The sequence below is a fragment of the Chiloscyllium punctatum genome, chromosome 41 (genome assembly GCF_047496795.1).
Source record: "Chiloscyllium punctatum isolate Juve2018m chromosome 41, sChiPun1.3, whole genome shotgun sequence".
Classification (NCBI taxonomy): Eukaryota; Metazoa; Chordata; class Chondrichthyes; order Orectolobiformes; family Hemiscylliidae; genus Chiloscyllium; species Chiloscyllium punctatum.
In genome coordinates this window covers 63,313,376-63,385,464 of record NC_092779.1, presented here as the reverse complement: position 1 = coordinate 63,385,464, position 72,089 = coordinate 63,313,376, and the positions used below count along the sequence as shown (strand labels likewise).

The 72,089-nt window shown below is 41.5% G+C and overlaps 1 gene segment (V, D, J or C); it reads right to left on the bottom strand.

Annotated features, from left to right (window-relative positions):
• Positions 1 to 32,751: 32,751 nt before the first annotated feature.
• Positions 32,752 to 51,933, bottom strand: LOC140465129 (Ig heavy chain C region-like). The segment is given in 7 exon segments: positions 32,752 to 33,201; positions 33,658 to 33,966; positions 35,934 to 36,245; positions 39,347 to 39,652; positions 40,293 to 40,359; positions 51,284 to 51,654; positions 51,783 to 51,933. Coding segments are annotated over 7 exon segments (1,806 nt in total).
• Positions 51,934 to 72,089: the final 20,156 nt, after the last annotated feature.

The window sequence follows — 72,089 nt, the reverse complement described above, 5'->3', positions numbered from 1 at the left end:
CATAGAACACACCAGATGGCCTCCTTCTTTAGAGACCACAATTTCCCTTCCCACGTGGTTAAAGATGCCCTCCAACGCATCTCGTCCACATCCCGCACCTCCGCCCTCAGACCCCACCCCTTCAACCGTAACAAGGACAGAACGCCCCTGGTGCTCACCTTCCACCCTACAAACCTTCGCACCAACCAAATCATCTGCCGACATTTCCGCCACCTCCAAAAAGACCCCACCACCAGCGATATATTTCCCTCCCCACCCCTTTCCGCCTTCCACAAAGACCGTTCCCTCCATGACTACCTGGTCAGGTCCACACCCCCATACGACCCACCCTCCCATTCTGGCACTTTCCCCTGCCACCGCAGGAACTGTAAAACCTGTGCCCACACCTCCTCCCTTACCTCTATCCAAGGCCCTAAAGGAGCCTTCCACATCCATCAAAGTTTCACCTGCACATCCACTAATATCATTTATTGTATCCGTTGCTCCCGATGTGGTCTCCTCTACATTGGGGAGACTGGGCGCCTCCTAGCAGAGCGCTTTAGGGAACATCTCCCGAGACACCCGCACCAATCAACCAAACCGCCCCGTGGCCCAACATTTCAACTCCCCCTCCCACTCTGCCGAGGACATGGAGGTCCTGGGCCTCCTTCACCGCTGCTCCCTCACCACCAGACGCCTGGAGGAAGAACGCCTCATCTTCCGCCTCGGAACACTTCAACCCCAGGGCATCAATGTGGACTTCAACAGCTTCCTCATTTCCCCTTCCCCCACCTCATCCTAGTTTCAAACTTCCAGCTCAGCACTGTCTCCTTGACTTGTCCAGACTTGTCCGACCTGCCTATCTTCTTTTCCACCTATCCACTCCACCCTCTCTTCCTTGACCTATCACCTTCATCCCCTCCCCCACTCACCCATTGTACTCTATGCTACTTTCTCCCCACCCCCACCCTCCTCTAGCTTATCTCTCCACGCTTCAGGCTCACTGCCTTTATTCCTGATGAAGGGCTTTTGCCCGAAACATCGATTTCGCTGCTCGTTGGATGCTGCCTGAACTGCTGTGCTCTTCCAGCACCACTAATCCAGTATAAGAATAGGGATAGCCCATTCATTCTCTCCTGACTATTACACAGGAAGATAAGGAGCCCAGTCAAACACATGAGCTGTTAAACAGGAAACACAGTTTGCCCAGTCAGGTTCTTGAGCGTCTCCCATGACATCAGGAGGTGGCCATTCAGCCACTCAAGCCCATTGTACAGAAATAAGACGATGTTATCTATGACCAAACAAGACAAACCAATGAAACAGAGACGGCACGGATAGACTGCTCTATGTCGTTCCTCCTGGCTCCATTGCTAATGGTACACAATAGATACATTAATATGGTTCATTGACAGGGAGGAGGGTGGACATCTCCGAGAAGGCAGACCGGTATTCCCAGTGGAGGTCGGAAGCTGTTGGGAACAATAAACATTTTAGGCATTGCAGCTGCTGACAGATTTATGAACAATGTGACTTTCAGTGCAGGGTCACACACCAACTGCACATTGAGGCAATGAGAGTTCATTCAGAGCCTGAAGCTCTCTCCCAACCAACATAGGAGCTTCACAGAGGTACATAAACTAAAAAGAAGCACAGTGTCATGGGCAAAATGTAATTTCCCATGCCATCAATGTCTTTCTCTGGATGTAATGTGTGTTTGTCCATAATCTTCAAGGTTCAATGCAGTCAACTCTTATTCTCTCACTGTGCTGCAAATTAAACATCAATTTCCTTCACACTCTCTTCATGTTACCATCATCCCAGAGATTATTCTGATAAAACAGCTTTGCACTGCCTCTGTGACAAGGAGATCACCGATTTATAAAGGTCAGAAAGTCTGTCCATAATAGCCCAAATACTGCCTCAACAACACTCCACAACTCCTACATATGACTCATTTTGTAATGAAGGCTGGCATTTCAGTTCCTGTCCTGATTAATGGATGCCCTGCATGGATTCTGTTTGTGATGCGTGACCAAGGACATTCCGGTCCTTTTTGGCAAAAGCACTTCCCAACCTCACACCTTCTAATAAATATAACATGAAAAGGAAAGTATATGTTAACTAGAAAGAACAAAGAAAATGTACAGCCCAGGAACAGGCCCTTTGGCCCTCCAAGCCTGAGCCGTTCCAAATGTACTGTCTAAACCTGTCGGTCAATTCCTAAGCATTTGTATCCCTCTGCTCTCCATCTACTGCATCTGTCCATACGCATCTTAAATGAATGTACTGTGCCTGCCTCTACCACCTTTGCTGGCAACGCATTCCAAACGGCCACCACCCTCTGTGTGAAGTATTTGCCGCGTGTATCCCCCTTAATCTTTCCACCTCTCACCTTGAAAGCGTGACCTCGCGTTATTGAATCCTTCACACTGGGAAAATGCTTGTCTCTATCCACCCTGTCTAAACCCTTCACAATTTTGTAAACCTCAATCAGGTCCCCCCTCAATCTCCTTTTTATTAATGAAAATAAACCTAACCTACTCAACCTTTCTTCATAGCTAGCACCTTCCATCCTCGTAAACCTTCTTTGCACCCTCCAAAAGGCATCTATATCCTTTTGATAATGTGGCGACCAGAACTGTATACAGTATTCTTAGTGCGGCTGAACCAATGTCTTGTACAATTTTAACATGACTTGCCAGCTCGTATACTCAATACGCCGTCCAATGAAGGCAAGCAAACCATATGCCTTCTTGACTACTCTATCCACCTGTGCAGCAACCTTCAGAGTACCATGGACCTGCACTCCCAGATCTCTCTGCCCAACAACTTTGCTCAAGGCTCTTCTGTTCATTGTATAATTCGCTCTAGAATTAGTCTTGCCTACATGCATTACCTCACATTTGTCTGGATTGAAAACCATCTGCCACTTTCCGCCCAAATCTCCAGTCCCTCTATATCCTCCTGCATTCTCTGACAGTCCCTTATGCTTTCTGCTACTCCAACAATCTTCATGTCATCTGCAAACTTGCTGATCATACCAACAGTGTCCTCTTCTAGATCATTTATTTATATTACAAACAACAGTTGCCCCAACACTGACCCCTGTGGATCACCTCTGGTCACCTTTCACCATTTTGAGAAACTCCCTTCAAATACTCCTCTCTGTCTCCTGTTTCTCAACCAGTTCTTTATCCACCTAGCTAGAATACCCTGCACACCATATGACTTCAGTTTCTCCATTTTTCTACCATGGGGAATCTTATCAAACGCCTTACTAAAGTCCACGTATATGACGAAAGTCCTTTCTTTCATCTAGCAAATTGCTCACTTCCTCAAAGAACTCAATTACGTTGGTAAGGCACGATCTCCCCTGCACAAAACCATTTTGCCTATCACTGTAAACCCATTCTTTTCTAAATATAAGTAGATCCTATCCCTCAGTACCTTCTCCAGCAACTTTCCCACCACTGCCGTCATGCACACTCATCTTTGGTTACCCAGAATATCCCTACTACCCTTCTTTTCCAGGGGGACAACATAAGCTACCCTCCAATCCTCCGGCACCTCACTTGTATTTAAGGATTCCACAAAGATATCTGTCAGGGCCCCAGCTATTTCCCCTCTCACCTCCCTCAGCAACGTGGGATAGATCCCATCCGGTCCTGGGGATTTGTCCACCTTAATAACCACTAGCCTACCCAACACATCTTCGCTACTTATGTCAGCGTGATCCAGGCTAATCAAACTTCAATCTCTAATCTCAACATTCATCATGTTCCTCTCCTCAGTGAACACTGATGCAAAGTAATCATTCAGAATCTCACCCATTCTCTCAGGTTTGACACACTGCCTTCCTTCGTTATCCTTTAGTGGACCAATCCTTTCTCTAGTTACACTCTTGCTTCTTGTATAAGAACAAAATGCTTAGTGATTCTCCTTAATTCTGCTCGCTAAAGATATTTCATAACCTATTTAAGCCCGCTTGATTCCTCGTTTAAGACTTGTCCTACTTTTCCGATATTCACCCAGGGCCCATTCTGTTCTGAGCTGCCTAGGCCTTATGTATGCTTCCCTTTTCCTCTTGGCTAGTCGTAGAATTTCTCCTGTCATCCACGGTTCACGAATGTTGCCCTTCCTATCCTTTGCCTTCAATGGGACATGCCTATCCTGCACTATCTTTAACCTATCTTTCAAAGCCTCCCACGTCTCAAATGTGGACTTCCCTTCAAATAGCTGTGTCCGTTCCGCATTTCTGAGCTTCTGCTAAATTTTGATTTAATTGGTCTTGGCTCAGTTTAGTACTTTTCCCTTAGGACCACTCTCTTCTTTATCCATGAGTATTCTAAAACTTACAGAATTGTGGTCACTGTTCCCAAAGAAATCCCCCACCGCAACTTCTACCACCTGTCCTTGTTCCCCAGTACCAGGCACAATATGGCCTCTTCCCTCGTCGGACTATTGACATACTGCAGTAGAAAACTCTCCAGGACATTTCTTACAAATTCTACCCCATCCAGACCTCTGACGCTAAGTATATCCCAGTCAATTTTGGGAAAATTAAAATCTCCCATCACCACTACCCTATGGCCTCGACATATTTCCATAATCTGTTTACCTATTTGTTCTTCTACCTCATGCTCACTGTTGGGAGCCCTGTAATACAGCGCCAACAGTGTAACTGCACCCTTCTAATTTCTCTGCTCCACCCATAATGCCTCACTACCCAAGACCTCCATAGTGTGCTCCTTTAGCACAGCCGTGATATCGTCCTTGACTAGCAATGCAACTCCACCCCTCCCTTTTACTCCCTCCCTGTCCTGAGAGAAGCATCTATATCCAGGGATGTTTAATTGCCAATCTTCATGCCCTTCCTTCAGCCAATCCTCTGAGATTGCAATTACATGATACTCCCAGGCACCAATCCAAGCCCTAAGTTCATCTGCCTTTCACACTATACTCCTTGCATTAAAGTAGATGCATTTTAGGCTACCAGTTTTTTTGTGCTCATCTACTTTCTGTCTACTCTTCTCTTTATGAATGCAATCTTCATAATTCTTACAGTCTCCACATCACTGCCTACTTGTTTTCTCTTCTGGTTCCCAGTCTCCTGCCACATTAGTTTAAATATTCCCAAATGCTGTAGCAAAAAACCCACTAAGGACATTGGTTCCAGTCTGGTTCAGATGTACACCGTCCATTTTGTAATAGTCCCACCTGCCCCAGAACCGGTCCCAATGTCCAACAAATTGAGCCCCTCCCTTCTACACCATCTCTCAAAGCCATGTGTTCAACCTGTCTTTTTTTTTAATTTCTATGCTGGCTAGCACGTGGCACTGGTAGTAATCCTGAGATCACTATCTTTGAGGTCCTCCTCTTTAACTTCCCTCCTAGCTCCCTGAATTCTTCTTTGAGGACCTCATCTCATTTTCTCCTTATATCATTGGTGTCCATAAGCACCAAGACAACTGGCTGTTCACCCTCCCATTTTAGAAGGCTCTGCAGCTGATCGGTGGCATACCTGACCTGAGCACCTGTGAGGCAACACACCATCCAGAAGTCCCATTCCAGCCTCAGAACTGCCTATCTACTCCCTTCACAAGAGAATTCCCTGTGACAATGGTCCTACGAGTCGTTTTACCGCCCTTCTGAACAGCAGTGCCTGCCACGATGCCATGAACCATGCAACCGCTGCCCTCCCCTGGTAAGTAATCTCCCCCAGCAGCAGGCAAAACTGTATACCTGTTTTGGAGGGAGATGATGGCAGGGGGCACCTGCACTGTCTTCTTACTCTTTTTCTGTCTTTTGGTCACCCATTCACTGTCTCCCTCAGCAATTCTAAACTGTGTTGTGACCAGCTCACTAAACGTGCTATCCACGGCATCCTCAGCATTACAGATGCTCCACAGTGAGTCCATCCGCGGCTCCAGAGTCGTCATGCGGTCAAACAAGAGCTGCAGCTGGACACACTTTTTGCAAGTGTAAGAGTCAGGAGCGTCAGCCACGTTCCTAAGCTCCCACATCAAGCAAGAGGCACAGGTCACAGGTCTGAGTCAACCTTGTTGTTTTGCTAAAAGGTTGACATAGTACAGTGGAAGTTTATAGTATCCATTTGCCTTACAGACATCTTACATTTCATGATTTTCACTTATCCAGGGTGTGTGTTTGTGTGTGTGTGTGTGTGAGACAGAGAGAGAGAGTGACAGAGAGAGAGGGGGGCTGACAAGAATCCTATTGCTACTTTGGTATACTCTAATTATATTCAGAGGTTCAGTCTTTTTTTACATGAATATTCATTACTTCGGTGTTTGGAACTGAGAATTAACTGGAGTTCAGAATGGTTAGGATCATATAACTTGAGCAGCTATTTAAAACAAATCTGTATCTGCTCAAATCTTCCAAGTATTGACTCACAGTCCATGACTCACGAAGGAATTAATATAAAGCTAACATGACAAAGAAAGGTTAAAAAATAACTTCAGAGGACATTGGGGTGCTATAGAGAAATATAGGTTAAGTGAGTAGTCAAAGACCTGACAAATAGAGTTTTATGTGGATAAAAGGGAAGTTGCCCATTTTGACTGGAAGAAAAGCATTTTGTTTTAATAGACGGTGATTCCATAGCTCTGAGATGCAGTGGGATCAGAATGTAACATTACCTGAATCACAAAGTGCTAGCAGTACGTAATTAGGAAAGTGAATAAATGTTTTCATTTTATCGTGGGGGAGTTTAAACACAAAAGTGGAGAGCACTGTTGAGCTTGTGTCTTGAATGCTCTAATTCTTATCGGTCACCCTGTTTATGGAAGGAAGTAAATACATTGGAGGCAATTCGGAGAATGCTTACCAGAATAATACTTACTGAATGACTTGTCATACAAAGGGAATTCGGATAGTCTAGGCCTTTGTCAGTTTGTGGTAAGGAGAGGAAGAGGCAAATTAATTGAAACAAGATGTTTCCTCTTACAGAAGAGACGAGAATGAAGGATTACTGTCTAAATGTCAGTGGTTGCCCATTTAAAACACATCAAGATGATTTGTTTTCTCTCAAAATGTGGAAACTCTGACATGTTATTAAAGCAGAGTTATGGAATATTTTAAAGGCAAACATAAATAGTTTATTCTTGAGAGAGGGATGGTGAAAGGATTTCAGGGTAGGCAGGAATGTGGATTTAACGTTACAATTAAATAGACATACTCATGTTGAATATCTAACTCATCCCTGTTTGGGATGTGGCAGGTTGATTAAACTGACAAATTGGAGTTTCAATGTAAAGATCCAACAAACAAGTTTATAATGCTGAAATCCTCCATCTTCAGAGCTTTTTTAATGGTTGAATTTTTCAAGTGTTTGTTTAAAATCACTTAATTTGTGCTGTAACACTAATTGCCGATATGGAAACTGTGAAGAGATTCCAGTAATGAATGCAGTGATCACAAAGAAAGTTTTAGTCCAATGTGTGACTTAATTAAGATTCATCTAGAACACAACAATGTGAAAGAAAATTAGTGTCACTTCCCGTAAGTTCTATGGAGGGGCTTCTGTCTGAGAACATGCCACAGCAATGCAACAAACACCAGCTTATGTCAGTCACATTAACAAAGTTGCTTTAATATGTCTATAATGATTGCATTTTTCTGAGAGATTAGAGATTTTGTTTGCTTAAAAAATAGTTGCATCAATAAAAAACCTTCAAAAGTGGTCAGTGGAAAATTGCTTGCCCATTCAATATTCAGATCTCAATTTGTATTCAAACATTTAGATAGCTGAACTCTGAAGAAAGAATAAATATATTGAACGATTAGGGTTCCTATATCCTCTGCTCCCCTCATTCTGCCTGTAGTGTCTTTCAAAGCCCCTATGAAAGTTTTAAAGAAAAAACCTACTGTTTTCCATTGTCCCACTACCTCTGGAAGTTGATATACTTAATAAATACAGTTGATCAAAGAATATAATACTGAATCCCTGAGCATCCAACAATTTTATACCAGCCATCAGCCAATTGTGCATACAAGACCTAGTTTAAAATGTCTTCTTTCATGACTAATTTCAGCTGCGTATACTGTGAAGAACCGGGAAATCTAATTTCTCCAGGGACAGTTGCAGAAAATAAGTTTGCTCCAGTTTGTGTATAAACGATAATTGATTCAGAATTCAAAGACGTGAAAGGATATTGCTGGAGAGCTGTTGCTTAGATTGCTCAGGGGCTGCCTCTTGAAAGCATGTGACAGCAGTGCAACAAACACATTTGCAGATCAGACCACAGCAATCGCAGTAAATTTGCATCTCTCATGCTTTCTTTGTTCCTATAGATTGAAGCTTTTATTTAACTAGAACAACAGAATCCATCCAAATAAAACCCGAAAGAACTGTGAATGTTGTAAAACAGAAAGAAAAGCAGAGTTGCTGGAAAAGCCATTGCTTTAAAATATCCAAATATCTTCAGTGAAATGTTTCCCCTTCATCAGCCAGGTCCTGAACGTTCTCCCTCCCATTGAACTCTCTGGTCTATACTGCAAGGAAAAATCCCTTCTCCCCGACATTCTCTGCCTCTTCCCCTATCTGTGCTCTGCTTTCTTGCAAACTAGTTATGTAAATTTGACAAAAAAAATCACCAAACCATGCAGTCATCCTTCTGCAGTGTGAACAGTTTTAAAAAAGCAGCTGAATAAGAGCTGCAATACTGAATCCAGATTTTTCAGCCATTCCAGCAGCTGTCACACACTTGTAGATGGAGGCAAATGCTGATTTCAGTGACTAAACTTGTCTGTTCAGTTGTTAGCCTGGTAAATGTGACAGCCCAAACTGCGATGGAGATGGAAAGCCATGCCTTCCAAATCGAAAGCGGTCATGACAAAGTATGTTTGATGCAATATGTGACCATGACTTTGCTTCGTTCAGAGTACAAGAAAATGAAAGTAAATTGCTGGTGAACTGAGAGTTACAGTAAGATAACGTACAGACTCCTCATGAAAACAGCACCCAGCAATGCAGAGAATACCATTCCCGACCATAGCAATCACATACTGCCTCTCCATTATCGACATTATCCTTCGGGTCAGAGAGTCTTTTTCAAAACAGACAGTTTTAGGAGAGGACATCAAGGAAGCTTGACTTCAAAATTACTTGCAAATTTGAGTTGCTTATCCCTGATCATTTTAGTCTCTTAAAATGAGTATATTCAAGAAATACGTATCCCGTCACTCTCTCACCCTTATCACCAGCTATAATGTTCATCAAACCTATGAAAGGGTTGAAGAATAAAATCAGTATTGATTGCAGTATCCATCTGGATTGTAAGAAGTTTAACAAAAGCAGCTGAATGCAAGCTGCACTCATGATTGCAGAGTCTTCAGCTGGCACTCAATAGTAGCTGGAGGGAAATGCTAACTTCAGGATTTAATTTATCTTGTCTGACCAGTTACAGGCATCGTAAGGTTGACAATCCAAACTGCAAGGGATATGTAAAATATAATTCTCCAAGATTGTTTGCAATAACTGGAAAATATGTTTGATCTTTTGTGTAATTCATACTTCATTTGATATTATATTTTCCAAGGCAAATGCTGGAGAAGAAGCAGTTCCTGTGAAGATATGTAGATATTTCCTTCTGCATCCAAGAACCATGTAGCAGGCCCTAGTTACCACAGTCAGCTTAACCCCCAAAAGATGTATTACATCCAGATAGTGTTAGTGTTCTTTCTTACAGGAGACTTTTGCAGTCATCATTTTATGAATTCTGGTGAAGCCCTGCTGGTTGAACTGAGAGCTGGAGTCAAACGTGATGGTTGGCAGTGCCAAGGGTGGCATGGTACTGACAGGTAGTACAGAAGTTGTTGTCTGGTCACAAACCATTATTGAAATGGCATGATCCCAGGAGCTAACAGCAATAACAGAGTGAAGACAGAGCAGTGACCTGTCCTTTGCTGCCAGTAGTGGTGGATATTGCTGAGCCTGTACTCAAGAGATTTGCAGGCCACGGCCCACTGCGGGAGTTGAGGAGCTCTCCTATTCACTACACAGACAGACACGAGTGGCTCTCAATTGGTGACTTCATTTGCCCCCCTCCCACGGACAGGATAATATAATGGGGCAGAAGGGAGTTGGGCTTTGCTCCTGAACTCCCCCCCGATTGGCCTGACTCATGAGAATCTTGGCAAATGCCAGTTGACCTGGAAAATGCAGCTCTGCCTGTGGAGACAGTACCAAAGGTCTTCATTGGAGATATTGGAAAATTGGTTGCCTAGTCTCCATTTGGGCCTGGAGCTCTTTAGTTGAGATATTTTGAGACGCTGCAACAAGTATAAAGTTTTGAAGAAATTAATTGGTTGCATCGTATCTCCCTTTCTTTGCGACCACACTCCAGCCTCATGACCTTGTCTTGCCAACAGGCAATGAGGGTTTTGAGCTAATAAATCTTGAACCAGTTTTATAAAACTAGCTGTCAATCACTTGAAATATTTACTCAATTTTTCAGGTTTATTATGATGATTTTGTTGTGGATGTAGATGCATGCTTAAAATAACTGAATAGCACTTTTCTGACGATTTGCAGATCACCTGACAGTCCAAAGTACAAGGTCGATGAAAAACTGTACACTCCAAAATCTGTCATGAAAAAAGTAAGTTTGAAAATAATACGTGATTAATGTTTTGCTTCATTCAGAGTACACAAAATAGAAAGTAAATCACTTTCTCTGGACTTTTCAGGAAACATCACACAGCACGGTGTGGCACAGCACGGTGGGTGGCACGGTGGCACAGTGGTTAGCACTGCTGCCTCACAGCGCCAGAGACCCGGGTTCAATTCCCGCCTCAGGCGACTAACTGTGTGGAGTTTGCACATCCTCCCCGTGTCTGCGTGGGTTTCCTCCGGGTGCTCCAGTTTCCTCCCACAGTCCAAAGATGTGCAGGTCAGGTGAATTGGCCATGCTAAATTGCCCATAGTGTTAGGTAAGGGGTAAATGTAGGGGAATGGGTGGGTTGCGCTTCGGCGGGGCGGTGTGGACTTGTTGGGCCGAAGGGCCTGTTTCCACACTGTAAATAATCTAATCTAGCAGCGCAGGCAAGAGCATTTGCATTACTGTCTCTCTGTTACCTGCATTAGAATTAGGGATTCAGAATTTTGTTTCAAAAATATTGTACCAGGAGAGAACATCGAAGACACTTCTTTGTAAGTTTGCTTGCATTTTGTTATTGAAGTTTCTAAACTCTGAATATGAATACATTCAAGAACTTGCTATCCCATTTCTTTCTCTAATCGTTATCAACAGCAACAAAGGCTTTGAAGAACAAATTCACCATTTATTGCCAAACATCACACAACACCAGGTTATAGTCCAACAGGTTTAATTGGAAGCAATTGGAAGCTTTCGCAGCGTCGCTCCTTCATCAGGTGATAGTGGAGGGCTCAATCCTAACACACAGAATTTATAGCAAAAATTTACAATGTGATGTAACTGAATCATGAACATTTATTGCAGTCACCCATTTGGAGTGTGGCCAGTTTCACTCAAACAGCTGAATGCAAGCTGCAGTCCTGAATCCCGAATCTTCAGTCTTTCAAACAGCTGGCACAAAATTGTGGGATGGAGGCAAATGCTCATTTAAATAACTTCATGTATCTTTTATCATCAATTGCAGGCATAGTAAGTGTAACAATCCAAACTGCAATGGAAATGAAACCTATAGTTGTCAGGAACAACTGAAGAAATTGAAGTGTCAGTTTGATCCAAAGTGCAATTTAACTCCTGAATAATATTGTATTTGGAATAAAGGCTATTGCTGGAGAACTCGCAATTCTTGTGAAGTTATGTAGGTATTTCCTTCTGCATTCATGCAAGAACAACGTCAAATACACTGTTCCAGGCCACAGTTAGCACATTGTGGAAACTGCTGGGCTCTGCCTCCCAAGTGTGTATTTTTCTGAGAAGTTAGATTGTGATGTTTTTTTAAACAAGTCTTTTGCAGTAATAATGTTGTGAATTGTGGTGGAGTCCTGCTGCTTGGACTGAGAGCTGGAGCTGTGGTGGATGGCACCACCAAGGGCAGCATGCTGCTGATGTGGCCTGACCAAGAAGATATTGCTGGGTCACTATCCCAAGAATGAAATGGCCCAATCCAAAGAGCTGATGGTGAAATCGGAACGATAACAGAGTGGCAAATCTTTCTGTGCCACCATTACTGTTTGCAATTGCTGAGCCAATACCCAATAATGAGGAAAAGTCAATCCTGTATTAGAACCAGTATCCAAAGCTCTTCACTGGAGAAATTAGACAGTTAGTTGCCCTTCTCTAATTGCCTTTAGCTCTTTATTTGAGACTTTTCTAGACTATGCAATGCATGTAAAGTATTGAAGGAATAGGTTTGTCACATCCTTCATTTCCATGTTCCAGCCTGACTGTCAGTGGCTTGAATTCCTGACACTCCTATTCAAGTTTCTAAAAAATGTTCTTGTTCTGGATGTAAATGTTTGCTTAAATTGACTTAATGGCACTTGATGAACATTTGCAGCTCTGAAAACGTCAACTGCTGAAAGTGCAAGGGAGCTGGTGATTCTGGTTCTCCAGAAACTAAGAAGGTCATTGAAAAATAAGCTGAACACAATGACTAACAGCTAGCAAATCTGGCTGCATCTGTGGAGTGAAAGCAGAGTTAATGTTTTTAGTTGAATGACTCGTGTTCAGAACTTCAGATCTCTCTGAAGAAGGGTCACTTGACTCAACGTGAACTCTGCTTTCTGTCCACAGATGCTGCGAAATATGTTGAGTTTCTCCAGCAACTTCTGTATTTCTTTCAGATTGTGAACTTTCACAGTTTGTTCTTTTACATTAAAGAAATTATTGACTGGCATATAATCTTTGCTGTATCGTAAGTCTTGTAAAAAGACATTTTAAGTGGAAGCTTGCAGTTAACGCTGCAGACCGAATGCTGGGACTGAAACCTGGAGGCTTTGGCGTATGCCAAAGGATGGTATGTTGCCAGCAGTGACCAATGAAGAGATTCTTCATTGATAAAGGGCTTTTGCCCGAAACGTCGATTTTCCTGCTCCTCAGATACTGCCTGACCTGCTGTGCTTTTCCAGCACCACTCTAATCTAAAATGAAGAGGGTTACTCATCAGTTGACGGTGCTACTTAATTTCAAGAGCTGCTACTCCAGTAAGAGGGAGGACAGATCAGCACATTTCTGAGCCCTACTCTTCATACTGATCATCACTCTGCCTGTAAAGCTGGGCACAATCAGGGAAATCAGGGAGGCAGGCTTGAGAGCTGATGGAGCGTTAAGATGTCAAAGAGAACTGGTCTATGTCAGCATGGCTTAGCAATGGGAAGGTCCAGACTCCCTCCCTGTCACTTTCTGAATCCTACCACCTCCCAGTTAAAAGCCAGTGAAGAATTGAGCAGGCATTAAACACAGAGTCTTTCAATAATCATTTCTAGCCCTTCAATGTTCAGGCCTTCAGTTGTTCACTTCCAAGCACTGGACTGTGCAATGAGGCTAAACATATTGAAAACACATTGACTACCTAACTCTCTGCTTCCCAATACTAATACATCAGCTACCCCCCCTCACCCCATCTCTTCAAAAAGAACAGACCATGGTGTCCTGCAAACCTCCGTAAAAGTTGAAAAAAAGCCAACATATATTGCAGTCATAGCTTTTGAAAGTGGCCTTTTTTAACAGATTGTAATGTGAAAAGGAATTTCTGGAGAGCAGGAATTTCTGTAAGATTTCTGGAGGAACTTTCACTTGACAACATCTCTCGGTGCTATAGCAAACCCCACCATTCCAGAGCACAGCCCCTCCCAATATTTGCATTATTCCTGGTGATTAGAGTGATTCCTCTTTATTAAAAAAAATGCCGTATCAGCTCAATAGAGCCTTTTGATCTTCAGGGTTTACTTTCAAATGTTTGCGAGTCATTTATAGGTGTAAGTCCTTTGTTTAATGTGTGCTTCATGATGACTTGTGGCTGGGGGCATTTTGACAGACGAGATTGTCAGGAGGATGGGAATCAAAGTTTGCCAGCCATGAGGAAGCAAGTTTGATTTGATCTGACTTTGATGTGGTTTAATTATGCTTCATTTGGAATACAACAATGTGAAAAGGGAATGTTGGAGAACCATTGATTCCTTCAAAATGTTTTGTGCAATGCGACGGATGTCAGTTCAGACAACAGCAGCTACATTAAAGAGGCTGCTAGACAGCCTCCCGAGTAATTTAATATTTGAGACAGAATTGTCTTAAACAGTAGTACCACCATCCTAAATACTGAGATAGGAAATTGCTTGCTGATCAATACTGAGGTTCTATTTCTGGACATTGGAGCCATAGTGAAATTACTGCAGAAATGGGTTCCCCTCCTCCACCCCATCTCATTGCCTCGCTTTATTTCTCTTTCCTGCTCATCCTCACTCCCCCAACCCTCCCCTATTCTACACTCCCTCCAAAATCATTGCCATGGTCTCCAGAGTTTGGTGACATTTGATGACATATGGCTACATATTTGAAGAAATATGGCTATGGATTGGGACCAGCTCCTGGTCTCCTGGTCTTGGTCTATCTCCCATACAGTGTCGCCATTGAATGCTTTACACTTATTATAATTTAAGTTGGCCAGAGGCCATGTGTATCCACGGAGTCAGGCACTTTTCCTAGTAATAGTTATTTGTTTGAATCAAGCTTATAAAGTGCTTTCATGGTGAATTCAATACAGGCAGCATCACATTCACACCGTTTCACTGATGTCATCAATTAATAGAAGCCTAAATCCTGAGGTCATTACACTGCTCTGGGTCAGAGACCTGTAATTATTCCTGGGTTTATTATGGTCAGATCTTTCAGTAAACTCCGACTGGATGAAGGAACAGGAAAGGAAAAAGAATAAAATCCTCTTTTCAACAAAACAGCCAATACTGACTAATATGACATGGACCTTAAGTAAATTTGATTAAGGAGTAATTACAATAATTTGATTCTGAATCAAACATTGAGTTACAAATTGTCCTTCTAAGGGTTAAATTAGCAATAGTGTATAAAGAGGTCGAGTTTCTTTTTCCGAGATAAGGAAGTTAAACTTAAATCCTTGCATTTGGGATGTTTTCCCTCTGTCCCAGTGCAGACAAGTCTTCATTTGACCTCCTTACTCCCCACCCACCAGCTCCTGCCCTCACAGCCAAAACTCTCAATGTTGATAAGAAGTGCCAAATATTAACTTTGTGACAATGCACATATTTAAAATGATTAAACTGGTACTTTATGACAAGTTGCAGCTTTGAAAATGTTAACACCTCACACTGTGAATTAGGTGGAAACCTAAGTTTGTCAGAAACTAAAGGAAACAAATTGGCAAATAAGTTTGGTCTAATGTTAGATTAAATCTGCTATGTTAGGGATCCAATAATTTGAAAGGGAAGTGCTGGCAGTTGTTGTAAGATTATGTCAGGATTGCCTCACGAAGGCATCCCATGGCAGTGTGGTGAACACAAACACAGAGGAGAACATTCACAGAAAACAACTGCTTGACTGGTTCAGAAATGCTTGGCTTATTTTAAGAGACCAATCTTGAATCAGCATAAAACATCCAAAGTTTTTCAATGGTCGGTTGAATTTTGCTTGTCTTTCAGTATGAAGGTCTTGCATAGCCCAGAAATGGCTTTAAACAAGGGTGACATACTGAATAAATGATTTTCTCTTCTTTTCACTCTGTACTGTCTCTTCCATACCCCAATCCCAGCATTGCCTCAGTGTGGTGTACAGTAGACATCCTGTGGAAGTTAAAAGAACCCCATATCATCACGACCAAGATGGTTCATGATGCATCTTGAAAACAAATAAAGTCCCACCAACGTCTCCCAGATTATAGGACAGCATTGTCAATACACTCCAGAGGGATGGGTGGTGATGGCATCAATAACTAATAACATTAGCAAGATTACAAGACTGGGATTCAAGGTATACAGCTCTGTCATTACCCCCTCATTAACTTCACCATTACAAGGCTAAACTCGGGAGCATTGGAATCTTCACTGTTCACCTGGTAATTGCAACAATAGTCAAGAAGCTCAATATGATCAAAGAGAAAGCAGTTTGATTGACTGGCAAAAGAACTAAAGTACCTAATTGCCGCTCCCTTCACCATCACTGAGCTAAGATGTTGCGCTACCTAGCACTTACACTCTATGGAATGAACTACAACAACTCATTAGACTCACACTGAAAGGACCTTTCCAGCCTATAATCATTATTTCAAAAGAGAACAACGATCAGCTAAAGGTTTGTTACACCTGATTCTGACTTTGCATGGATATCTCTGTTCTTTTACTATCACTATGGCAAATAATACGATTTATTAAAATTGCAAAGTCATTGACTAAATTAAGAAAACTAGTCCACCATGCTTGGAATATTGAATCTCAAATCTGCGATTTTTTTTTGTTAAATTGCTTTGGACTTAATTCTGGATATGTTTACTGATGTTAAATGAGTTAATTTGTGCTTTTTGATGAATTGCAGTTCTGGAAACATTGTCAGTGCAAACAGTGAGGAAAATGAGAGTGCAGGTTCCTGGATGAAGTGAAGTAATTGCAAAGTATGTTTAGTCGCATGTATGACTAAGTTAGTCATTATATCAGAATATGACAAACCATTAAGAAATAACTGGAGAGCTGGTAGTTTGTGCAATGTCATCCAACGATCAATGGTAACAACTCGGAGGCAATGATTTGATCAGCTCTCAAAGAGGAACTTGCCTATATTCACTCCCAAATCCTTTTACTATGTGATACTGCAAAACCTCTCCTTATGAAAATTGTAGATTCCTTTTGAAGACCTCAGTTGAAGCTGCCTCCATCACTACACTATTAGGCAGAACATTCCAGTTTCCAAGCAATGTTGTCTTTAAAAAACAGTTTTCCTTGTAACCGCTATTTTCTTTTCTTTTTGCTGATCATCTTAAATCAGTGTCCTTTTCTTCTCAAGCCTTTTTAAAATATAATCCGCACGGTATGGAAACAGGCCACTTGGCCCAATAAACCTACACCAACTCTCCACAGAGTAACTAATCCAGATGCATGCTCCTCCCCTTTTACTCTACTCTATCCAAATCCCTCATGATTTTGAACACTTTTAAAATTAATTCTTCATCTTCTGTTCTCCATACAGCCCGAGCTTCTTCAAACTATCCACATAGTTCTCCAGTTGCTCATCTCTGGGACCATTTTTGTGTACCTTTTGTTCACCTTCTCAAATCCCTTCCTGAAGCGTGCTGTATAAATACTAGACATGAGGGAAAAGCAGGACTGTTTCTAACTATTTGTCATAATTTCCTTATTTTTCAAGCCACGGTCTGATTTATAATGTTCAGAATCCTAATGGTATCTTCAATCTGCATGGCCAACTTCATAATTTGTGTGCATACACACAAAATGTATAAAATACTTTAAATATTAGACTGGGATCATTTAAGGAAGCATTGATCATTGTATCGAAAGATTTCAGCTTGTGTATAAAATGAACAAGGAACAATCCAGAATTATTCTGAGTTGGAGGAGGGCTGAGTTCAATGGGACAAGAGGGCATTTGAGCAAGGATATTTGAGCACAAATCTGGGCAATGTTCAGCTTCAGCTGTACAGTACAGATTAACATTTCCACAAGCAGGAAATGGTGGCAAAAACAATACTCTAATTCCCTGCATGATGTTGCAAAGGATATGGAATGTTGTTAACCTGAGTGAGAACCATGCTAAATATAGATTAGGGTGGGTGGTAAAAAAGGATTGCGGGGTGGCGTTGCTAAATAGAAATGGTATAACGGCTGCAGAAAGGCAGTTCGAGGGGGATCTGCCTTTGGAGGTAGTATGGGCTGAAGTCAGAAATAGGAAAGGAGCAGTTTCCTTGTTGGGTGTTTACTATAGGCCCCCCAATTGCAGCAGAGATGTGGAGAAACAGATTGGGAAACAGATTTTGGAAAGGTGCAGAAGCCACAGGGTAGTAGTCATGGACGATTTCAACTTCCCAAATATTGATTGGAAACTCTTTAGATCAAGTAGATTGGACGGGGCGGTGTTTGTGCAGTGTGTCCAGGAAGCTTTTCTAACTCAGTATGTAGATTATCCAACCAGAGGGGAGGCCATATTGGATTTGGTACTCGGTAACGAACCGGGACAAGTGATGGGCTTGTTAGTGGGTGAGCATTTTGGTGATGGTGACCACAATCGGTGACTTTCAACTTGGTTATGGAGAGAGATAGATGCGTGCAACAGGGTTGGGGGAAGGGTGAATACGATGCTGCAAGACAGGATCTGAGGAGCATAAGTTGGGAGCATAGGCTGTCAGGGAAGGATGTCGTTGAAATGTGGAACTTTTTCAAGGAACAGATACGACGTGTCCTTGATACGTATGTACCTGTCAGGCAGGAAAGAGATGGTCGTGTGAGGGAACCTTGGTTGACGAGGGAGGTTGAATGTCTGGAAAAGAGAGGAAGAAGGAGGCTTACATAAGGTTGAGGAATCAAGGTTCAGACAGAGCATTGGAGGGATACAGGATAGCCAGGAGGGAGCTGAAGAAAGGGATTAGGAGAGCTAAGAGAGGGCATGAAAAATCTTTGGTGGGTAGGATCAAGGATAACCCGAAGGCCTTATATGCATATGGGAGAAACATGAGAATGACGAGAACAAGGGTAGGTCCGATCAAGGACAGTAGTGGGAGACTGTGTATTGAGTTGGAAGAGATAGGAGAGGTCTTGAATGAGTACTTTTCTTCAGTATTTATAAATGAGAGGGACCGTATTGATGAAGAGGAGAGTGTGAAACAGACTGGTAAGCTAGAGGACATACTTGTTAGGAAGGAAGATGTGTTGGGCATTTTGAAAAACTTGAGGATAGACAAGTCCCCCGGGCCTGACAGGATACATCCTAGGATTATGTGGGAAGCAAGAGAGGAAATTGCAGAGCCATTGGCAATGATCTTTTCGTCTTCACTGTCAACGGGGGTGGTACCAGGGGACTGGAGAGTGGCAAATGTTGTGCCCCTGTTCAAAAAAGGGAATAGGGATAACCCCAGGAATTACAGGCCAGTTAGTCTTACTTCGGTGGTAGGCAAAGTAATGGAAAGGGTACTGAGGGATCGGATTTATGAGTATCTGGAAAGACACTGCTTGATTAGGGACAGCCAGCACGGATTTGTGAGGGGTAGGTCTTGCCTTACAAGTCTTATTGAATTCTTTGAGGAGGTGACCAAGCATGTGGATGAGGGTAGAGCAGTGGATGTAGTGTACATGGATTTTAGTAAGGCATTTGATAAGGTTCCCCATGGTAGGCTTATGCAGAAAGTCAGGAGGCATGAGATAGTGGGAAATTTGGCCAGTTGGATAGAGAACTGGCCAACTGGTCGAAGTCAGAGAGTGGTGGTAGATGGTAAATATTCAGCCTGGAGCCCAGTTACAAGTGGAGTTCCGCAGGGATCAGTTCTGGGTCCTCTGCTGTTTGTAATGTTTATTAATGACTTGGAAGAGGGAGTTGAAGGGTGGGTCAGTAAATTTGCAGATGATACAAAGATTGATGGAGTTGTGGATAGTGAGGAGGGCTGTTGTCAGCTGCAAAGGGACTTAGATATGATGCAGAGCTGGGCTGAGGAGTGGCAAATGGAGTTCAACCCTGTCAAGTGTGAGGTTGTCCATTTTGGAAGGACAAATAAGAATGCGGAATACAGGGTTAATGGTAGGGTTCTTAGTAAGGTGGAGGAGCAGAGGGATCTTGGTGTCTATGTTCATAGATCTTTGAAAGTTGCCACTCAGGTGGATAGAGCTTGTAAGAAGGCCTATGGTGTGTTAGCATTCATTAGCAGAGGGATTGAATTCAAGAATTGTGAGATGATGTTGCAGTTGTACATGACTTTGGTTAGGCCACATTTGGAGTACTGTGTGCAGTTCTGGTCGCCTCATTTTAGGAAAGATATGGAAGCTATGGAGAGAGTGCAGAGGAGATTTACCAGGATGTTGCCTGGAATGGAGAATAGGTCATACGAGGATAAGTTGAGAGTGCTAGGCCTTTTCTCATTGGAACGGCGAAGAATGAGGGGTGACTTGGTAGAGATTTATAAGATGATCAGGGGAATAGATAGAGTAGACAGTCAGAGATTTTTTCCCCGAGTACAACAGAGTGTTACAAGGGACATAAATTTAAGATGAAGGGTGGAAGGTATAGGGGGGATGTCAGGGGTAGGTTCTTTACCCAGAGAGTGGTGGGGGCATGGAATGCGCTGCCTGTGGGAGTGGCAGAGTCAGAATCATTGGTGACCTTTAAGCGGCAATTGGATAGGTACATGGATGGGTGCTTAAGCTAGGACAAATGTTCGGCACAACATCGTGGGCTGAAGGGCCTGTTCTGTGCTGTATTGTTCTATGTTCTATAGATAGTTCAGAGGGGAAATTAAGAGTAAGGGAGACTGGCAGCTAACTTTAAAAGGGAATCCAAAAGTCATCATTAGTCACAAACAGTGAAAGGGGAGCAAAAGAATGAGTGGGGCCAATTATCACCAATCCCCTGTTTAAACTTCATAGGGGCAGGGGTATGACTGAGGTGTTATGTAGAGGAAGTTGATGTTCAGTTCATGGTGAAACAAAAATGTAGTTGAGACTTGGATGAGATGAAGTTTGACAGAATTTTAGAAAGGCTAAAATAAAACAAAATTGCAGATGCAGGAAATCTGAAACAAGAATGAAACTGCTGGAGAATCTCAGCAGGTTTTAGATTAGATTACTTACAGTGTGGAAACAGGCCCTTCGGCCCAACAAGTCCACACCGCCCCGCCGAAGCGCAACCCACCCATACCCCTACATCTACCCCTTACCTAACACTATGGGCAATTTAGCATGGCCAATTCACCTGACCTGCACATCTTTGGACTGTGGGAGGAAACCGGAGCACCCGGAGGAAACCCACGCAGACACAGGGAGAACGTGCAAACTCCGCACAGTCAGTCGCCTGAGGCGGGAATTGAACCCGGGTCTCTGGCGCTGTGAGGCAGCAGTGCTAACCACTGTGCCACCGTGCCGCCCACAGGTCTGGCAGTATCTGTGGCGGGAAAGCAGAGTTAATGTTTTTGAGTCCTGTGACCTATTGAGCTTCTCCAGCAATTCCTGCTTCAATTAGAAAGGCTGATTGTCATTGAGTGTTGGTAACTGATAACAACTGAATTGGAGACACCTGAGGATACAGAGAAAAGGAACATTGAAGCTGCAGTGGTAATATCCACAACAACCGAATCCTGTTCAAATAGAGGCACGGAATCAGAGACTGGAGAATCACAACATTTAAAATAATTTTGTTCAAAATTGTCTGGATAAATCCAGCAACCAGATTCATCCTAGTGGTGGGAAAGCTTCTAATGAACTGTAATCTCAGCCTCAAGCAACAATACTGGGAGATCATATGGACTAACTTTATATGCTGACTAAATATCTAATGTGTAACCTGTTTACCTAAATCATCTGATGACGGCTTATAATTCTGAATCTTCTGTTTTCTTGGGTATTTAAGCCGGTTTAGAAACATAGGAAATAGGAGCAGGAGGAGGCCATGTAATCCTTCGAGCCTGTCCTGCCATTCATCATGATCAGGGCTGATTGTCCAACTCAATAGCCTAATCATGCTTCCTCCCCATAACATTCGACCCCATTTGCCCCAAGTGCTATATCAAACTGCCTCTTTAATTGTAGTTGAAAGTGTTTGTTTGAAGTGTCTTAATTTGTCCTTGCGTTCAATTGAAGCTGTGAAACAAACATGGAGTCCAAACTCTGTCCAAGTTCTGAGGAAGTTGACAATTTAATTTCACGAGAAAAGAAAGTGACAGTCAAAAAGTAAGTTTGATCCAATGTATGACCAGGTTATGCTTCAGCATGTGTTCAGTCTCTTTCTGAACCTGTGCCAACCTTCAAAGGATAGGTCTATAGGATGTTGCTTGATTGGAACAGCATTTCCTCAAACAATATTATGTGTAGTGAGACTAGTAATTCCCAGGTTCTTCCCAGCTATCTCCCTATGTGATTATACCAGCTCTTTCAGGTCATTTCAATTTTCATCTGGAAGGTAACTCAGCAGTTTATCCCAGTTTCCAGAACTTCCTCATTGTTCAATTTAATTTGAGGAATGTCCAATTCACAATAATTTGAAATTGTTTTGTCACTCTGTGTTGTAACCATTAACACATTCTCTTTTGTTTTCCTTTCAAAATAGTTTTTGAACAAAACACATCTCTTTAAGCCACAGAATGGTCACAGAAAAAGGTGGAGCAGTAAGCCATTCGGCCCCTTAAGCATGCGCTGCTGTTCAAAATGATTTCAGCTGGTTATCTAACTCAGTACCCTGTTCCATCATTCTTTCTATAAGCTTTGATCCCTTTAGCCAGAAAAAAAAAATCTATTATGTTTTGGACTCAATCAATTTCTATGACAGTGAATTCTAAAGAGTCACCACCGTCAGGTGAAGAAATGTTTCCTCATCTCAGTCCAAAATGCCCGTGCCAGTATCCTTAGACCGTGAGCCCTGGTTCTGGACTCCCCAGCCGTGGAGAACATCCTTCCTGGTTATCTAATTCTGGACATAAACACTGACTTGTGCTGCATCTTGTGATCTTAACCTGGGTCAATATGGGGAGGGTTGTTCTCAGTATTGCCACACTTTGCAAGTTAACCTCTTGCTGATAGCAGGCTGGAAGCAAGGTAGCCATTTGTTGCTAAAAAAAAAGAGATAGCACTGAGTGCTCACTGCCCATATTCAAAAGGGAAGAATGACCTATTGAGGAGAGATATTAGAGGACTTTTTGTAGCTGTAACGGTGGACACTGATAGTAATTACTGACTCCCGTAGAACACACAGGGAATCAGCAAAGGTGACCCAAAGTGCTGGTTCCTAAATACACATATTGCACTTTCCAAATGACAACAGCCCATTGGTTGAAGCGGTTTTCCTTTTTTTAAAATTAAAATGTTCAGCGATGTATGACACGCCTCTGGAGTAGGTGAGACAGGAATTTGAGCCTACTAAATCTAATCTAGGAACTTAAGCCTACTGATCTAGGGGTAGGGAGACTATCATTCTACCATAAGAGGCCTGTTTTGCATCTCATACAGAATTGATGCAATTTCCCTTAATTGCTTCATTAATCCCTGGGGATGTAAATAATAAGCCACCTGTCAGAGTATTGTGTGTTGCTCAGGTATCACTGAGTAGTATGCAGATCTATGAGTCGGAGGGTTCAAGATCTACCATCAGGTTTAGAATAGACTAATTGATACTGCCACAGCAGTGCAGTCCTGAGATAATCCTGCACATCAGATGTATATGAGGCATTAAACCAAAGCCACTCTGCCCTCTAAAGGGACCCTTATTATTTTGAACTAAAGTGAGGAGATTATACCTGGTGTCCTGGCCAATATTTATCGCTCAATCCTGATGAGCTGATGATCTGGTCATCATCTCCTTCGTGCTTTTCTCATGGTACACAAAGTAGATATCACATTTCTGACATGTGACTACATGATCAAAAGAACTTCAGTTGTTGTATAGAACATCTCTGATTGAAAATTGACTTTGTCCGAACCTGCATGTATTATTACTCAACTTGGTTGTTCATGTTTAACTCTCTGCTGTAAGAAAACACTCCTTTCCAACTTCCATCAAATGAGAATGAGACAGAGCTCAGTGCTGTAATATTTCACTTTGTACTAACATCTGGATCAAACTAGTATACCATTCAATACCAATAACATAAATTGAACCAGTTTAAAAGGATTAAAGCAAATTATATTTTTCACCAAAGGAGTGTATTGAAATATTTCAATAATTCTCACTGTGTCAAGTACCAGCAAACAGTGGAGTCTGTTCCAATCTATTTAATCTTGTCTAAAGAATAGGCTGAGGAAAAGAACAGTGCATGAGGAGAGCAGTACAGTGTGGATCAGTGATTAACAGCAGGAGAATTATTCTCCAGATTACAACAGATATGTAGTGGAATATACTAAACTGATAGAATAAGAGAAGCTAAAGTGGGATATTGTCAGCTGAATGTTTAATAAGCTTGTTAAAATCGGGTCAGTCAGGATCTTATTGAATGGTGGAGCAGGCTCGAAGGGCCGAGTGACCTATTCTCATTTATTTTTCATACCGCAAAACAATTTTGCGAGTTACTCGAGCGGAGGTATTAAACACATTTTAAACTGTTACATGGGCACATGTTGATATTTCCGTCTATGATTCCCTGGGTTTGATAGCATGTAGTTGACAGTGGCCCCAGGAGTTCTGCACTTATTTCAGAGATCTAGAAAGAGATGTTTCGGATACTCTGAGATTGCATTAAGATGTTGTATAAATGCGCAACTTTTCTACTTGCCTTCCTGCCAGGGGAGGGGGGGGGGGGTTTGCTCTTCATCAAACCTGTGCATCATTTGACTTCAATCTGCTTTTCTTTGTTGCATTATTGTATGGAGCTTATTCTCTTAAGACAACAGCCTGGGTTTTGCCCAAAGTTTAAGAGGTTTTTACTCACATTGGTGAGTTTCTGTATCCCATGATGTGGATTCATTGCAGTTAGCAATGGGAAATATAGCAGATCAAAAATAATGTTGTTAATTGTTATTAGGTCATTTAACAGGGTTAACTATGTGCTGTTCTATGAGCCTCAGGATTTAAAAGCCTTTTCAGTGGAGCCACTGCTGATTTACCCAACACGCTATACAGGTGAACTCACTCATACTGAAACCTCTATAATCTGGGACAATGATGAAATAAAAACTGACTTATCAGAAAAACTAGGGAGCAGCAAGAGATTGGGGCCAAAGCTCAGAACACAGAGACAATGCAAACCCAAGCACCCATTGACACAGCTTCTCGAGATGAGTTATGATGTGGTTCTGCACTATTCGAGTCTGATCTCTGATCAGAATCAATGCTTCTCTGTCAAACCTATGTGGTTTGTGGAAACAAATAATGTCTGCTAGGAGGCAACTACAAAGCTCTCTTGTGATAATGTGACACAGAATCAAGTGAAATTTGGAGTATCGCCTTATGGGGCTTCTTGCATCCTTTCACGTGGCAGCTGAATTTGGTGATCAGGTATCAGCTCCTATCGAATTGGATGAAATCTTGATAGTGGTTCATTTATTTACATTTCCCTATCTCTGAGGTTTGCCCCATTTCTTTGTTAAAGAGCCAATGTGTGTGAGATCTCTTTAGTGTTGTCCATAGGAGAGCCGTGCTCCTGCCACTGTGCAACTTCATATTGATATCTGCCTTTAAAACCAATCTGAATCTATGGTCACATACTGGTGTCGGAACTGAGTAGGGCCCATAACAGAATGAGCAACTCTTCAACTGCTGCAAACCAATGTGGGCTAGATTTTCCAACTGTCATTATCACAAGGGTGCTTTTGGTGCCACATTCACTATTCAGAATAACAATTAGTATTTCTGCTCGTGCAGAATTTCTCTCTATTACTTTAAATAATAGTGTGCTGTGTGTATGTGCATGTGGTTTGTTTCTATTTATTTCTGTTCCTCAATGGCTTTGAAATTGTTGCTGTATAGGATCAAAGGCAAAGTAATGTCTCCACAAGGACATTGTTGCTGGGTTTCCTCTGAGACCAGTGCAGAACTTTACCAGTTCATTGTAGGCCTGATACATTATAGTTAAGTTTCACCTCTGCCAGCTGGTACAATGTGGAATTTTGTGTATTGATGAAAATAAAGATTTTTTTAATTTAAGTCTTTAGTATTGTACTTATCAGGTACTCTCAAGAATACCAATGGAAAGGGAGAACGCAGTTAATCTGTCTGGGTAATGAGTGCTGATTGGTAAAGTCATGGAGAATGGACCAGGTGATGTTTGGCAGTTAACTGCCAATGCTTGTTGTGATTTGACTAAATTGGTGATGGCCATTCTCTGATTCATTTGGCAGGGCAATACCTTGACCACTCAGGCAACCTGCCAATTGAAAATTTCACAAAGTTTAGCTGTTAACTGTCCATTACCATCTGACCAGTCCATTTCCATTGGGAACATCTCGATCAATCATTGTGCACTTTCCAAAGCATCAGAACTCATTCCTTGTTCAGTGTAAAATGTTGTTTCCCTTTATATCAAAATCCTTGCAGCTATCTTGATGTATGCAAGACAAAAAGAAAAGAGCATGTCCTATTTTACAGCAATACCCAATTTCTGTATTTGCAAACAACCGTTTGGGCGGCACGGTGGCACAGTGGTTAGCACTGCTGCCTCACAGTGCCAGAGACCCGGGTTCAATTCCCGCCTCAGGCAACTAACTGTGTGGAGTTTGCACGTCCTCCCCGTGTCTGCGTGGGTTTCCTCCGGGTGCTCCGGTTTCCTCCCACAGTCCAAAGATGTGCAGGTCAGGTGAATTGGCCACGCTAAATTGCCCATAGTGTTAGGTAAGGGGTAGATGTAGGGGTATGGGTGGGTTGCGCTTCGGCGGGGCGGTGTGGACTTGTTGGGCCGAAGGGCCTGTTTCCACACTGTAAGTAATCTAATCTAATATGGGAACCTTTTGCCAATGGAGTATCCAGCATCCAGGTGATATGATTAAAATGGAATCTAGGTTTCGAATTTGAAATGATTTAACCCCCTGACAAGCCCACTTTGTACATGTAGCTCCTCTTTGAATATTGTATCAGTCTGGCTGTTGAAAGACAGCTTTGGAAAGTTGTTTATTTCTGTTAACTTCTACTTAATGAATTGCTGAAATGGTGGAAAATACATTCTATTGCATTTACAAAACTAAGATATCTTGTGAAATCAGGAGATGTGCACAGTGCAAATAAAAATCCCATTTAATGCTGGCCTGGACAAGACTGGTAACCTTAAACTTGTGCTTATAGAGAAAGGACTGAGATCTTAACTGGCTCATTATCATCTAATGTATTGAATTTAAGCTTATGTCTGTCTGTAAATTCTTCAAGGCCTTGATCCATGCTGTCTCTTGTACCCCTTTATATACACACTCTGTTCTTTGGTTCTCTGATTGCTTTATATCTTTTTGTCCATGAGTATGGTCAAGTCCCCTTGATTAGCTGTACTTTACTGAGAAACTTCCTTAGATGCCCTCTGGTACTCATTCTCTCTTTGAAAGCTTACTTAACAGCCGGTTTCATGTTTCTGGTCATTGGTCTGATACATGCCAACATCCTTCTCCTGTTTGTCATTCGGTGCATCCTTTTCCAGTTTCGAAGGTCGAACTCGAATGCTGAATATAGGGTTAAAGACATGATTCTTCACAGTGTGGAGGAACAGAGGGATCTGGGTGTGCAAGTACATAGGTCCCTCAAAGTTGCCAACCAAATGGATAGGTTTGTTAAGAAAGCATATGCTGTTTAGACTTTCATTTACAGGGGAATCGAGTTTGAGAGCCGTGATGTTTGGCTACAGCTCTACAAGTCCCTGGTGAGACCACTAGGAGAAAGTGAGGACTGCAGATGCTGGAGATCAGAGCTTAAAAATGTGTTGCTAGAAAAGCGCAGCAGATCAGGCAGAATCAAAGGAGCGGGAGAATCGACGTTTCGGGCATAAGCCCTTTTTCTGAAAATTTTCCTGAAGAAGGGCTTATGCCCGAAACATCGATCTTCCAGCAACACATTTTTAAGTCCTGGTGAGACCACACCAGGAATATTGTGTCCAGTTCTGGTCGCCCTGCTTTAAGAAAGATATAGAGGCTTTGGAGAGGCTGCAAAGAAGGTTTACCAGGATGCTGCCTGGACTGGAGGGCTTGCTTTATGAGAAAGGTTGAATAAGCTCAGACTTTTCTCTCTGGAGAGAAGGAGGAAGAGAGGAGACCTGATTGAGGTGTACAAAATAATGCGAGGAATAGATAAAGTCAATAGCTAGAGAGTTTTCCCCAGGGCAGGATTGACTGGTACGAGGGGGTCATAGTTTCAAGATATTAGGAGAAAGGTGTAGAGGAGACGCTAGAGGTAGGTTCTTTACGCAGAGAGTTGCGAATGCATGGTGTGTCAGATAGATCTCAGTCTCAGTGAGGTGTGACGTGCTTCTTTGTTTTGTGATGAACTCAGGGGAACATAAAATGGTAAGGGAGTAAACTCAAAGGGGTGAAGGAGCAGAGGATCCTCTGTGTATATGTGCACAAATCAGGGAACGTACCATGGCACATGGACAGAAGAGCAAATAAACCCTACTTCATCAATAATGCTGTAGAGAACAAACTCAAAACAATGATGTTCAACTGAAATAAAACAGTCGCTTGCCTCACTTGGAATATTTCATCCAATCTCTGGTGCCACATTTTTGAAAAAATGCAAAGTTATGAGATTGGGTGCGTGATTGATTCACAACACTATTCCCAGAATGATGAACCTCACCAACTCTGAGAAATTTGGACTGTTTTCCTCTGCTGATAGTTTCCAGACTCTGTGAACAGTTCCTATGATTGGTTCTCAATTCCGTCTTGCGTCATATAGATCCCAATGGCTGAATATTTCCAGTACTCATGAGCTTTACCTTGCCTGATCAACATCGACCTCTGATTTATTATTTTTGAGGGTTTCTGTTCAGTAATATCCCTGTCTCAGATAGATCTCAGTCTCATTCCCTGGGATTTGACAGGCGTGGTGTGTCAAATAGACCCCAGGAATTGTGCTCCATGAGATTTATGTGTGAGAAAAACTCCAGTCCTGAGAATCCGCCTTTGGATTGTGCACGCGCTGTGTCCGAATACCTGACTGAACGGTGACATTTTTGGCTGATGAATGTTTCGTTGGGCGCTTTAGGTGGCGATTTCTGCATTACTAACCCAGGCTGTCCCGACATTGGGAGTACTTTTAGTTTAGACAGTGTAGAGTAAATTTTCAAACTCCTTTGCCTGCCTTTTATAGGCTTCTGGTGGAGCAAAGCTCCTAATTTGTATCATTAGGTGACCCGAGGTCGTGACTCTTTGTGCATAAGAGGAAATGTTCTCTAATCATTCTGCCTCTGGAGTGTTCCATCAGCATATCGTGTGATAGATGTATTTACATTAGTGGGCTGCATGGTAGCGCAGCATTAAACTAAATGACTGGATGAAACACAACCAAACAGAACAAGTGAAAGCATTTGGCTGGGAAAGGAGTAGGATGTGGGAAAATGTATTATTACTGACTGGCCTTGAAGAGCGAATTAAGTAAACTCAAGGTTAGTGCATATTCATTCGAGATTTATTAACCATTTCAGAAAGCATTTTTATCCAAAAAGTTGATGTAAAAGCTAACAGAAGTGAATATAATGGCTGGATGCCACATTGAGATGAGAACACATGCGCTGTGAGCTGGGAATTTTCTGTACATCAGTAACAGTCACAAGAAAGGGAATACAAAGGCCCATCAGAAAGGGTTACATCAGTAACAGTCACAAGAAAGGGAATACAAAGGCCCATCAGAAAGGGGAGGCAATCATTCTGAGTAAAGAACAAATAAAAACAAAACAAATGGGCTTCAAACAACTGGGAAGCTACAAATTCTCCCAACCACAACCATCTCAAAGATATCAAAGTAAAAATGAAAATCCATCAATAATTGTCTCAGTTACATGCTGATAAACTGAAGTAATCTCACTGTTAGAGTCAGCAACAGGACAGATTGTAGATTGGGAATGCAGAGATCTTGATAAGCAGATCAGGAAAATCAAGGGGGTCCACAATTCATTCACTTAACCTGGAAAAGAGAGATAAAGCAATGACACAGATATTTATGATCAGGGACTTTCAGATTTAATGTTTATTCAATGGCACACTTAGAGATTTCACAAAACATATTGGGCTGCTTGGTGTGAGAAAGATGTGATTATTCTCACCTTCACCAGAGTGACGGCAGCGCTGTAGAAAATACTCAGGAAAAACAAGGTGATGAACGTGGAAGCAGTTGTCCAGATGTTGCTGTTATCATCCTCATAGTCTTCAATCCAAGTGCGATCTATTGAATCTATGAATATAAAGCCGAGAGAACGCATTTAGATTGTTTATTGATCCAGATCGATCTATCTGCATCCAAGTCATGTAATTAGAGACCATTACATCTTTATAAAGCAGTCAGGTATTTCTCAAATGTGACTCTTATCTGTATCTATTAGTGCATTATTGACTCTCAGCAAGAAATTACAAATACTAACTGCACATGTTCTTTCTTCATTGTCCATGTCAGAACGTTTTAAATTATTTTCTATTATTAAGGATATTATTATTTGAGGAATGCTTATTACGAATGATTATTTTAATAATATCATTATATTTTAAATATAGGCTGTAACAGCGGTTTAGTTGAAAATTGGGGCCATCACTGAATAAAAGTTCAAATGTGATTCTCATCTTTTTGTATTGGTGACCAATTGCTTGGCAAATCGTGAATATAAGTGACATCACAGTCAGGACATTGCTTCATATTTTTGTTTGTAGGATCTGTAAATTTAGGAATAAGTTTTTGTACATGTGTACCTTAATTTATTTGATCTACTGCCTGGTGTGTTTGGTTTTCCTTTAATGTTTGTGTATGTGGTTATGAGAGCTGAAAATGCGTTGCTGGAAAAGGGCAGCAGGTCAGGCAGCATTACAGCAGCAGGAGAATCGAGGTTTCGGGCATCAGCCCTTCTTGGTTATGAGAGTCTCTTACTTCACTCTTGCCCATGTTGAAGTCTGTGCATGAATAAACATATTCCTGTTCCTTTACTGCTGGTGTGCTCATGTGTTTGTGCACCTAAATTTTGGTCTTTTCACATTGTGTGAGCATCATCATGCTAATATGCTACTTCGTTGCTGCCTATGCTTATCTTGTAATGTCTTTGTGAGTGTTCACTTTTCATTAGTGTTATCTAAAATGTGTGCTTATGTGTCTGTTTCAGATCCTACCTACAACTAGGTTATTTTCATGTTTATGCTTAATAAATGCTATCATGCAATGTTATGTTTTGATGGATGTTTATATTTATATGATGATGTTTGCTTGTGTGGCAATCTTTCCCAATCCATCTCCTGAGAAGCTTGTTTGTGTTATTGTTTGTGGATGCTTGCTGATTCTTGTGCCCATTATCCTTATTTAATAAACGCCCCTCTATTTGTTGATCTATGCACTTGTGTGTCTGCATGTGAGACTCTGAATTTGTGTGTACGTGTGATATTGTATATATGCTGATCAATGTGGTTTAAAAATAACTAATTAAGCTGCCTCTGTCATCGTATGTTTGTGATTCTGAAAATGGGGAAATAATGATATTAATAATTGTCTCTGTGCATTTATGTGCCTGTGTGAGTTGACATATGGGAGGACATTTTTCAAAATTTGTATCTGTGTGTTCATGCGTGTATGTCTGTACGCATTGTGCTGTATGAATGTATATGTATTCATGCCCATTTGTGTGTTACCGTGTGTCTATGTTTCTCATGGTTATGTGTGAGTACCCCTGTTCATTTGTGCAAATGATTTTCATTCGGTGTATGTGAGTTTTTGTATGAGCTTAGGTGAGTGTTCAAGTACCACTAGCATGTGTGGCTCTGTGTGAGTATGCGTGTGTGACATCTTATCTATATGCACATTTGAGTGTGCACATAAATATGTCTTGAGGTGAGAACCCGTATATGTGTCATTACATGTGCATTTGCAATCATCTCTCTGTATCTGTTCTTATACCAGATTGCAATTTTTATTATTCTGATTTATTGTTCTAATTTTAATGGATTGCCCATAATTAGATTTGACCTTGGTGTTGTAGGAAACATTTCCCATCGTCGTGGAGAGATAAGCGTTTTATGAGCAACTCTTCTGTTGCAGTGATAGAATTTCTGTCTCTGAGAGAAAAGGCGTGAGTTCAAATCCCCACTGATAACATTTCTGAATATGTTTATTAGAAAATGTCTACTTGTGTTCTGTATGTGAAACAAAATGATATCAGGTATTCGAATACCAGAATTGATCCCATGTGCTCCAGAAAACTGAGACAAAACTATGGAATATAAACCGGGACGATGCAAACACCAGTTTTGGATTAGGGAATCAATGTTAATCATTTGTTAACAGAGCCAAGCATGTCCAACATGCTTCAAAGGTATTATTTTGCAGGGAAATGTTAAATCTTTGGACAGTAAGCAAGAAGCTGACTGTTCCTGTTAGTAACTGGGTTACATTACAGAGGACATCTACAATGAAAACTCTGCACAGGGAGCAAGAGGACAGACCATTCATCGTTCCCCTCCCCTCTGCTCCACGACAACTTATCCGTCGATTCTCTTTGGTGTGAAAGTGAAGATACATTCTGTCAACTCATGCGCTGGCGCAAGATCCCTGGAAGTTCCCCAGAAACAAAGGTTACATTCAAACTGTTCTGCACTCTTTAGGATTGGTATGTTCCAATCAAACTTAATTTTAGTGTCTTAAATTTACATTTCCAATTGGTGCAATGTGTCAGTTTAAAACGGACATGAATTTTGTAAGAATGTCCAATCGGGGGAATCAAGAACACCAAGTTCAAAACTCATGCTCTACCCTTGACATAAAATGGACATTGTCAGATTTTGTCACAGAGGGATTTAGAATGGATAAGGTACTTGGCGGAATCCTGCAATGAGTGATCTTTACTCTGTCTCTGACCCAGGGTGTATCAGAGCAGAGAACATTAACTGCACAAGACACTCGTCCTAGACCTGTTAATAATCCACTTTAACTACACAGATGCAATGTAAGTCAGAGTGAGAAACAACTAATTCAGTATTTAACTCACAAGTGGAGGAAAACAAATTTTTATTACTTTTGTTGAATTATTAAATGCAACTTTGAGATTTTTATTGACATGAATTAACAGTGTCCATCAGTGCAAGTGAAATGTTTACGAAACTCGGTTTACCGCTGGATTTATCGACTGTTCTGTTGATGATCTTCAGTGGAATCGCTTCATGTCCCACCACACAGGAGTAAGAAGCACCGCTGGCCCACTCCTCTGCTGTAATGGATAACAGGCTGTACATGAAGAAGGAGATGTTGTCACTCTCCGCCATCACCTCGGTGTTCTTGTAGTTACTGGGATTCACTGGCTTGTCATTGTTTGTCCACTTGACGAAGATCTCTCGGGGGGAGAAACCTCTCACTAAACAGGTGAGGGAGAGAAACCTCTCAGCGGAGATTTCTTCTGTTGGTGGCAGGAGGACCGACACTGATGGCTCCAGCGGATTAATCACTGCAGAATATTTGAGACAAATATAAATCAACCAAAAAAATCCTGAACTAATATCACAATTTCACTAAATATTAAAATACGCCATGTTTAATTTGGGATTTATTCACTTTCGTTTTCTAAAGGAGCAGAATGGTACACATTCTGTTCAGTAAAAAAAAGTAAAGATTAATGTGAAAGTTGCCTCCATGTTTCCAGCCCACAACAAGGACATTCTGTCCAACTGTCATTGCTGATGGTGACGTCAAAACCCTGGCTTCTTCCCACTTTATCTGACTTAATCAGAATATAATTTCCTTTGGCCCATCTTTTTCTTAAGCAGCTACCTAGCTATCCTGCCTTCAGATGCATCATTAATACTCCCAATAGTGTTTGTTCGTTACAAATCAAAGCCTGCCATTGATGTAACTGGATCTGGATTAGACATGAGATCCTTTGTGCTTTAATCTCACCGCTCACCTTTCTCCTTGTGGATGGAGTCTTTCAGCGGAGTTGGTAGATTCTGATGGTACACCACACATTCAAAAGTAACGCCACTCAGCCAGGCTTCAGTAGAAATGTCTAATTTGCTGATCACGCTGTCGGGATTCTGTCCAGGCTGGTCAGCAATCTCTGTTTTCAGAGGCTTCTTTTCTTGTTTCCAGGTCACGTTGACTCCAGAAGGAAGATTGGACACAACACAGGTTAACGTCACCGTCGCCTCCAGTAAGACTTGTTCTACTGGCGGTGGGAGGATTTTAACGGTGTTAGGGTGGCACTCGCCACCTTCTATGAAAGAAAAATCAAAGTCAATGAAAAATGCCCCTTTATGATACAAACAGCCAATCTTCAGATTACTTCTTCACAGGGTGAAGACACCACCTTCAAAATGGCACCTCCAACTATTGCTGAAATGATGCTTACTATTGTTGATGTATTTTGATTTGTGAAACGTGATTACTTAGGACATACCCTGTGTAATTATTCCGAAAGAACACTGGCTTTGTAACAAGTGAAACCTGTGAAAAAAGTAAAATCATCGAAGATACCATCATGTAACCCATGGAATTACCTTTCTTTCAGAGTCTGTCTCTCACTAAAGAGCATCTATTGATACTTGTGACAAGAGTAATCTGAATATAATGAGTTCATTTCCATGTTCATAACCCTTAGGTGCAAGTGCTGCTGGTCACACTGACTGCCAAATCACATCCTAAATTATGGACAAATTATAATAAATAATAATTATTCTCTTTGCAGAGTTTTAAAGTGTTACAGGAGCAGTGAACATCCATGGAAATTCTGTTCATTATATGTAACGTGATCAAAAATACTTTGCATTATTGATGTGATGTAATTCTCTAATTTATGTCATTGTTCCTCGTGGGCTGTGTTTGGAGTAGATCTGAAAACAAGACATTGAGTACAGCATTGGATATCGAGAAGGACACCCATCTCCTTAAGTCTTTCCCTCCATTCAGTGAGTTCATGACTGGTCTGTACTTTCACTTTATTTACCAAGCTGCATTTTTAAAATTTCTTCATAGAGCAGGGGAGAAAAAACAAACAAACAAAAGTTAATCTTAAATTAATCTACAAGCGCGATGGAAATGTACACTCATTTTATAGACATCCACTACTCACTGTGTAAACATCACCACCCCAAACCAAGCTAAATCAGCCTGTCTCGAGTTCCTAGTTCATTCATCCCTATTGTAGCATTCTTACCAGAATTTATTCTCCTGCCTCATCCACTAATTACAGAGAGCATCTTAAAGAAGCTCAGTGAGATCACGTTTATCTCAGTTCATCAAATGTGATACCCACTTGGTCTGTGGTCTGATCCCATAAATGAAGTTAAAGAACTCAGTACCAGATAAAAATCGATGTCGTACCGTGTCCAAGCCCAACAGGTCATTCCTGAGCAGGGAATGAAGCACTGAATGCATTTTGATTTATTTTCAAGTAAGGGTCACTGCATATTTTAACCACGTCATTTTGAGACCACAACATCATAAGATAGAGGATCAGAATAAGGCTGTTCGGCCATTCCAGAGTTTAGATCAGAATGATGCTGGAAAAGCACAGCAGGTCAGGCAGCATCCAATGAGCAGGAAAATCGACGTTTTGGGCTAAAGCCATTCTACTGTCTTCTCCCCATACTAAACAAGAGCCGATCTAACTCTGGCTTGAATACACACAATGGCCTGGCCTCCACAGCCCTCTGCAGCAACAGTTTCCACAGATTCAGCCCTTTGGCTGAAGAGATTCCTCCCCATCTCAGTTCTAAACGGTGCCCCTTTGACCCTGAGACTGTGGCCTTGGGTCCTAGTCTGGCCGACCAGTCAAAACACCTATTCCACGTTCACTCGACCTCAGTCTCTCAGTATTTTCTATCTTTCAATCACATATCTCTCCAATATCCCCCCTCCACCCCCAAACTTATCCTTGAAGTGGCTACCAGGCAAAGATTCAGCACTCTGAACGCCTCTCCCAGCATGGTCAGGCAATAAACTATTTAACAAAGCTCACTGTCTATATATCTATCTTCAACAGAGGGGAAACATGCTTTTCTGACTTGCCAATATGTTGAATTATGAGCAATGCTAATGTAACACTCAAACTGAAATGAGATATGTGGCATGTTGGGAAACGAGAAGCTGTACCGTGCTGTTTACTACGCCTGATAAATGAGCGTGTTTGATTCACATCAGAGTTCAGAATGATTTGTAGCTCTCTCAGTGTGTGTCTCTTACCCTGGAGTGCGGTGATGTTTTTACTTTGAATGTTCTCTCCATGAGTGACCTGGCAGGTATAGACTGCGCTGTTGAACCATTCACCAGAAGGGACCATCAGCCGACTCGTCACCGAGAAGTTCCCGTTTGCCTCACACACGGGAGACGTGATGAAGCCAGAATCCAAGGGTCGGCCATTTTTCAACCAACTCACGGAGATCGACTTTGGATGGAAATCGATGATTGAACAGACGACGGTTGCAAATTTGCTGCTTGCGATTTCTTCACTGGAGCTCACAGTTAGGAGAACAATTGGTTGGAGAATACCTGGCTCTTTAGGAAACACATCGCATAAATTATCTGATGAATTTCATAACAAATACAATCAGTTCTCATATATCAAGGTTTCTTGTGGTTAATGGATACAAGAATCATAATTGTGCAGAGTGCTGGAGAAGCTGGGATCCACACAGAAAGATCAGCAGGGCAATGTGAAAGGCTAAAATTATAGGACACAGCAAGGGAGTCAAGGAGGCATAGAAACTATAGACCGGTAACATCAAAAGGGAGATAGCAATGTTGGATGGTATTCGTTTTAATAACAGAGTCTGATGAACAAGGCAGATGAATTACCGGCATAAATGAGGAAATGATGCAGTTGCTATCACGGAGACATATTGAGAGCCGGGCAGGAGTGGGCTATTCAGTATTCCAGGATTTAGTGCCTTCAGGTGAGACAGGGAAAGATGGAAAAGGATGGGGGCGGGGGTGTGCAGTACAGAATGTTGCTTCTGTCACAATTCTGACAAGAGTATTTTAGGCTGTAAAGAGAAATGAAATCATGGAGACCTCCTCGAACAAAGGCAAATGGACAGTTCTTCAAAACCAAAATACAGCAAACATAACTACTGGGACAGCACGGTAGACCTTACTATAGGTCCCAAAGACCAAGTGCAGATACATGGGCAAATTTCAGAGAAATGTAAATTAAATAGGGGAATGAGAAAAGAGGTTTTTAAATTCCTCACCATAGGCTTGGATCTTCATTTAGTCAAAAATTTAGAGAGAGCACAATTCTGAAAATGTCCCCAGGAGAATATTTGAACAAAGTATGTGTTTAATACAGAGAGTTTTAATCCAGACCTTGCAAGAGAGGGGTGAACCTGGACTTAACTTTAGGGAATGAAGTCGACCCAGTGGGTAAAACCTCAATGGTGGAGCACTTTGCAGACAGTGATCGTAAATCAGTTGGATTTCAGATTGTACTGCAAAGGAATAGATATTGGCCCAAAGTTCTGAAAAGGGGAAGGACAATTTTAGTAAGATCAGGTAATGACTTGACCCAGAGTGGACTGGAAGCTGACACTTTTTGGTAAATCTGAGTCAGAACAGTGTGACACATTTAAGAAAGAGATAGGAAAATCACATGGAGGACGTTTCTTAGGAGGCCACTGCATGGGACCAAGAATGTAGTGGGCTCTGGACACCAAAGGGCATGGAGGGTGAGATAAAGAGATACAAGGGAGGCTTCCGGTCTATACCGAAATCTCAAAACAATAGAAATTAGTATGGAGTACAGAACGTGCAAGGGGGAGTTTGAAAGACAAAAGGAATTAGAAGAGCAAAAGGGACCATGAGAAAATAATAGCAGTCAAAATAAAGGAAAATATTTTTAAAAGTTATAGGCTCATTCATAATAAAAGAATTATTCAGGAAACAGTAATGCTCATTAAGTGTTATTATTGAAGTGGAGCCGGAGGATTAGGTTGTGGTCAAAACGAATGCGTTGTGTCAGTGTTCACTAGTAAGAGGGACAATGTGGGGACAGAAATCATGGAGGGGGGTTGTGATGTAGTTTGCAGAAATTAGGACACATGACGTGATGTTCTGTGTTGTCTTGCTGAATGAAAAGTGGTTATATTTCCAGGGCAGATGAAAAGTATACCAAGTGGCTGAGCGATGCAAAGGATGAAATAGTTGGGTCGCTGACAATAATTTAGAATTCCTGTCTGGCCACAGCAGTTGTGCCAAGTGAGTGTAGATCAGCCAACGTTGCACTGTTATGCAGGAAGAAGGAAGGGATAAATAATGAAAACACAGATCTGTCAAGCTAGTCTCAGTGGTAAGGAAACTATTGAGAAGTGAAATTAGTTTTCATTTGGAAGATAAATCAACAATTTTCAGCACGGTTTTATTGAGAGGAAGTCATGTGTAACAATTTGATAGTAGTTTTCATAGAGATAACTTGATGTCCAGATGATAGCAATAATCAGAGCCAATGGGATTTGAGTTAATTTGACAGATTGGATCTAGAACTGGCTGAGTGGTGGCAGCAGGGGATAATAGTCATCGGGTGTCTGCGTGACTGGAAATCTATGTCTCCTGGTGTTCTGTAGGGATTGGTGTTGATTAACTTGCTATTTCGCTTACATACCAATGATTGAGACTCAAATTTAGGAGGATTAACCAGTGAATTCACAGATGAAATGAAAACTGTCATGTTGGTAAGTCATAAGCATAATAGCTTTAGATCGCAAGAGGATATAAAAGGGTTGGTTGTATGTGAAGAGAAGTTGCAAATGGAAATTATTCTGGATAAATGTAAGGTGATGTAATTCGGCAGAAGAATCTGTGAGGTATGTTGTTTTGAATGGTGGAACCCTGGAAAGGCCTGAGGATCTTTGGTGCATGTACCCATCAATCCCCTATAGTTCTGTGTCGTCTGGATAAAGAGGCTAAGAAAGTGGGAGGATATTTGCTTTTATTAGCCTAGACATTGACAATGAAGAGTAGGGAGATGATACTGGAACATAATAGAACACTGGTTAGGCCATACTGAAGCGTTGTATGCATGTTATCGAAGGAATGTGATTACACTGAAGGCAGTATTGGTGAGATTTGCCAGGATCTTGCCTGGGTTGGAGGGTTTTAGTTATGAAACTAGATTAGATAGACAGGGGTTTTCCTTGGAACAGAGGAGAATTAGGGAGAAGATTATCACGATGTCTAGAATTATTTTAGGCATAGACAGGGTCAACTGGATGAAACCTTTCCCCTTGATGGAGAGATCAATGCCTCAGGGGCACAGGGTGAAGGTAAGGCCAGGAGCTTCCAAGTGGATCTCAGGGGAAAACAAAATCAAACAGAGAGTGGTGTTAGCCTGGAGCTCAGCACCTATAAGTCATGTAGAGACTGAGCCCCCCATAATAAGTATGAAGTATCCTTGCAAGGGCAAGTCACACAAAGCAATGAATCATGTGCTGGCACAGGAGACTGGAATAGTTAGGTGGCTGTTAATGATAGGCATGAACTGGATGGATCAAAGGGCCTTTTTACTGTGCTGTATAAGGTGATTCTGTGAAAACGGTTATAAATAATGCCTTGTTCATATTAATCCCAGATGCTCTGTTTATCTCAGTTCCCACAACACGTACCTGGACATGGCATTTCTTTGCTCTTGTGTGACCCGCTGTGTTGAACCTCACAGTAGATTTTGCTGGGGCAATCTACCGCTGACTCGGGCAGGGTTAACTGGCTGCTCAGGGTGTAGGTTCCCTTCTTGTTTCTCACTGATGGGTAAGTCTTCAATCCATTCTTGATTAACTCCCCTCCTTTCTTCCAGGTTACTTTGGTGACGTCAGGGGAATAGTCCATCGCCAAACAACCAAAGATCACAGAACTGGTGTCGTGCTCCTGACAGGAGGAGACCAGGCCATAAAGCGTGGGGGGAGACGGTGTCTCTACAATGGAATGACCAATTGAGCATGTTAGTTTCTGTTCATTTGACCTTATCAGTTACTCAAATGTATCCTCAGCTGTAAACGTTTGCCAGTATGCTCCCACTGAGTCTACAGCATGACTGGAGTTTATTTTTGTTTCCTACCAGTTACTGATCATGATCATTGGTTCCCTCTTTAGAAACATGCCCTTGACCTTGACCATTGCCATATAATTTAGGAAGAAGAACATCCTAATCCCACCCCAGTAACTGTTTGAAGATCTCACCAACTGACACTTTCACTAGATTGCTGTAAAGAGCAGAGACGTTTCACAAAATACAAACCAAGGAAATGCAGATTCATCAAAATTCTACACTGTGTGCAAACAGGCCATTTGGCCCAACAGGTCCACACCCATCCTCTGAAAAGTAACCCATCCAGACCCATTCCCCTACCCTATTATGCTACAGTTAACCCTGACTAATGCACCTAACCTCCCAATCACTGAACACAACATTTACAATTCCCTCAGCTTGCACATCTTTGGACTGTGGGAGGAAACGCACACAGACATGGGGAGAAAGTGCCAACTCCACACAGACAGTCACCCGAGGCTGGAATGGAACCCGAGTCCCTAGCACTGTGAGGCAGCAGCGCTAACCACGGAACCAGCGTGCTGTCCCACTAGGTACCGTGCTGCTGGAAATACCCAACCGCTGGCAGTACCCCTAGAGAGAAATCAGAGTGAATCATAGAACATTACAGTGCAATACAGGCCCTTCAGCCCTCGATGTTGCGCTGCCCTGTCATACTAATCTGAAGCCCATCCCACCTACACTATTCCGTGTACGTCTATATGCCTAGGTAAAAACAATGACTACAGATGCTGGAAATCCGATTCTGGATTAATGGTGCTGAAAGAGCGCAGCAGTTCAGGCAGCATCCAAGCCTGTCCAATGACGACTTAAATGTACTTAAACTTGGCGAATCTACTACCGTTGCAGGCAAAGCATTCCATACCCTTACTACTCAATGAGTAAAGAAACTACCTCTGACATCTGTCTTATACCTATCTTCCCTCACTTTAAGGTTGTGTCCCCTCGTGTTTGCTGTCCCCATACTTGGAAATCAGCTCCAGTGAGCCTTCCTCACTTATCAATGCAAGGCAGAATGTTCTCTCTGGGAGGAAGGTCACTGCAGCAGCAGCACAGGCAGGAGCTGAGCACTGGGACTAGGAGGATAGCTGTCACGGCTGAACTCATGCCAATTGTCTGGAAGTTGAAACATCTAATTTACAATTATCTGAATTCTGGAGGCCTCTGAAAAATGGAGGACCATTAAGGTTCAGAGACTTTGGAGTGTTACAGCTGAGTATTTACGTAAATATGATTTGAGAAATGAACTAGTAATCTTTCACTTTAATAACTATCAAATTGACACACAGTTCACCACCAACCTCATCTTTCAGACTAACCACTGCACTTAACTCTGTCTAGACCTAAATTTCCACTCATTGACAAACCCTACCCTGTTATACACCCATTCATGTCCGGAACACACAACCCCTATCACACAAAACACATCCAAGACAATCCATATTGGTAGTGTAGCTGAGCAGAGAGATCTCGGTGTCCATGTACATAGATCCCTAAATGTTGCCAGCCAGTTTGATAAAGTTGTTAAGAAGGCATACTTTGTGTTGGCTTTCATCGATAGAGGGACTGAGTTTCAGAACCACGAGGTTAGGTTGCAGCTGTACAACACTCTGGTGTGGCCGCACTTGGGAGTATTGTGTACTGTTCTGGTCACCACATTATAGAAAGAATGTGGAAGCTTTGGAAGAGTTCAGAGGAGGTTTACCAGGATGTTGTTGGGTATGGAGGGAAGGTTTAATGAGGAAAGGATGAGGGTCTTGAGACTGTTTTTGTTTGAGAGAAGAAGGTTGAGAGGTGACTTAATTGAGACATAAAAGATAAACAGAGGGTGGACAGTGAAAGTCTTTTTCCTTGAATAGTGATGGCTAGCAGGAGAGGACATAGATGATAGATGTCAGAGGTTGTTTCTTTACTCAGAGAGAAGTAGGGCCATGGATCGCACTGCCTGCAACAATAGTACACTCGCCAACTTTAAGGGCATTTAAAAGGTCATTGGGTAAACATATGGATGAAAATGGAATAGCATAGGATAGATAGGCTTCAGGTTGGTTCCACAGGTCAGCGCAACATTGAGGGCTGAAGGGCCTGTACTGCACTGTAATGTTCTATATTCTATATTCCAGATGGACATATGGTCTCAATTCCTTTCACTCATTTACACTCCTGCTGCCCTGCACCTGGCCCATGGTGAATCTGGCCCTGACTGGACCTGGCACCATCATTTTCACAACCTCTGACAAAAGCCCACCACCCAAGACATGACCTCAGCCCTTGATCACTGACCTCTCATCTTAGCCAAGTCAACCTGTGCACATTGCATCCTAGCTCCTTTTGCATCTGTGCTTTACAACCTACCATTTTGCCAGACTCCGAGCTTTGCATTTTGACAACACGTCCACCTGTCACTTCATTACAGTGACCTTCCACCCCCGAAACATCCTGGCACTCTGCCCACCGCTACACTAACCAGCCTGGCATCCTGCCCACCTCTCCATAAACCAGCCTGGCAAAGACAGACCTCCTGCATTTCAGTTCAAACTACCCCTCACCTATCAAGCACAATTCGAACAAATTATCCTGTGACCATTACCATTTACCTTGATGCCACCTTGCCAGACAGAGTGCATGCAAGCTTACCCAGCAGCCAGTCAACACCTCACAGCCTACCAGCCCAAACTCTCCCACATGCCCAATCTAGCCCCTCACTTGCTCACCATCTTCCAACTTTGAGCCTACTCCACCATAAAGTCAGTGAGTCATAAAGTCGTACAGCACAGAAACAGTTCCTTTGGTCCAGCTCATCCATGCTGACCAGAGTTCCCAAATTAAACTAATTCCACTTGCCTGCCTTTGGCCCATATCCATCCAGACCTATCCTGTTCCTGTAGCTGTTCAAATGTCTTCTAAATGTCGGACCTATCTCTGCATTTACCACTTCCTCTGGCAGTTCATTCCAATGTTTTGGACAGTTACAACATGAAGCCCTAACTCCTGCACTCAGTGCTCTGACCAATGAAGGTACATGTGCCAAACACCTTCAACATGCTAGCTACTTGAGACAACACTTTCAAGAATCTATGAGTCTGAACCCTCAGGGTCCTCAGTGTTCAACATCACCACCCAGTGCCCTACCATTAACTCTGTAAGACTCTATAAGTCTGGACCCTCAGGGCCCTGTGTTTAACATCACCACCCAGTGCCCTACCATTAACTCTGTAAGACTCTATGAGTCTGGACCCTCAGGGCCCTGTGTTTAACATCACCACCCAGTGCCCTACCATTAACTCTGTAAGACTCTATGAGTCTGGACCCTCAGGGCCCTGTGTTCAACATCACCACCCAGTGCCCTACCATTAACCCTGTAAGTTGTGACCTGATTTATCTTCTCAAAAAGCAACACGTCGTGTTCATTTAAATTAAACTCCATCTGCCACTCCTCAGCCCATTGGCCCAGCTGATCAAGATCTCATTGTACGTTTAGATAACTTTCACTGCCAATTATACCACCAATTTTGGCATTACGTGCAAACTTACAAACCTACAAACCATGTCCCATTCAATGTTTTCATGGCTTTCAACCAATATTGTAGCCTGTTTCCCTTTCTCCCACATATCTGTAGCATTTTTTTAAGGATTAAAGGAATCTATCTCCTTATTGAAATCATTTAATGTTTTGTCCTCAATCAATTTCTGTGGTGGAGAATTCCAAAGGTTCACCATTCTTTTGCTGAACAGTAAACAATCAGGTTCAATGTTATTGGTGTGTTGGGAAGACTGGTGAGCAGCAAGATTAATGATGATCCCATGAATGGAATAGCCTTCTAGAGGGGCCGAGGGGCCTTCTTTGGCTTCCATTTTGCATGCTGACATGTCCCTTCGGCAGCATGTTCCAAAACTGTGACCCTTGAGGATAAGGGCGCACATGTATGTAAATGCTTCTCCTGAAAGCTTTCCTCCAAATCAGACTTCAACTTGACTCTCAATTATTTCCCTGCCTGTTTCCTCTTCCTCAATCACAGCCATGGGACTCACTTCCTACCAGCGCTCTGAATGTGCTAATACCACACAAACCAGCAATTCAAATAGACTGATGACAACTGGTTTCTCAAGGCAATATAAAAAGTCTGACACTTCCACACCTGTCTAGAGATTCAAACAACCACTGGAAGAATTGTAAATTATTTGAGGCACTTGTGTGTCTACACAAGATGACATGGTTTCCTTTTGTGTGATTTGACTGTGTTTTCACTGAATGAACAGAGCTATTTCTTAATCATATAATAGGAATCAAGCATCCCTCATTTTTAGCAAGGCAATCACACATTATATTTCTTTATTCCAGGGAATTATAGTGTTAAATTAATGAGATATGACGATTGGGATGTTTCAATTGGAAATTGTCAGAGATTTAAAGCTTAATTTCATGAGCAATTAATTCCAGCTTCAATGTGTCACTTTAAATACTCACAGAAATATCTTTCAGAAATGGTGTCTCCCTTTGTTATGGGCAGTCGAATCAGTAAATCTGGGATAGTTTTTGCTTGTTAATCAAAGGTGTTAAAGAGCTTTAGCCAAAGGGAGACCTGTGGATTTAACTCACAGATGCTCCATGTTCTAAGTAAGTGGTGGAACAGCTCGAGGGGTTGGGTGCCCTCCTCTTGCTCCTACCTTCCTATCATTGTGTCATTCATTAAGCTAGCACTGGCAGTGAGCACTTTTTATTAAAATATTTCAACAAATTAATTGTTTCACACATGCTTTTTAAAAAAAAACTTCTGTTGATTATTTGGAACGAGATCATTGACATTCTCTATTTGAGTGATCAAAATAACGTCCACCCAATTACAGCAGCCACTGCACTCTGGAGGGGGTTGTTACTTCATAATAGTTTCTTGTGAAACTCCAGCTCGAGATCAGGGCGCTCAAATTCAATGATTCCCTGATATTTAATATCTCTGGACATTCGCAATTTGTTCAAATGCATCTTTTCTCTGAAGAACGTGTTTAATCGAACAGAACTTTTTTCAATGAAACAACAAACTTTAAATGCTAGAAAACCAAAATAAAGACAGAAATTTCTGAAGAACCTCAGCAGGTCTAGCAGCTCCTGTGGAGAGAAGGCAAGGTTAACCTTTCGCACCCAGAGACCCCCTCTTCACCAAATTGTTTTCATGTTTTTGGCACAAGAGCTCACACCCATTGAGATAAACAGTGATTACGTTGGCTTGACTCCTGTTGGAAAAAGGATTCTTAGCAGAGGGACTGGATGGTCTGAGATAGCAATTGAAGACCAACTGCAAAGCTATCACCATCTGCTGCAAGTGTTGGATTCAGCGGAACCCCCACCGGACTGAACAATCAAATTCAGCTACACCACTGGTTTAATATAAAGTAAAACAGTCTAAACATAATCTCATCAAATATGCTTCGAAAATGATTCAATCTGGATTAGTTATAAATGATATGGTTAGAACAGCAAATCAAAAGCTGGGATTTCTTTGAGCACTTACTCCATTAACCCCATCTAGCGATGCCCAAAAGCTTGTGAACAAATATTGATCTGGAAAAAGCTGCTAACTGCCAAAATTCTGTTTAATATCTAAGAGACACAAGTCAGGACAGCGATTGAATAGATTTCACTGGCCTCTGTGAGTGGAATTCCAACAAACACCCAAACATTTCAATCTGCTTTCTTGCACTGAAGTAACCTGATAAGAGATGGTGTTACATACCTCTCCAACAGGTTGTAAGTGAACACAGGCCACCTGGCGCAGAATCAGGGACACTACAACAACTTCACAACAGACCTGAACACAATGAGCTTGACACTATCACGGAGAACACAGCCCACCTGTTTTGACAGTACATAAACCATGTTAGTTATTAACACCTTCCAACAACCAGGGATTGTTCCAGAATGTTTGTACAATGAAAGTAACATTTCAACATTTATCCAAGAATACTTTGACAGCAGCACCAAATTCTTCAAACTCTATGGGAACTACAAAGGAATAAAACTAGGAATTGAATTGCCATCAATTCACTGTCACTGGATTTCACCCTCGAACTCCCTTCCTCTTTCCCCTGTGAATGTTACTGCACCAGACGGTCTACTTAGTTTGAAAAAGATTAAAATGTTTTGAAGTGTAATATGACCGTTGCCAGTGACATTAAAAGCTGATAATAGGTTTTCAAATAATAAGATGCAAAAAAGTTCTGATGCTACATTGTGCCATGAAACATGTCCTGCATAACTGAGGCACAAAGAAAGTATACAGCATATTTCCATCTGCCTTGATCAATCAAATATCTCTTGTTGCCAACAACCAATTTCAAAACTCTTGCTAACTGCCTTCTGTTCCTGAAATGTTCGTTCTGATTTGGAACAACTTAGTCAGGGTTCTCAATTCTGAGGCACCTAATCGAATATTGTATTTCTGGCCGATAAAAGTGGTTTTGAAGCGCGAGATGAAATTGAACTGTCTGAGATTCAGGTATCCGAACTGAACAATTTACAAATGGTCAGGACCGTTGACAAGTTAGTCAGAGATAGCACTGAAACAAACTGTACAACAGACTTAATCCTAGAGGATACACTGCTCAACTCCTCACGTCACTGTAATTGAACATTCATCAGAGGAACTAACCAGTGGATTAATGTGAACAAGAATGTGTTCACAATGAACATAAATAACCACTGAGTTAATAAACTTAATAAGTCATTGTATTTAACAAAATTATTGAGGTGGGACATATCACCAATTAAAGCACAGATCCGGAGGAAATGGATTATTCTCTAAATTATTTTTACATATTCTTAAAACGTTCCTTAAACTGTGGAGATTTTGCATGCACTGCATAAAGTCAATACTGCATTCCAGTGTGGAAAGCATTTCTGTTGAAGGAATCAGGGCAAGGTCATTTTCTTGTTTACTGCTTTTAATGGACGAAAATGTTTAAAAAGGTATGAATTGAAAACATGCTTCTGTCTGGAGTTGCCCGCTTTAACAGATGTCTAAGTAAATGTGGGCACTGCTGCCTCACAGATCCAGGTACCTAGGCTCGGTTCCAGCCTTGAGTGACTGCCTATGTGGAGTTTACACAATCTCCCCTGTGTCTGTGTGGATTTCCTCCCACAATCCAAAGATGTGCATGTCAGGTGAACTGGTCATGCTATATTGTCCATAGTGTTAGGTGCATTAGTCAGGGGTAAATATAGGGTAGGGGAATGGGTCTGGGTGGGTTACTCTGCAGACCGTCGGTGTGGACTTGTTGGGCCAAATGGCCCGATACATACTGCAGGAAATCTAATCTAAATGATTGTCACACTTAACTAATGTGAGCAGATTCCTTCCGATCGCTACATTGCAATAAATCGGTCAAGTATATTAATTAAAATAAATATTACTCTATTTTCAGTGTCTGAATAAACAATGTGCTCCGTTATCCTCTAGTTCATGTCTTCTGCAAATTTGTGAACTCGGCATACATCTGAACACATCGATGTAAAATGAATTCTCTGCGTTTGCAGCAAGTACTCCCATGAATTTAAGAGTAGAGTTCCTACAGTATGGAAACAGGCCATTTGGCCCAACAATTCTGCACTGACCCTCTGAACAGTAAGTAGCCCACCCAGACCTATTCCCCCTAATTTATATTTACCCCTGACTAATGCACCCTAACCTAGACATCCCTGAACACTATGGCTGTGCTAAATTGCACAATCACCTGACTTGCCCATCTTTTGGACTGTGGTAGGAAACCAGAGCGCCCAAAGGAAATCCACGCAGACACAGGGAGAATGTGCAAACTCTACACAGGCAGTCACCAGAGGGTGGAATCGAATTTGGGACCCTGGCGCTGTGAGGCAGCAGTGCCAACCACTGAGCCACCATGCTGCCCTGCGAGTTCATGGGTGGATTATTTTAATTAATTCGAAATTTGGCCTTGGTCACATAATTCACTATAGCAGTTGTTTCCGAAAGAATGACTCTTCACTTGATATTTTGTTGTAAAATGTAACTATTTATTTAAAATGCACAGATTGGGAACACCTAAAGCACTGTGCAGATTAAATAATTCAGTTAATGTTTTATTTTTATTCTGCAAATCTAGTTTAATCAGGGACATAACAATGAATTAACTGAAGTTACGTGTGAAACTGATCAAAGCAGTGAAACTGATCTGTTCTTCATAGAATTGAGCAGAATTTCCAAATGGTCTTTGCCAATGATCTTTTCCAGCCAGAAAAATATGTATTTAGTGTACAGCGGAATTGAAAGGTGTTTCATGATCAATTATAACACAGTCATGGCATTTTTGCTCAAGAGCAAGAACTATTAGAACATTAGACTTTTGAAATTCTATTTATATTTCTCTATGACTTGTAAACTGTTTAAAGACAGACCTTTTGATTGAACTAGATAGTGGAGATCTGAATGTGGATTGTAAAGCATGGATTAGATTAATCCTTAATTATTTATTTTAAGTAAAAATGGCGCCCGAAGGTATCTGTTTTCCCTTCATTTCTAAAACCTTTGTGATTTGCCTTTCACTTAATAATAGGCTTTATGAAATTTCAACTCGCATGCTGATTGCATTGAATGAGGAACCTGAAGCGGTTCACTGTCACCAACCGTGTTAAGATTGCAAAAACAATGTAGAAACCAGAAACGGTTTCCCAAATATAACACATTTAATGTTACCCAAGCACAGTCCCTCCTCAACAGATGAACGATCACCAGATCACAACATGGTGTGTTTGCAGCAGAACTGGCTCTGCAAACATTTTCAACAGAACCAAGAACATGATGTAACCTCACAAAAAAACCCAAATTGAAGTCTAACAAAGCTGCTCAGAATCCAGCAAACTAATGATTAAATTGAATAGAAATAAGTCATAACAGCAACCTTGTTTGTGAGGGGACTTAACACTTAAAGCTGTAACGTTTCTGGCAACAGTTCAATTTATTTCCAACCTGCACACCCTTCTTGATCGTGACAATCCTGTGCAGCACACAGTAGAGCGGTTGAAAGCATATATTGATTAATCACTTCATGGTCAAAACAAAATTACTGAATGGACAAATATTATCGCATTATAATTTTAAGTTAGTTTCAATTACATAATCTGATCAATTCTGCAGTTTCAGATTTTAGTCCCAAATTTTATTTTGAATGAGGCAACTCAAAACAAAATTCAGTTAGTTTACAATTAGAACTGAGTTTTTTTTTGAAAAAGTCAATGCATTAAAACTCTTTTTTTTTTTCATTTCTCACCCTTCTGGGTTTCTGCCTTAAGTTGGTTTTCAGACCGTTGCAAATGGATGTAATGTTTTCAATCAAGCAGAGAACAATATGTCATAAGTTTAACAAATGCAGAAATGATTCATGAAAAACAAAAGAACTTCACAAATATTGGTAATGAACAGTAATCCAGAGAGACAATCTCCTCACCAGAAAGAAAACACCAATTACAGAAAACATGAAAACGCTGATCAATTTCACAAACTGAATAAGAATTCAATCAACTCAATTCAACAGAATCAAGGAAAATAAAATCAGAATCCAATCAACTCAAAACAACAGATTTGAATGAAACATAATCAGAATCCAACCAATTCAATTCAACAGAATCAAATAAAACAATTTTAAAAGCCAATCAACACAATTCAACAAAACCAAGTAAAAACAAAGTCAGAATCCAATCAACACAGTTCAACCGAATCAACTAAAACAAAGCCAAAATCCAATCAACTCAATTCAACAGAATCAAGTAAAACAAACTCAGAATCTAATCAACAGAATGCAATATAGCACCGCAAGAAAATTTTATGACAGTTTCTAACCTGCTTGTCATCAACAAAAATAACAAAATAAATGAGAAAATATAATCAGGGTAAGACCATATATTCAAGAAATGAATAATGATATTTTAACATATTTTAATCATGTTTGGTAATATTTTGAACATCTTTAAATTCTTTGCATTTGTTGTTGATAATAAAACTCACAGTCAGGGTGTCACTGACATTAAACATTATTTATAGCTGACTGATTAAGAGACAAGTAACCCAGCCACACAGAATGCCCATCTGACCAAAAAAAGAGATATACCGAGCAACTGACTCCATCATCCCCATTGTAACTATTTGCTGAGCCTTAGCTAAAGTCTATAATCAGTCTGAACAAAAATCAATCCGAACCAAACCAAACTCAGTACAGAATCTGAGTTTCATTTAATTCAGAAATTAGTCACATGAATAGAAAGTTTTTTAAAAAGTCACTAAGAAAGTTCAAAGTTCTTACCTGAAGTCACTGTCACCATGGTCCCTTGGCCCCAGTAATCAAGATAGTCACAGTGCTACATTCTCTGGACTGGGTCACACAATAACCAGCTCTGCATAGAACAAATCAAAAATCTACCATCATTTTAAATTTTCAGAACCACAGGCAAAATAAAGTCACGATAAATCTTCATCACATAATTGCGCTAGTGAATTCTGATCATTCTTGATAAATTTTAATACTGTTTTATACTTCACAAAGTAACACATAAGCTGATTCTTAAAATCCCCAACTGGTGTATTGATAATTACCCAACATTTTTACAAATTAAATAGTGATACTGGCATTAAACCCCACAGAACTAATACTGCACTGCAAGTTAAGACGCTTTGTAGAAGTAATCACTGACTAGTTTCAAACAATGGAGGCTGAATAGGTTTTTGTATTGATCATAATTGCAGTGTCATTCCAGCTATATCACTGTGAGACACGTTGTGTCAAATACTATGACAGACTGTAAACTGTAAAATGCAGATAATTTCATCACTTCCTAGAAAGCAGTGATTCAGACTCCTCTAAAAATGATTTGGTGCATTATTTCGGCTTTTACTCTTCATTTTATTTTGAAAGCTTGGAATACTTTTCCAGGTTTGGTCTGCATTTAACTTGACAATCAACACGAAGAAGGTAGAAAAAAATTATACATTTGTACAAACTAACACTACTGGATTGCATTTAAATTGTATCTTACATTACTTATCGCTCCTGCCATGGTAGAAATCACCAATTTGAGATAAACACATGTCAGTGGTTATTGTACGAGGATGTCGCTGTGCACAACACTGTGACCCACTGTAGTATCACAATGATGGAGACCAGTACACTCATTCTCTGTTCTTTACTCTAGGTCTGAATTTTCATTTGAAAGAGCCATTTCGTACTGATCATGTTTAGAATTAATGCTATAGTTGACATAACAATTAGCAGTGATTTCCTGAGCTGTCAGATATATTAAAACCAAGCATTTAATTGATGTAAGTGTTAGCAGTACATATGACATGCCCAAAACATTGTCCAATTGTGTCACCAGTTTGCTAGTTTAAATGGTACATTTCCTCTTTGATAGTTTTGTAAGAGGCAGCCTGAGGTCTGCTTCAGATCGCAGTTGGTATAATTGTATTTAAAACTCGTACTGACCGTCAGTTTATGCTGGAATTGACAAGATGTTCACTCGAGCTGTTTTTGAACGGGTCCAGCCCTGGTTCCTCTCGCTGTGGTCTCTTGCACAGTAATAGATGGCGGTGTCTTCGATCTTCAGGTTCCCCATGTCCAACGCGAAAATGTTGTTTGAAGTGTCTTTGGACGCAGTAAATCGACCCTTAATCGCTGCTGCATAGTTATTGCTGTTTGAATTATAGTAGCTAGCCAGCCACTCCAGGCCCTGTCCGGGAACCTGTCGGACCCAGCTCATCCAGTTGCTGCTAAGATCGAAGCCGCTGGTTTTACAGGTCAGTTTCAGGCTGCCTGCGGGACGGCCAATCTCTGCCTCTGGCTGGGTCAAAACAATCTCCGACTGGACACCTTTAAAAAAGAAAACAAATAAACCTTGAGCATTAATGCTGACGGAATGACGGCTGAGTCTTTTACATTCCTGCGGTAGACTAACATTGAGACAGTGACAAAGACAGACTTGAACAAAAAATACTCACATGATAAGAAAGTAAGGAATAAACTGAGAAAAATTGTCGACACAATCATTCTGATAACTTGTGGGAAGCGGTTCTGTCAAGATCTTTCTAAACAGAGCCGACCCAGGAGTGTTGAATTACGGTCTAGTGCCCAGGATTTATATGGCCATCGGAAAGGGGCAGGTTTACAGCTTCCGCCTGTTGGTTTCCTGCTGGAGGCTGAGACTGGACCCTGGTATCAGCTTGTACAGCCCGAACACATGGGATCATGTCTTTACATGAGGTTCTGCTTAAACATGGACACATACACATCTTGGGATATTTGTTTTGCTGTATAGCTTCTTTGGAAGTAAATTTGAGTAGCTTCAGGTCTGTTTCACATGATAGTTGCATGTATTTTGTTTAAAAAAAACAAATTAAACTGGAAGTTCGCTCCCTTTATTTCTACATTCATTCACAAGCAGATAAAACTAAAATTAAAGTTCAAACATATTACTAGCTAATAAAACAGTTGAGCTTTTCTTCCCTGAATACTGCAAGTCTCTGTCGCACTACAAAATAACATGTAATTCATATGAAACATTTCAAAATTCAATTTAGGAAACTGAATACAGAGCGTGTCCAAAGTGATTATATTTAGAATATTCAATTAGAAGTTAACTCCCTTTAATCCTACATTCCACCACAAGCAGATAAAGCTAAAAAGAACTTCAATAATATTATTAGCCAACAAAATGAAGGACTTTATTTTTGCTGTCACTCAAAGTCTCTCTCGCATTACAAAATAACATACCATTTCTAATCTGCGTTTCTAAATTCAATTTAGGCAACCTAATATGGAGCATGTCTAAAGTGATTATGTTCAGAATGTGAGTGTGTGTCACTAAACAGTTTGGACTCGGAGATTAGAAGCGCCTCCTTTCATTGCAGAATGTCTCTCCTTGCATCTTTTTTTTTCAAATTGCTCCGACCCTAAAATGCAGAGTAAAGGAAAGCTGTGTGCCTGAGAAACAAAATGTGAGTCCGCAGTGATACATAACACCGAGGTAAACTTTTGAAAGAGCATCTAATGAACTAGAACAAGACAGTACATAAGTTGTTTTTTTAATCCTCAACGTCTAAACCGTTGCATGTAATAGTCTGGGTACATCAGGAATGTTTGGTTAAATTAGAGAGTATTACAGTAATAATTACCACGAATGTAGGTTATAAACAGTACATTTCTCTGCTCACTGATAGCTCTGACAGGGCAGTTAACTCATAAAAATCAGCAAAAATTCGCTGTTACACTACACCAATGTTAACCATGTATAAAGGGCCCACTCAGTCTCAATGAGATGCATGAATCCGAGAATGGTGCAACAAGTGATGTGAGTTTGAACCAATTCAATTTTGTTAATTTACTTTGAGATGATAACAAATGTTACTGCAAGGTGGGATTTTGGATCCATTAACTTCATATTCAGGAGCTTTAAAGATACTTCGGCTGAACTAACCAGAACGTGACTGTATTCAATGTCCTGTTTTCTGACAGTCACACAGTGAATGCTGTGTTCAGTGACTTTCCTTTTTAAAGAAGAAATGCCAAGTGAAATGTATCCATTGTGAGTAAATGGGAAAATATCGTTTGTCTGGTAGGATTTTACTTTAGTTGATTCATTTTCCCTTTAATTGGCCAGATACAATAGTTAAGGTAAAAACAATGACTGCAGATGCTGAAAACCAAATACTGGATTAGTGGTGCTGGAAGAGCACAGCAGTTCAGGCAGCATCCAACGAGCAGCGAAATCAACGTTTCAGGAATTTCCTGATGAAGGGCTTTTGCCTGAAACGTTGATTTCGCTGCTCGTTGGATGCTGCCTGAACTGCTGTGCTCTTCCAGCACCACTAATCCAGATACAATAGTTGGCAGCAATTAAACTGACTGCAGAAAAGGTCCTTGAGTTCCCAGTTTCATTTACTGGAAGCAGGTGGAATTTCTGCAGTGGATCAAAGATATTTTGTCTCACTGTTGACCAGTTGGTGGAAAGCAAACTGCAAACCATAACCACCGCCTCCGCAGAAACAAATCGACTCAGCAACAATGCTGGAGAAAAGTTTATTTTTCAGTAATGTAACTTGGAGAACTAGTCCCTCCTCTCATTGAAAGAGATATTTGCAGAGTCTCAGACTCAACCTTAACATCAACAGTTCATTCAAGGATCACTACAGCACTGTTTAATATTGAGAAAAATTGATAAATAGTCAGAGAGCCATGTAGTGATACAGCATGGTTACAGATCCTTTGGTCCAACCAGTCCATGCCAGTCCTAATCCCAAACTAAACTAATCCCACCTGTGTGTACTTGGCCCATATCCTTCTAAACATTTGATATTCATTTACTTATCCAAATGTCTTCTAAAGGTTGTAAGTATCCACCACCGGATCATCCCACACGCAGACCATTCTCTGTGTAAAAAGTTGTCTCTGATATGTTTTTTTTTAATTTTTCTCCTCTCATTGTAAAACATGTTCCCTATTGTTGAAATCCCTCACCATAGGGAAAATTCACCAATGTCTGGGTCAAAAAGTGAAAACAATCCCAACTCCAAACATTTACAAAATATCACTATGGATCTTCCTCGAGTCCAAAAAAGATTGTCCCCTTTGATCACTGATTTGTAAAATTTACACGTGTATCTACTGTGATAGACGTTTTCAAACAACTTCTTAAGTGCAAATGGTTCACATCAATCGGATTAAAGTAACATTTCGTGCGCTACCCCACACACACAAAAAACAAGTTTGTTAACATGATTTGCTCGGAGGAAGTTTACGATGGATTCTTTTATCAAACAAAATCATTTCCAATGTTGTGAGGACTCGTCTATCCTCTGTGCAATGGTCTGAATTTTAAGTTGTGTCTGACTGCAGATGAAACTGGCTGATCTGGGTAAAAGTACAGTTTGTGCCTTTCACATTGTTAATGTATATTGCTGACTTTAGTTGAATAAAGTGATGTTGTCCCAGGCATCGTCTGACACCATTAATTAGACCATTAATTTCCACATCGCTGGCCGTAGGATCAGGTGGAGTTTATTGATATGTGATATTTTTGAAACGAAAGCTTCGTACATTTCCAGTATGAATCATGTCAATGAGAGCCAGTCACCTTTCCACTCATGGCTTTATAAATTTATATGAGGTAACCCCCCCCCCGCCCCGAACTCTCACCCTCCAGTGAAAATAGTTCCAGTCTATCTGGATTTCCAACGGTGGTTCTGTTCCCTCACATTCTGCTGTTTAAGATCCTCCTGCCACCCCAGGTCTACAGACAGTGTCCCTTGATACTAGTTCAAAGAAATGAAAGGAACTTGTCCCACCATATTGTTCAATTTTAGTAGGCTACAAACACCATAAAAAATAAATGTTCGTGTCATTGCTGATTTATGGGAGAATTCCGTTTTCACAGTATCTGCTGAAATACCTGCAGTACCATCATGAATCTGGTTCGCAGGTTCATCTGTTGCTCACAAATGCAACCAGACATCAGGGAACAATGAACATCGCCCACACCCAACACTCCACCATTCCCCTCTGTACTTTGCACTTTGTGAAATCTGTGTTGTCGATAATCAGTTAAAAGAAAGTTTTTTTTTAAACTTTCTTAATTCATGTTGCTGATCTTGGCTGAATAAAGGTATGTTGCTGTCAGCATTTCTGGGGAACATGTCTGCATTTTTTTCATGTCAGTTTACAATGATATTAAGTCAAGAATTGTCAAAATGTCCTGAGAAACAACGTTTAGAAATGGGCCTATTAGCTCCTCAGGGCTGTACCAACTGTTTGAATATTGATACAGTTCTGCCCCTACTTTTTCCCCATAAGCCAGGATTTACAGCATCGGAGATCATATCTATGTTGGTAATGGATTAGACCCTACACAATGTTCTCGAATGTTTACAGTGCTATCACCTGCAGGGTTATGGACAACATGCTATAAAGTGGATGTTGGCTGGAAGGCTCTGTCTTCACGTGATACAGGTGCGATGGGCGAAGTGATCTCTCCCTGTCGTGAAAACGTTCTACTACTCGAAATTCATCTTTCCGACTTTGTCTCGTTCAGAGGCTCTAATTCACATGATTCATACCGGAAATATCCCAAGGATTCGTTTCAATGAGATCAATACACTCCGCCTGATAGTCTGGCTCGTGATGTGGAAATTAATGGTCTAATTAATGGTGTCAGACGATGCCTGCGACAACATCACTTTATTCAACTAAAGTCAGCAATATACATTCACAATGTGAAAGACACAAACTGTACTTTTACCCAGATCAGCCAATTTCATCTGCAGTCAGACACAAAATTCAGACCATTGCACAGAAGATAGACGAGCCCTCACAACATTGGAAATGATGAAACAGTCCATCGTAGACTTGCTTAGAGCAACTCATGAATATTGCTTGATTTCCTTTTGTGTGGGGTAACACAAAATGTTAATCTATTCCGACTGATGTGAACCCTTAGCACTTCAAGTTATTTGAAAATGTCCTTTACAACAGATATGGGAATAAATTTTAGAAATCATTAATCAAAGGAACAATTTTTTTTGGATTCAAGGAATATCCATAGTGATATTTTGTAAATGTTTGGAGCTGTGATTGCTTTAAATTTTTAACTAAGACATTGACATACAGTGCACAACTTCACAAACTCCCAACCACTGTGAACCTGGAAGACAATTGTCTAGAATATAACAAGGACCTCACAAGGTTCGTGGAATGGACCGAGTGATTCATGAAATTTAACAAAGGCATTTCTGAAATGATTAATTTAGCTCGGAAGAATGTAGAGACACAAATTCACATCTCTGTTTGCATTTCAATATACTATAAATTACTTTTCTATTATATCCTAAAATACATGTGTCTTTGTTCATATTTAATACTCTATCTTGTTCCAGTGTTAAGATAGTTTCTTTATTTATTTCACTCAAGACTGTATGCTGTATTTTTGCCTCAGTATTGACCAAACTCGGTTTGGTGTCAGTTTATATCACTTGAGCTGCTTTTTCAGGAAGTGAATCTCTCCACCTGTTATGTCAAAATAATCTGTTCATGCTTACATCAAAATAAATCCTGTTAATATCATCCCAAATTCAGGCTCAGTTATTTTGTATTTATTCATTGGAAATGTACAGAATATGACCGGCCTGTTCTTGGTGGAGTGGGAGAGGGAGTTAAAGTGTTCAGCCATGGGGCCGTGGGGTTGGTTGGCACAGGTTTCCCAGAGATGTTCTCTGAAATGATCCGCAAGTTAGTGTCCTGTCTCCCTGATGTAGAGGAGACCACATCAGGTGGAAAAGACACAGCGGATGACATTTGTGGAAGTATAGATACATTTCTCTGGGATGTGGAAGGATCATTTGGGGCCTTGTCGGAGGTGAGGTGGGAGGTGTGGGTGCAGGTTTTGCACTTCCTGTGGTGGCAAGGGAAGGTGACAGGGGTCGGGAGTGGGCTGGTGGAGGGGCATGGACCTGACGAGGGAGGGAATGGTGTCTCCGGAATGCAGATAGGGGTAGGGAGGGAAATATACCCGAGTGATGGGGTCTGTTTACAGGTGGTGGAAGCAGCGGAGGATGATATGATGTATGCAAGGTTGGTGCATTGGAAGTTGAGGACCAGGAGGGCTCTCCGTTGTGATTGGAGGAATGGGGTTCAAGGGCATCGTCGACCACATGGGAGGGGAAATTGCAGTCTTTGAAAAAGGAGGTTAACTGGGATGTTTTATGGTGGAACTGGTCCTCCTGGGAGCAGTTGCGGTGGAGGCAGAGGAATTCACAATAAGGGATGGCATTTTTACAGGAGGTCAGGTGGGAGGAGTGTAATCCAGGTAGCTGTGGGAGTCAGTGGGCTTGTAGTCAATGTTTAGTCGGTTACTGGAGATAGAGGTGGAGAGGTCGAGGAAAGGGAGGGAGGTGTCCAAGATGGTCCCTGTGAAGTTTAGGTCAGGGTGGAAGGTCTTATTAAAGTTGATGAACTGTTCAACCTCCCAGTGGTAGCATGAGGTGGCGTTGATACAGTCATCAATGTAGCGGTGGTAAAGGTGGGCAATGGTACCAGTGTAGCTGTGGAAGATTGACTGTTCCACATATCTGACAAAGAGGCAGGCATAGCTGGGGTCCATACAGGGGTCCATGGCTACCCCTTTGGTTTGGAGGAAGTGGGAGGATTGAAAGGAAATGTAGTTGAGATTGAACATGTACTGCTTGGGTTGGCGTGACAGGAAGAAACGGAGATCTTCAAGGCCTACATCATGGCGTTTGGATGTGTACAGGGCCTGGACATTCTGTTCATTCTGGGGCTTATCAATAGCTTTCAGTTATTATGGAACTGAAAGTGCAATGGCTGGGAACTCGGAGAAACCAATGTTTAAGTGTTCTGCTTGAAGTAAATTTTGACCAGAACATTTAAACACCAGAAAGCTCACTGTAGGAAATGCCAGTGCTGCAACTTTTAATAATATTTGAAACTTTGTTAAAAATAAGGATTTTTAGTCATAGTTCCTGAAATAATCAAGAAAATAATTAACCGTTAGAACAAGCTCTTTCAAAGAGAGAGAATTTGCAAAGTTTGAAACCAAACAGTGCTGTGGTTTATTTGAATTCAATATCGGTCAGAGTTAGATACAGCCAAGGTGATCTCTCCATATATTGATTCTGTTAATCTGACACACTGACATACCTGTCTGTTCAAAACTGTATCATTTGTTTAGTTGATCAAAATTTAGGAAACAGATCAAACAGAATGTATTCGGCTGGGGAGGTGATGGATACAGAAGGCAGAATCAAAAACTGGGAACATTAAATCTGAAGAGAGAGTAACAAGGAGTACAAGATCAAAGACATGACAAGGTGCATGTCGATATGTTCCAGACGTTAATGAATCGAATGAGCTTGTTCGATGGTCGAGAGACTCGTCCTATGATGTCCTGGAATCAGACCATGAAACAGAGATCGAAATGTCGATTTGCAAATGTCACTTCGATGTGATCGCTTCACACTCTGTGTCCTGATATAGGCCACATTGGCAGATGTTTCCGCCAGATTGCATCCCCTGGGTTTATTTTCTGATCAGAAGTGAGATGTGTGGTTTGCTGCTGGCACATAGAAACAGGAAGTTGTGTGCCAGCTGAGAATGATACACCAGGCGCAACTTTCCGTATTATCAGCACAAACAGTCTTCCTACCTCTGAGGGTGAACACACACTGACAGGGTCAAGAACAAATGGACAGTTTGCTGTTGGTCTCAACATTGTATTCAATTTTATTCCCATTTTCCAGAATGAAACAGAAGAGACACAAGATTATTTCAGCTAGAGTAAATTATCAGTCAGAGAGATAAGAAGAGTTATCATTGGGTAAAAGGAGCTAAATGACAATGTGTAGTTTCACTCATAAACCTATGTTTAAAAGTAGAAAGCTTGGGGGAAGTTAATAAGTAAATCTAAGAGACAGCATCCATTAAAAGTTGGAATTGTGAGGTTAAAGCAATAAAATTCAGCATGGCTTTGGTGGAAGTGATATCATATCGGAAGTGGTTGATTCTGTTTTCCGGAGAGGCAATGAGATGTGACATCGGGTGTAAAAAGTGGATGTAATGCTTCTTGACTTCAATCAGGTTTTTGACAAGATCTTGCATCTTTAATATGGTAAGGGTTCATGGGATCTGGTGCAGTTTGGCAAATGCATCGAAGGTTTATTTGTTGGCAGAAGGTAATGGTCGAAGGTAGTCATTGTGGAGACATCTTGTGTCCAGTGCCTTACTATATGACTTGGTGCTGGATCTTTTGCTGTTTGCAGCGTATATGAACGATCTAGTCAAGAATGTAGCAATTTTGATCAGTAAGTTCAAAGATGAGGTGAAAAACGTTTGGTTTTGCAATTAGTGAGGAGGAAAGCCAGTGTGACATCGATGACCTTGCCTGTCGGAGAGAAGAATTGAAAACAGAACATTATATTCCTAAAGTCTGTGAAGTAAAGTATTTTCGAGACTAACAATTTAAGCGAATATACGATGCATTGTTGGAATCTACACAATACCCAGGATAAGCAATCTTCTGTTGTGAATATCCACATCATGGAGTGGGGGTTGGAGTTATAGTCTGGAGATATTGTGGCTAGACTATTCATTCAGGAAACAGGGGTCTGAGCCCACAGTGCTGCCACATCAAGTCGTGAATTAAAGTTGATAATTAAACAACTCATTGAAGGAATAATCTCCACAGATATTCCCTTGCTCTGCTTTGGAGAGCACAAAACATCCGCGCAAAAGTTAAGGCTGAAGCATTCATAGCAATCTTCAGCCAGAAGTGCCAATTGTCTGATCCATCTCGGCATCTTCCATAGATCACCAATATCACAGATACCTGTCAGCAGGGAATTCGCTTCTCACCATGTTAAATCAAGACACTGTTGGGTGGGGGTGGCGGGGGGGGGGGGGGGGGGGGGGGGAAGGGGTTACTGCAAATGCTATGGAGCCTGACAAAATTCTGGCAATAATACTGATGACTTGTGCTAGCCAAGCAATCCCGGTACAGCTAAAACTCTGGCATGGACAATGTGGAAAATAGGCCAGGCACGTCCTGTGCACAGAAAATAGGTCAAACAACCCTGTCGAATTACTGCCCCATCAGTCCATGCTAAATCATGAGTTAGATGTGGGAAGGTGCTATCAAGCAGCACTAGCTCAGCAATAACCTGCGTAAATGTGGGTTACGCAAGGCCGATTCAGCGTCATGTCTGAATTACAGACTTGATTTAAACATGGACAAAGAACTGAATTCCAGAAATGAGGGGAGAGTGACAGCCCTTGACATTAAGGTCACATTCGACAGAGTGTGATATTATGGAGTCGTAGCAAAACTGGATTCAATGGGTATTAGGTGACAACCTCCCTGCTGCCTGCAGTCATAGCTCACACATTGGAATATGGCTGTGCTTGTTAAAGGTCAGTCGTCTCAGCCAAAGCAAATCTCTGTTGGAGTTCCGAAAGGAAGTGTTCTTGGCCCAATCATGTTCAGCAGCTTCAGCAATGACCTTCCCTCCATCAGAAGGTCAGAAGTGAAATCTGCATTAATCTAGCACTTTTTTGTGACTCCTCAGTCCACATTCAAACGCAACAAAATCTGAACAATATCCAGACTTGAGCTGAAAAGTGGCACATAGCATTCACACCACAAAACTGCGAGACAATGACCATTGACAATAAGAGACAATCTAACCAAAACCCCTTGACATTCAATAGTGTTACCATCACTGAATCCCTCACCATCGACACCCCAGGTTTTATTGTTCATTAGAAATTGAGCTGGACACTCCACATAAATACAATGGTTGTACAAGCAGGCCAGAAGGTAGGAATATGACAGCGAGTAACTCACCCTCCTGACTCGAAAAGCCAATTGACTGTCTAAGAGACAGAGGTCAGGAGGCTAATAGCACAGCTCACCCCTTGACTGGATAGGAGCAGCTTCAACTGCACTCAAGAAGCTTGGCATTGTCCAGGACAAAGCATCCCACTTGATCAGTAACACATCCACAAGCGTCCATTGCCTCCAAATCTGATTCTTAGTACCTGCCATATGCACTATCTAAACTACTACACTGCAGTAACTTAGCCACTTCCTTAGACAGTACCTTCCCACTACCACTTGCATCTCGGAGGACAGGATCAGCAGATACATGGGAACAGCGCCACTGTAAGCTCCTCTCTAAAACACTCGGCATCCTGACATGGAAATATTCACCGATCCTTTACTGTCATTGGGTCAAAATCTGGAATTCCCTTCCTCAGGCCATTTTGGAATATGTTATTTCAGAAAGGCAGCTTACTGCCATCTGCTGGAGGACATCTATGGACATCTAAAAGCAACCACTATGTTCCATGAATCAATAAAAAAAATCGTTGAAGCTAACATGATAGTTTGATAAAATGGTTGAGGAGGCATTATGAGTATGTAATAAGCAATCAAAAGGTTTGGAGTAAAGTTCCAGAATCAGTCCCTACCATAGTAGCTTCAATTAATAAAAGAGTATGAAATGAAAATGCTGGGATAATGGCAGATCTACCAAAGGTTTGAAGCATGTTACATGGTTCTGTATTGTCCTTCAGAGGAGGACGTCTGACCTTCCTACCTGGCCTGCCCTACCCGTTCAACAATACGGCGATGGTCCTTTCCTGTGCCGAACCTGACTAAGAAACCCATCAGGAGAAAGTGGGGACTGCAGGTGATGGAGATCAAAGTTGAGAGTGTAGTGCTGGAAAAGCACAGCAGGTCAGGCAGCATCCGAGGAGCAGGAAAATCAATGTTCCAGGCATAACCCCTTCATCATGTATCCCAATGAAGGCCTCATGCCCGAAACGTTGATTCTCCTGCTCCTCGGACGCTGCCTGACCTGCTGTACTTTTCCAGCACTACAGCCTCGACTGAGATGCCATTTGGTTGTAATAAAACTTCTTAAGAAAGATCAACAATAATTAGCCGAGCAAGATGGCAGGCCTTCAAAAAGGTAACTGATGGCCACCTTCTTGGGATTTGTGACTAACTTTTTCATAAGTCAGTGGAGAATTCAAAAAATGCAAATTACGGTGAGTCCGGCTCTTCAGACAGAGTCCGGTACACATTTAAGATTGATGATTGGATGCAAAGTCTCCTGTGATGTTGCTGTGAACAGCAAGAGAGTTCTTGCCAGTATTGCACTCCAATATTTGTTCATGATGTAAAGTGTCAGATTTATTGCATTTCTGTTTGTGACCGCTTTCTGTGCATTTCCAATATTAGTGGTGATATCATGACACCAGTATTCCCAAACTCCAGTTTGATGCTGAATAGACTGGGTTTGGAATACCATCGTTTGCCCAGGGTGAAATTTGAATTCAAAGAAAGCCTGGAATTGCAAAGTTAGCCAAATGGTGACCATGTAACCCAAGTCAATGGAGAAAATACAAAAACAGCTGGTTCACGAATGACAAGGCATCAGTCACCTTTACATGGTCTGGCCGACATGAGATTCCAGACCCACTGGGAAGGAATTGACTGTGTTCTGAAGTGGCTTTAGCAAGTTATTCAATGGGCAATTGGGGATAGGGACTCATTGCTGACCCTAACCAGAAAGTAAGACGTGTAACAAAACCTCGCAACAACTATATCAATTAATTGTAATTGTTGCGACAGTTCCTGATGTCATTTCAAGTATTTCACGTGAATATTCTAAAACGCACTTTGAGTGATTATGCACCGTCTAAACGGACTACAATATAAATCAGTGGGACATTCAGAGTAGATCCAGTTCAACATTGATGTTTAATTGCAGAATTTTCAGCACTGAATTTTTAACTTAAATAAAAGTTTTAAATTGTGTTTATCGTCAAGAAATAAATAAAATCTGTTGCAATTTGTCTTCATAAATTTGTATTACCTTCTGAAAATGGTCAACGTTCTTAAAATAAACTTGTTTCGATTTGAGTCTTACCAACAAATCACTTCTTTCATCTGGCTTTGCTGTCACCATCACTTCCTTGAAACCAATTAAGCATTTATGTAAATAAACACAGAAATAGAATTCTCAGAATAGATTACAGAACCACAAAAACCTAATTTATATTTTCCCACAAGCACAGTACACGAATTGTGGAAAAAATGCAAATAACTCAATGGATTCCAATACTAATTGATGTTAGGACTTTTTAATACATAAGTTGTATGATTGTTGAATGACAGAGGTATCAATTGTCATGTTTAGTCAAAAAAAACTATAATTAAGAGATACATTGGCACAACTAATATTTCTGTCTCTCTTTTTCTCTCTTTCCCCTCCTGCCTTCCCGCCATTTTTCTTTATACCTGATGCCTTGTTTTGCCTCTCCACAATCGGACAATGTTTTCCTTAATAACATGAACCTCACCAACATATGCTCTCAGCCAAATTCATCCATTTCTTTTGAGAGATTTGAGTCAGTACAGCCAGATTTTCTCAAAAGTCTGTCTGAGTATTGAGTGATCTGGAAATGCTTGATCGGAATGAGGCTGCAAGATAGTGTTTTCATTGTAACTCAGCAGTATTATTCTTGGCTGAGGAATGTTTAATGGTTCAGTGCAATACATATTTAGCCTATAATTAACTTTAACTGCACATCTCATGGTATGTTTAATATTATAGAGGGTGATTTATTCTGTGTCGACTCTGTGTTGAACCTGCTCTGGGAGGGTTTTTTTTAGGGAACCATGGACGCAGCTCTACTCTGTGTCTAAACCAAAATGTATTTGACATGTTTGCGTTGGACAGCACAATACAGAGGGAGATTTACCCAGCACATTACATGAGCTGTACAATCACAGAAACATTTGATGTAGCCGTGTAAAGGGGTTTGGACTCCTACCCACTGTCTTTGTGATTTTGAAATGCTTGATACCAGAATAAAAAGGGAACAACACTATGCATCGAAACTTTGTTATACAAGTAGATTATCATCTACAGGCACAGACATAATACACACATATGCAAATCATCTCTGAACAACCCTTGCAGCATTTTATGGATGACTGCTGAGAGAGCTTTAATATGCAATGTCTGTACTCCATGCAACACATGCCGACAGTGAGTTTGATATGGTAGTTTCAATGTAGGTTTCATCTGTCTTTAATCTTTTCTGTGACAGCCGTGGTTGCGTTTGACAAATATTCAACAGAACTGGAGGACTATAAATGCAGTCACTGCATTAGAGGCAGAGTGCAATGCCATCAAACAGGGAGAAAGGCCATTCCTGTCTATTTTCATGGTGAGGAGGGATTGAAGCAGCTGGGCTTCAAACATGAAATGGAGGTTAATTTAACTGAGGCTTATATCATTCTGAAAAGAGCAACTTAGAGCAAAGGTCAATGATAGGGAACCAGAAGCAGCCTGTTCAGCCAATGGAGTTTGGTCTTCCAAACAATTAATCATGGCTGAACTGATAATCCTCAGCTCCACTTTCCAGCGTTTTAACTGTAAGCATTGATTCAATTACCAGATCAAAACCTGTCCATTTCAGCCTTCGGAATACTGAATGACCCAACCTTGACAGTCTTCTGTGGTAAAGAATTCCACAGATTCACTACATTCTGGGAGACAAAATTCTCTTCTGCCTGGAATTTGTGAACTCTAATTCAGAGATTCTACTCCCTGGTCCGAAACTCTCCCACAAGGGGAAACAACATTTCTGCATTTACACCATCAAGTTTCCTGAAAATAACAGATGTTTCAGAATGTCACCACTGAATCTTCTAAGTTCCATTGAGTATAGGCCCAAACAACTCAACCTCTACTCTCAAGACAGTCCCTCCATCTTCAGGATCAGTCGACTAAACCTCATGTGGATTGTCTCACATTCCAGTGTACCTTTTCTTTGTGATATGAGTCCCCAGAACAGGTCACAGTATTCCAGCTGTGGTAAGAATAGAGCTTCTTTTCAGTTTTAACAAACATTATAATCATACAGATATCCAGCACAGAAACAGACCCTTCGGTCCAACTGCACTGACCAGATATCCCAATCTGACTGAGTACCATTTGCCAAACATTCAGCCAATCTTCCTCTAAATGTTACCTGTTCATACATCCATCCAGGTGCCTTTTAAATGCAGTAATTGAACCCGCCTCCACCACTACCGCTGGCAGCTTTTTCCATGCGTACACGTGAAAAGGTTACCCCTCAGGTTCTTTACAAACGTTTCTCCTCTCACGTTAATCCACTGTCCTCTAGTTTTGGACTCTCTCACTCGAGGACAAAGACCTTGGCTATTCATCATATCAATGCCCCACATGATTTTATAGGTCTTGTTCAGGCCACTCCTCAGCCTCCATTTCTCTCACTGCAGGGAAAAGAAAAGCCCCAGCCTCTTCAGCTTCACCTTATACCTTAAACGCTCCAGTTCCAGCATCATTCCTGGAAATCTTTTCTACACCCTCTCAAGTTCCACAATATCCATCATAGAAATGGTCAGCCAGATTTGTCTGGAATAATTCTAAATGTGGCCTCACAAATGTTCTGTACAGCTGAGACATGACATCTCAACTCCTACACTTAATGTTATGACCAATGAACGAAAGCGTGCCAAACACATTCTTCCCCACCCTGTCTCCCTGCAACTCCACTTTCAAGGAATGATGCATCTGCACCCTTTGGTTTCTTTGCTCAGCAACACTCCCCAAGACCCAGCTATTAATTGTATGAGTCTTACCCTGGTTTGCCTTACAAAAATGCAACACCTACATTTATTTAATGAAGCATGGGTTCATGAAAGGCAAGTCATCTTTAACTGATTTATTGGAATTCTTTGAGGTTATAACGAGCGTGGTAGACAATGGGGAACTGGTGAACGTGGTGTATCTGGATTTCCAAAAGGCATTCAGCAAGGTGCTGCACAAAAGGCTGCTGCATCAGATAAAGATGCCCAGTGTTACGGGCAATGCATTAGCATGGACAGAAGAATGGTTAACTAACAGAATGCAAAAATTGGGGATAAATGGATGTTTTTCTGGTTGACAATCAGTGGCTAGTGATGTGTCTCAGGGATCAGTGCTGAGACTGCAATTGGTTACAATTGTTGGGACTGCAATTGTTTACAACTCAGATAGGTTGCTTCGAGTTAGAGACCCAAGTATAGTGTGTTGTAGTTCGCAGAAGCCACTTAAATGAGTGATAGAGCAAAGTGTGCAGAAGGATATAGACAGGCTAAGTGAGTGGGCAAGGGTCTGGCAGATGGAGTACAATATTAGTAAACATGAGGTCATCCATTTTGGTAGGAATAATAACAAAGTGGACTACTTTGAAATGGTGAAAACTTACAGCATGCAGCTGTGCAGGGGGACCTGGGTGTTCTTGTGCATGAAACACAAAAGTATGGTTTGCAAGTCCAGTAGCTAATTAGGAAGACAAATGGAATAATGTCCTTCATTGCCAGTGGATAGAGTTTAAAATTAGGACTTTCTGCTGCAGCTGTATAGGGCGCTGGTGTGGCCACACCTGGAGTACTCTGAACACTTTTCACCACCTTACATGAGATGGCACTGGGTTGAGGTTTGCTGAGGAGTTTGACTACGTTGATTCTGGAAATGAGGGGGTTGGCTTATGAGGAGAGATTGAGCAGACTGGGATTATACTCATTGTATTCAGAAGAATGGGGGAGGGGATTGTAAAGTTATAAATGGGATAGATAAGACAGAAGCAGGGAGGCTCAAAGTTTGTGAGAAGATTTGTAGCTCGGGTGCTCGTTGTTGTGGCTCTGTTCGTCGAGTTGGGAATTTGTGTTGCAGACGTTTCGTCCCCTGTCTAGGTGACATCTTCAGTGCTTGGGAGCCTCCTGTGAAGCGCTTCTGTGCTGTTTCCTCCGGCATTTATAGTGGTTTGTATCTGCCCCTTCCGGTTGTCAGTTCCAGCTGTCCTCTGTAGTGGTCGGTATATTGGGTCCAGGTTGATGTGCTTATTGATAGAGTCTGTGGATGAGTGCCATGCCTCTAGGAATTCCCTGGCTGTTCTCTGTTTGGCTTGTCCTATAATAGTAGTGTTGTCCCAGTCAAACTCATGTTGCTTGTCATCTGCATGTGTGGCTACTAAGGATAGCTGGTCAAGCCAACGTCTTCACCCAAAGGGTTGTGAATCTCTGGAATCCCCTGCCTAGTGAAGCAGCTGAGGCTAACCTGCTGAATGTTTTAAAGGTGAAGATAGATTTGTGAACAGTAAAGGAATGAAGGGTTATCGTGAGGGGTGGGTAAGTGGAGTCTCAGTCCATTGAAAGGTGATCCACCATATTATTGAAAGGCAGAGCTGACTCATGGAGTCAGATGACCTAATCCTGATTGTATTTCTTATGTTCGGATGTTGTTATGTTCTAACAGGCCTCCAATTCAAAAAGTAATGCTCTCTAACTACTAAATAAAAACTGAAAGAACTGTGGATGCTGTTTGTAAGAAACAAAAGCAAAAACTGCTGGAAATGCTCAGAAGGTCTGGCAGCATCTCTGGGGTGAAAGGCTCACCAGTTTATGGTTCCCTGGCTTTTCCATCCAACTTTCTTCAATAATGCTGCCCCATTAGTCACTCTCCAGTCTTCTGGCATCTCATCTATGATTATCAACGATACAAATATCTCAGCAAGGGGTCCAGGAATCTCTTTCCTACTTTCCCACAAAGTTCTGGGAAACACCTAATCAGGTCTCTAGGATTTATTTCCATTTTTCTACTTTAGACCTCCAACAACTCCTTTAGTGTCAAATGAACGCATTTTAAGATCACATTATTTATTTCTCAAGTTTCTTAGCTTCCATGCTCCTGTCTACTGTAAATATTGATGCAAACTATTTGCTGAGTGTCTCTGCCATCCCCTGTGGTTCCATGCATGGAAAGCCATGTTGATCTTTAAGGGCTGTATTCTCTCCTTCGTTATTTTTTTAACCTTAAAATAATTTTAGAATCTTTTCGGATTCTCCTTAATTCTATTTGCCAAAGCAATTTGATGTCCCCTTTCTTCCCTCATGATTTCCTGTTTAAGTAAACTCCGACTGCCCTTATACCCTTCTCAGGATTCACTCAATCCCAGCTGTCTATATCGGATGAATGCCCCCTTCTTTTTCTGGACAGGAGTTACAATTTCCCTCATCATTGAGCTTTTCCCATGCCTTGCCCTTCACACAAACAGAAACATACCATCACTGAACTCTCATTGTCTCATTCTTAAAGGCCTCCCACTTGTCAGCCATCCCTTTACCTGTGAATAACCTCCCCCAACCAACTTCTCAAAGCCTAATACCATCGAAACTGGCCACACTCTAATTTGAAACTTTCATTTTTAAATCAATTCTATCCTTTCTCATCATTATTATTAAACCAATAGAATTACGATCACTTTCCCTGAAGCGTGCCCCTATGGACACCTCAGTCACTTGCCCTGTCTTGGTTCCCAACAGAAGGGCAAGTATTGCGAACTGTCTAGTAGGTGCATCCACATATTGAATAACAACATTTTCTTGTACACACTTAACCAATTTCTCCACATTCCAAGATCTTAACACTACCCCAAACTCTGTTTGGAAAGTTAAAATTCCGTACCATTATTCTTTTTTCTTACAGATAGCATAATCGCTTGTAAATTTCCTACTGACTATTAGGACTATTTTACAATCCCAGCAAGGTCATCACCTCTTTCTTATTTTTATGTTTCATCCATATAACTTCACTGGGCAGTCTCCAAGAAATATCCTCTCTACATCCAGCTGTAATGTTCTGTACAACCAAAAACACCACTCCATCTCCTCTCTTGCTCCTCTGTCTATACATTCTATAGCATCTATATCCTGGAACGTTAAGCTGCCAGTCCTGTTCATCCCTGAGCCACATTTCTGTAATGGTAATGATATCCTTGTCCCACATTCCCATCTATGCCCCATGTTCATCTGTCTCACATGTCAGGCCTCTTGCATCAAAGTAAATGCAGTTTAGCAGTCTTACCTCACTCTTGCCAAACTGTTGTCTGCCTTGACCCCTAGTATCTCACCTCAAACATTTCTCTTTTCTCACTATCTTGTTGGTTTCCACCATCCCCCTTACTAGTTTAAAACCTTCAGCATACTGCTAGCAAATTTCCCCACAAGAATATCGGTCCCCTTCCAATTCAGGTCCCTCTTATACAGGTCATTTCTATCCCTGAAGAGATCCCAATGATTGAAAAATGGGAATCCTAACACCTGCACCAGCTCCTCAGCTACACATTAGCTGTTCTATCTGACTGTTCCTAATCTCAATATTCCATTAGTTTTTGAACAAACCCCAACATGACAATTGCCATCCTTATTGACAGTAGAAATTAAAATCTAACTTTTTGTGGTTCGGAGATGCGGACTCCCTGTAGATTTCTGAATTCAATCTCTATCTTGCCTGTTAAATGCATAACTTCACTGTTTATGTCTGTTCTCATTTATTTCATCCACATTACATTATTATGCAAAGCTCCTTGTTCACTCTCTTGTCCTATCTGTATCCCTCCACAAACTTCTTTTTGTGTCGTACTCACCACTTGTCTCCACTCCAATTTTTGAGTCATTCGCAAACTTGCCTACAATATATTCACTTTCCTCATCTAAGTCATCAAAATACTTTCTAATTTTTTGTTGTCCCCAGAACAGATTTATGTGGTACTCCACAGATTGACATTCTGTAAAATAAAACTCTTAATCAAACTTTTCTGATTGGCATTTCAAAACTCCTCTCTCCATGTTAATACAGTCCCTCCAAAGCCAAGGCTCCTTTCTTATTCAGTAATCTTATCCATGGGTGCTATCAAACACCTTCAGAAAATCAAAACATATTACAATCAGGGTTTCCTCCATTTTCTCCAAGAATTCCGATACTTTTCTCAGGCAAGATTTCCATTTTATAAAGCCATTCTCAGTTTTCTGCTGGAACATCTTTTTTTAAAGACTCCACCATTTTTTTCAATAAATGATGTTAAACTAAGTAGCCTCAGTCAATCTTTTGTGTGCCTTAACTTTTTATGAGTGAAGGTGTTGGGTGAAGGATCTACTATCAGCCCTCACTTCCAACTGCTGGAGAAGCACTGTCATCTACTGTGAAAATCTCAACAAAATGTATCTATGTTCATTGACTGAGAAAGCAATTCCACAAATGTTCTAGCTCATCACCTTCTGCTGGCGGTCCCAGATTTTACAAAGCAATTCATTGAAAGTCGACAAGGCTAATTAGCATCAAACCAAGATCAATATTTGAGCAGAAATATCTCAATTCCTGGTCACATATTTTTGTTCATCTCTTTTTAGGACATTAGCTTCAACAATGTGGAGTCTGTGTGGGTGGAGCTGTGAAATACCAAGGGACAAAAATCATTAGTGGGTGTCATACAGAGACCCCCAGACTGCAGTGGTCATGTTGGAATAGTATTAAACAGGAAATTCGACGATGCCCTCCACCGCACCTACTCCACTTCCCGCTCCTCCGCCCTTGAGCCCCGCCCCTCCAATTGCCACCAGGACAGAATCCCACTGGTCCTCACCTACCACCCCACCAACCTCCATATACATCGTATCATCCGTCGTCATTTCCGCCACCTCCAAACGGACCCCACCACCAGGGATATATTTCCCTCCCCTCCCCTATCAGCGTTCCAAAAAGACCACTCCCTCCGTGACTCCCTTGTCAGGTCCACTACCGCCACCAACCCAACCTCCACTCCCGGTACCTTCCCCTGCAACCGAAAGAAATGCAAAACTTGCGCCCACACCTCCCCCCTTACTTCCCTCCAAGGCCCCAAGGGATCCTTCCATATCCACCACAAATTCACCTGCACATCCACACACATCATTGACTGCATCCGCTGCACCCGATGTGGCTTCCTCTATATTGGGGAGACAGGCCACCTACTTGCGGAACGTTTCAGAGAACACCTCTGGGACACCCGCACCAACCAACCCAACCACCCCGTAGCTCAACACTTCAACTCCCCCTCCCACTCCACCAAGGTCATGCAGGTCCTTGGACTCCTCCATCACCAGACCATAGCAACACAACGGCAGGAGGAAGAGCGCCTCTTCTTCCGCCTAGGAACCCTCCAACCACAAGGGATGAACGCAGATTTCTCCAGTTTCCTCATTTCCCCTCCCCCCACCTTGTCTCAGTTCCAACTCTCGAAATCAGCACCGCCTTCCTAACCTGCAATCTTCTTCCTGACCTCTCCACCCCCACCCCACTCCGGCCTATCACCCTCACCTTGACCTCCTTCCACCTATCGCATTTCCAACGACTCTCCCCCAAGTCCCTCCTCCTTACCTTTTATCTTAGCCTGCTGGGCACACCTTCCTCATTCCTGAAGAAGGGCTCATACCCAAAACGTCGATTCTCCTGTTCCTTGGATGCTGCCTGACCTGCTGCACTTTTCCAGCAACATATTTTCAGCTCTGATCTCCAGCATCTGCAGTCCTCACTTTCTCCTTAAACAGGAAATTAGCCAAGCTAATGATATGGAGACATCTGTGATCATGGGTGATTTTAATCTGCATCCAGATTGGACAAATCAAATTAGCCACAATGTCTACTAGGGGGACTTCCTCGCCTACATATGGGATGGTTTTCTTAACCAACATATGGATGAACCAACTAGAGAGCAGGCCATCTTAGACTGGATACTGTGTAATGAGAAGGGAATCATTGCCAATCCAGCTGCCTGAGACTCATAGAACATAGAACATAGAACATAGAAAAATACAGCGCAATACAGGCCCTTTGGCCCTCGATGTT